This window comes from Tamandua tetradactyla, chromosome 7 (assembly GCF_023851605.1).
Source record: "Tamandua tetradactyla isolate mTamTet1 chromosome 7, mTamTet1.pri, whole genome shotgun sequence".
In the NCBI taxonomy this organism is placed as follows: Eukaryota; Metazoa; Chordata; class Mammalia; order Pilosa; family Myrmecophagidae; genus Tamandua; species Tamandua tetradactyla.
In genome coordinates, this window is record NC_135333.1 from 39,355,986 (window position 1) to 39,428,074 (window position 72,089).

A 72,089-nucleotide genomic window follows, 5' to 3' on the forward strand; every position below is an offset into this window, starting at 1 on the left:
ATGGTATGTATGAGTTTCTTCTTTTTTCCTTTTATTTCTTTTTCTGGAGTGATGCAAATGTTCTAAAAATGATCATGGTGATGAATACACAACTATGTGATGATATTGCGAGCCATTGGTTGTACACTGTGTAGGGAATGTTTGTATGTGAAGATTTGTCAATGAAAATATTTAAAAAAGGAAAACAACAGCATGGGGGTCTGTCACCAGAGGCCCCCTAGCGTCGGTGCCCATGTACCTGCCCTCAATGATCTGAGCTTGGCCACGTGACTTGCTGTAGCCCATGAAACATCAGAAACACAAGAAAAGCAAAGTCTTGATAAGTGCTTGTGCATGGGGGTTTGCCCTCTCTGAATCCAGCCACCACCTAAGAAACCCAGGCTGACATGCGAGTATGTGGTGAAAAAGAGAGCAAGGAAGTGCTCAAAGAGTGATAGGGTCATGTTTGGGCTTTGAAAACCACTGGCCAAATTTGAGACATTTGAGCATAAAAATAAATAACAGAAGTAAAAATTATAATCCATTGGACTTAATAGGAAACTATGAGTCAATACAGATATAAATAAATAAAGAATGTATTGAGAGTTTGATGAGGAATGGAGATATTTACATTGTTTCAAACTATCTCTCACCAAACACCAGAGAAAAGGGAACATGATGAACTCTATAAATGAGAATCCTGGAAGACACCACTTTAATCAAGTGTTCAAAGCGAACATCCTCAGTATTGGGACAGAGAGTGAAAGCATGCAACTTCCTGGTGGGATATAGTGAGGAAGCAAAATATCGCCTCCATGACATTCCCGCCAATGAACTAGTAGCTGGACGAGTGGGAAAAGCAAAGGAAATCATGGCAGAGAGAAAAAAAAATCACTTTAATAGTTCAAAAGTATTATCCTCCCAAGAGAATTGGAAATTAGTGACCACACAAAAATCTGTACACAAATAAAAAATGTTCGTAACAGCATTATGCATAATAGCCAACAGGTGGGAACAACCCAAATGTTCATACATGGATGAATGGACAAACAAATTGTGCATATCCATACAGTGGAATGTTATATGGCTATAAAAAGGGATGAAGGATGGATACGTGCTACAGTGTGATTGAACCTTGAAAACATTATGCTAAGTGAAAGAAGCCAGTCACAAAAGACCACGTACTGTATGATTCCACTTACATGAAATGTCCGGAATAGGCAAGTCTGATACTGATCAAAAGAGGTGAGTTGTCTGCACGACACACTCCAAATGACTAATTCCTGAGACACTGGGGTTTTAAAGAGAGAAAGAGTTTATTGCCAGATGCAAAGCAGGAGATCAGATGACCGATTGACCTAAAAACCTGTCTCCCCAAACTGTAGTAGCTCTAATAGTTTCATACTATAAAAGATGGGCAGGTTTTAGAATTATGAGCACAAAGGCTCTAGATAACAAGATTAAAGGTGATCTAATTATCAAGCATGTGCAGATTGAATACATGTTTAGTCATAGAAGCTATGTAAGAAAATGGTGGCCTTAATGTGATGATAGGTGCGACTCTCAGTATTATAATCAGGTATAGGTCACTTATAGGTTAAAATTTAAGCTACTGTGTATATCTGATGGGCCAATTTTGGTTAGACCCAGCTCATCTAGTAAGATAGTTTTCCAATTGGAGTGGGTTAGTTCTGGGCTAACTCAAGTCCTTCACTAGTAAATGTCAAGGGCTGTCTTTTTCTTTCTCTCTTTTTTTTTTCTTTTTTAATGGGAGAAGTGCAGGGTCCGGGAATTGAGCTCCCGGTCTCCACATGGCAGGCAAGAATTCTACCACTGAGTGACCCCTGCACCACCCAGGGGTTGTCTTTTTAAGACTCTAAAGTTGAAAAACAGGTTAAGGGAGTACAAGTGGGGTCAGTCACAAGGTTTTTACAATCACAAGATAAAGGCTATGTAATTAAACAATCATTATCAGAGATCAAGGCAGCAGGATTACAGATAAGAAATTTCAGGTATTTCCCTCCAGCTATTCTAATATACTAGAAAGTAAAAATAAACATCTATGTAACAATTCAGTAATCATAATCATTTGTTAAATCCTAACCTCAGTTACAAATCCATAGGGACATAAAATGAGTCAGAAGCGGCCAAGGCCTGGGACGAGAAGGGGAATGGAAAGTGATTGCAAATGGGGCGGGGGTTCCTTTGTGGGGTATTGAAAATTTTCTGGAATTAGATTGTGGTGGTAGTTGTACAATTCTATGAATATAGTAAAAGCCACGGAATTCTACACTTTAAAAGAATGAATTTCATGGTATGAGAATTATATCTCAATAAAGAAGTTATTAAAAAATAAATAATAGGGCGGGCCGCGGTGGCTCAGCGGGCAAGAGTGCTTGCCTGCCGTGCCGGAGGACCCCGGTTCGATTCCCGGCCCCAGCCCATGTAAAAAAAAACAAACAAACAAACAAACAAAATATAATAAAACAAGAAAATGTTTAAAAATGTTTCCCTTTCTTCCATCCTTCCTTCCTTCTCTGTCTTTCCTTCCTTTCCTCCCTCTCTCTTTAAAAAAAAAAATAATAAATAAATAAATAAATAAATAAATAAATAATAGATAACTAAATAATTGAATATAAAAACTAAACAAAGTGAAGTACTAGAAGGAAAAAAACAAGTAAGCAAAAATATTATCCTACTGCACTAAGAAGTTCAGATCTAGGGAACTGACATGATCAGGCATGTGTTTTGTAAATTCTCTTTTAGAGGCAGTATGGAGGGTGATGCAAGCAAAAGGAATAGGGAGGCATAAAAGGAGAAAGAAATGTGAGGGCTGTTTGGGAGCTAGAGCTGAGGGGCTTGGTGCTCATGAGTAGTTATGGATGAAGAAGAGGACAGAAGTCCCTCCTACCCATTCTTCACGACGCAGTGCAGATATCACATCCTCTGAAAGTCCTTCCTGACTCCCCCAGAAGGAAGATGTGCTCTCTGGAAGGGCCATACCTGTCTTCATTTTTATACCTACCTTATCTGGGTCTTATGGATGGCAGCACCTCTCTCCAAAGATCACCCCCACAAATGCTTCCCCTTCCTCCTCTGATCCCTTTCACATTACTTTGATGAGCCAAAGGTCTAAGACCCATGGAATTGCCCTTGAAATTTTCCTAATAGATTCTGCATATTGAAATCTGACTTTGGAATTTAACTTCTATTATATCTTGTTGGCTGCCTTGAAATTCCAATTTTAACATACTGGTAGACCCAAGCTAGCTACTATGCGGATATGACCACCCTATGTTATCCTGCCATATGGGTCCAGAAGCTATTGTTTCCTTTCTCCAATCACTCATATGCAGAAGGAACAGCAGCACTGACTGCCTAATTGGACTACTGCAAAGAAACACAAAAGGTAGAGAGTATCATAGTGTTAGGTTTCTGGCCTCTCTGGAGAAAAAGGAAACCAGTCCCCAGCTTGCTCTTATTTATGCAACACCATGTTTTTCCTAAGCACATTATACGTGCTTTTTCTATTATTTGTTCCTCTTGTGGAATGATAAGTTTGTTTCTGTTAGCCTCCTAATGGAAGAGCCTCTTTCTATCCAGGGGTATGACTTGTTCATGGAGATGCTCAATACTCAATAAGCAAGTCTCAATACTCAGTGATTCTGTTCTCTTTGACATGACTTGTATTCATTTAACTTCCCCCAGAAGGAGAAACAATGAGTTGAGTGTGAGTAATTATTATTTAGGAAGGGATCCCAGGAAACTCTAGTGGAGGGTGGAGGCACAACGCAGGGAGGGGGGAAAGCAATTCAAGGTGGAATGGAGCAAGTTATCCATGTGAGTGCCTGGAGCTCAATCCCGTTGGGAAACTCCAGGAGACAGAATAGAAGATATCTTAAGAGGTCCCCCATTGGGGGCAGGGAAGCTGGGCTTTTCATCCGCCTCCCCCAACCCAACATTGGTTCAGGGCTGCATCTGAGACATTAACTCTCCTGAGCCTCCCTATGAGAGCATAGACTCAAAGGCAGAATAAAAGCCAGGACAGGAGATGTAGATACTTGCAGTAAGTAGCTATCAGTGTGTAGTGTAAGTGCCAAGCAAACAAATAGGATGCCAACGGCACAGGCCACACACTTTCCTCAAGTTCATCAGCCCAGTTCTGTATAATGCAAGTCAGAACAAAACGTATAAGAAATCTGGATCCACTTAGGTTTTAGCCAAGGTCTTTAATTTTAAGGTATCAACTGGTACAATTGAAATGTGGCCACTCCGATATTATGAAGTTCAAAGTCACCAATGCAGCAAGGTCCCGGTACAGAAGATGGAGGACCATACACCAAAGATGGCTCTCCCGTTGTTTAGTGGTACACTGTGCTGGTTTGAAAGGATGTATGTACCCTAGAAAAGCTATGTTTTAATCAAAATCCCATTTTGTAGAGGCAGAATAATCCCTATTCAATACTGTATGTAATTAGATCATCTCCCTGGAGATGTAACCTAGTCAAGAATGGTTGTTAAATTGGATTAGGTAGAGGCATGTCTCCACCCACTTGGGTGAGCCTCGATTAATTTTTGAAGTCCTATAAAAAGAGGAAACATTATGGAGAATGATAGATTCGGAGAAAGCAGAGAATGCTGTAGCACCACGAAGCAGAGTCCACCAGCCAGCAACCTTTGGAGATGAAGAAGGAAAACACCTCCGGGGAGCTTCATGAACCTGGAAGCCAAGAGAGAACGCTAACTGATGACGCCATGTTCGCCATGTGCCCTTCCAGATGAGAGAGAAACCCTGACTGGTTTCACCATGTGTCTTCTCATTTGAGAGAGAGAGAGACCCTGAACTTCATTGGCCTTCTTGAACCAAGTTATCTTTCCCTGAATGCCTTAGATTGAACATTTCTATAGACTTGCTTTAATTGAGATATTTTCTTGGCCTTAGAACTGTAAACTAGCAACTTATTAAATTCCCCTTTTTAAAAGCCATTCTGTTTTTGGTATATTGTATTCAGGCAGCTAGCAAACTAGAACATATACAGTCTGTTCCCACCACCTCACATTCCTCCCTTTGCAATGAAGGCATCAGTGCCATGTTTCTGGAATCAGACCATGCAGACCAGTCCTGCCCCCTACCCTATTTTACCCTTTGCCAATATTCAGTCTGCATCTCCCTCCCTGACATATGAGAAAGAATATGGGTCATGCCTTGGCACAGCTCTTTTCAAAGACTGACAACAGAATCCAATCCCACACTTAAGCTCTTATACTTACAACCCCTCCAAGTACTAGAATTACAATTTAACTTGCTTTCTTCAACAGTGATTTAGAGCAAATTTGCTCACTAGGGGAAGGTGATGAAGGAGGAGAAAAGATAGCTAAATATCTTGGGCACTTCCCTTGAGGCATAATTAGTGTATCTTGGCAATCATTCATTTTTAGCTCTGTCATAATTTTCAGCAGCAGGTTAAGTGATGGAAATGAAATAAGAGCTATCAATTCATAAATTCATCAAGTAGTGATAAGAAATCGAAAGACATTCATTTGGGGAATGTAAAGTATATATCATCCCGTACACTGATTCCTACCATGATTGCATAAATCTGGCTGTCAAGCCTAGCAGAGTTTCTTCCCACCTTCTTTGACCAAGGGCCTGGATGCTGCAATGAAGCAAGGCATGCTACCACAAGCTGTTAACAAGGTAGTATGAAATTTGCTTCTGGGTGAAGTCTTCCCAAATCAGCTCACACCATCATCACTTCTCCTTTCTCTGGATTCCAAGGCCTGTCATTTATAAGTTCATCATGTCCTGACTTAGGACACATCTTGTACTGTTGTCTTGTATAACTGTTGAACTCGTACTGACACTTAACGTCTATCGTCAATTCTAAATTATTCCCATTGAGAACATAAACTTCAGGGTCAAGACTGTGGCCACTCTCTACATGTCAATAATTCAATATTGATTTCAACAAAGTTACTTAAGAAATTGTTACTGCTTCAATTGAGAGATGTATTACATTCCTGCAGAAAATTCATTTATCATCCCTTCAAGTGTGAACGAACAGGGTTGTATTGTAAGCTTCAGATTATTCAGAATTGAGACACTGGTAGAGCAATCTACCTATAAATAGAGGTGGGAAAGTGAGAGAGGTGAGACCCAGGAAATTATCTCAGTGTCTGTTTTGGTTTGCTAAATGATGCTGGAATGCAATATACCAGAAATTCAATGGCTTTTAAAAAGAGAATAAATTAAGTTACAAGATTACAGTTCTAAGGCCATAAAAATGTCCAAACTAAGGTATCCAGGAAAGGATAATTTGACTCAAGAAGGACCAATGTCTGTCACATGGGAAGGCATACAGTTGACATTTTTTGGTTCTTGTTCCTGGTTCATTACTTTAAGCTTCTGACACCAGTGGTTTTCTCTCTAAGAGTCTGTGGGCTTTCACTTAGCTCCTCTAGGATACAACTCTGGGTTCTGGCTTGCTTAGCATCTCATGGGAAGGCATATGGCAATGTGTGCTCTGCTTTGCCTCTCAAAATGTCAATATCTAGGCATCTGCTCTGTCAGCACTCCAAGCATCTCCAAATGACTGTGTTTCTGTCAGCTCTGAAGCTTTTTCCAAAATGGTTCATCTTTTAAAGGAGTCCAGTAAACTAATCAAGACCCACCTTGAATGGGCAGAGTCACATTTCCTTTTAACCAAAAGGTCAAACCCACAATTAGGTGTGTCACATCTCAGTTGAAGTAATCTAATCAACAGGTCACACCCACAACTGTGTGGGTCAATCTCCATGGATCAATCTAATCAAAGGTTTCCACCCTACAGTACTGAATCAGGATTAAAGGGCATGGCTTTTTTGGGGTACACAACACTTTCAAACTAGCACAGTGTCCTTAAGGTTGTGGAACACTGTAGTGGTTCAGGGTAAATGAATGTGGGGATGGAAATGAGAGCTGGATCTTCATGTTTGAATTAAATTTCTCCTTCCAAAAATTCATACTTCACTAGGTTCACTTGGACTCTACTGAAAGTTACTGCTCCTGCCTTCTTGTTCTAGCCCTTCTAGATACAATGAATGTTCAGTGAAACAATCCTCATTTGGGCCTATTCCACAGAGACCAGTGTAAGAGAGCGTACATGGGTCTCTTTCATCAGGCAATGCCTTAGTGAGAAGCCTACCCATTCATCCATCCATCAAATGTGTGCTGACTCTTCTCCCCTCTTTGTCTGCCGGCCTGGCGCGTGGCGCCCACGCCCCGCAGCAGCCGGCCCGCCCGCCCTCCTCTCCCCTCTTTGTCCGCTGGCCCGCCGTGCGGTGCCCACGCCCCGCAGCAGCCAGTCCGCACGCCCTCCTCTCCCCTCTTCCCCCTCCTGCTCCGGCGGCTCTCCAACCACCACCGTGCCCTCTTCCGCCTTCACTGGCTCCTCGGCCACCGGCCTCGACAGCCTTGCCACCCTCACCTTTCCTCCTCCAGAACAGCTACTGGGGGAGTGGAGACAATACAGAGCAGCTCCCAGAGCCACGACGGAGATCAAAGGGACGGCGTACCCCATCCTGGAACGGCTGACTGTCTGGGAGAACCAGCTCCGGTGAGATCACCGAGGCACACGGGCTTTCCCGGGCGGGACGGCAAGCGGCCGAAGTCCCTCCCTTCCTCCTTCCCAGGCCAGCTGGCAGAATTGGGCAGGGGGTCCCCTCGGGCCGCGGCGGCTGGCGTCCCCACCACGCGAGGTCCCCCAGACCAACTGAGAGAGTTGGGTCAGAAATCCCCAGACTGCGGAGAACGGTGACCGGGGGGTCCCTTCCAAACACGTGACTCCCCGGTCCGGCTGGGAACAGTGCACTCTCCCGGGCGGCGACAGCTGGCGCCCTCCTGCCACGCTTGGCGCCAGGGCCGACTAGGAAATTCAGTCGGGCGCTCTCCCGTGCTGCGGCAGCCGGCGACCCTCCCCGTGTTCGGAACCCCGGGCCGGCTGGCACTCTTCCAAGACGCTTCGGCTGCCGAACCTCCCCTACGGCGAGAGTTTTCCAGAGTTAAAGGACCCACAGCAACTTTCACTGGTGGAACCTGTAGACAAACGTGTGCCACAGCGCCACCTACTGGGCAGGAAAAGAAAAACAGAACCCAGAGATTTCACAGAAAAATCTTTCAACCTGTGGGGTCCAACACCCAGGGAAATCTGACTAAATGCCCAGACGCCAGCAGAAGATAACGGATTACGCTCAGAAAATTGAAAATATGGCCCAGTCAAAGGAACAAACCAATAGTTCAAATGAGATACAGGAGCTGAAACAACTAATGCTGAATATAGGAACAGAAATGGAAAACCTCTTCAAAAATGAAATCGATAAATTGAGGGAGGACATGAAGAAGACATGGGCTGATCAAAAAGAAGAAATAGAAAAACTGATAAAACAAATCACAGAGCTTATGGAAGTGAAGGATAAAGTAGAAAAGATGGAAAAAACAATGGATACCTACAATGATCGATTTAAAGAGACAGAAGATAGAATTAGTGATTTGGAGGATGGAACATCTGAATTCCAAAAAGAAACAGAAACTATCGGGAAAAGAATGGAAAAATTTGAACAGGGTATCAGGGAACTCAAGGACAATGTGAACCGCACAAATATACGTGCTGTGGGTGTCCCAGAAGGAGAAGAGAAGGGAAAAGGAGGAGAAAAACTAATGGAAGAAATTATCACTGAAAATTTCCCAACTCTTATGAAAGACCTAAAATTACAGATCCAAGAAGTGCAGCGCACCCCAAAGAGATTAGACACAAATAGGCGTTCTCCAAGACACTTACTAGTTAGAATGTCAGAGGTCAAAGAGAAAGAGAGGATCTTGAAAGCAGCGAGAGAGAAGCAATCCATCACATACAAGGGAAACCCAATAAGACTATGTGTAGATTTCTCAGCAGAAACCATGGAAGCTAGAAGACAGTGGGATGATATATTTAAGTTACTAAAAGAGAAAAACTGCCAACCAACACTCCTATATCCAGCAAAATTGTCCTTCAAAAATGAGGGAGAAATTAAAACATTCTCAGACAAAAAGTCACTGAGAGAATTTGTGACCAAGAGACCAGCTCTGCAAGAAATACTAAAGGGAGCACTAGAGTCAGATACAAAAAGACAGAAGAGAGAGGCATGGAGAAGAGTGTAGAAAGAAGGAAAGTCAGATATGATATATATAATACAAAAGCCAAAATGGTAGAGGAAAATATTATCCAAACAGTAAAAACTCTAAATGTTAATGGACTGAATTCCCTAATCAAAAGACATAGACTGGCAGAATGGATTAAAAAACAGGATCCTTCTATATGCTGTCTACAGGAAACACATCTTATACCCAAAGATAAATATAGGTTGAAAGTGAAAGGTTCGGAAAGATATTTCATGCAAATAACAACCAGAAAAGAGCAGGAGTGGCTATACTAATATCCAACAAATTAGACTTCAAATGTAAAACAGTTAAAAGAGACAAAGAAGGACACTATATACTAATAAAAGGAACAATTAAACAAGAAGACATAACAATCATAAATATTTACGCACCGAACCGGAATGCCCCAAAATACGTGAGGAATACACTGCAAACACTGAAAAGGGAAATAGACACATATACCATACTAGTTGGAGACTTCAATTCACCACTCTCATCAATGGACAGAACATCTAGACAGAGGATCAATAAAGAAATAGAGAATCTGAATATTACTATAAATGAGCTAGACTTAACAGACATTTATAGGACATTACATCCCACAACAGCAGGATACACCTTTTTCTAAAGGGCTCATGGAGCATTCTCAAAGATAGACCATATGCTGGGTCACAAAGCAAGTCTTAACAAATTTAAAAAGATTGAAATCATACACAACACTTTCTCGGATCATAAAGGAATGAAGTTGGAAATCAATAATAGGCAGAGTGCCAGAAAATTCACAAATACGTGGAGGCTCAACAACACACTCTTAAACAACCAGTGGGTCAAAGAAGAAATTGCAAGAGAAATTAGTAAATACCTAGAGGCGAATGAAACTGAAAACACAACATATCAAAACTTATGGGATGCAGCAAAGGCAGTGCTAAGAGGGAAATTTATTGCCCTAAATGCCTATATCAGAAAAGAAGAAAAGGCAAAAATGCAGGAATTAACTGTCCACTTGGAAGAACTAGAGAAAGAACAGCAAACTAATCCCAAAGCAAGCAAAAGGAAAGAAATAACAAAGATTAGAGCAGAAATAAATGAAATTGAAAACATGAAAACAATAGAGAAAATCAATAAGACCAGAAGTTGGTTCTATGAGAAAATCAATAAGATTGATGGGCCCTTAGCAAGATTGACAAAAAGAAGAAGAGAGAGGATGCAAATAAATAAGATCAGAAATGGAAGAGGAGACATAACTACTGACCTCACAGAAATAAAGGAGGTAATAACAGGATACTATGAACAACTTTACGCTAATAAATACAACAATTTAGATGAAATGGACGGGTTCCTGGAAAGACATGAACAACCAACTTTGACTCAAGAAGAAATAGATGACCTCAACAATCCAATCACAAGTAAAGAAATTGAATCAGTCATTCAAAAGCTTCCCCAAAAGGAAAGTCCAGGACCAGACGGCTTCACATCTGAATTCTATCAAACATTCCAGAAAGAATTAGTACCAACTCTCCTCAAACTCTTCAAAATAATCGAAGTGGAGGGAAAACTACCTAATTCATTCTATGAAGCCAACATCACCCTCATAGCAAAACCAGGCAAAGATATTACAAAAAAAGAAAACTACAGACCAATCTCTCTAATGAATATAGATGCAAAAATCCTCAATAAAATTCTAGCAAATCATATCCAACAACACATTAAAAGAATTATACATCATGACCAAGTAGGATTCATCCCAGGTATGCAAGGATGGTTCAACATAAGAAAATCAATTAATGTAATACACCACATCAACAAATCAAAGCAGAAAAATCACATGATCATCTCAATTGGTGCAGAGAAGGCATCTGACAAGATTCAACATCCTTTCCTGTTGAAAACACTTCAAAAGATAAGAATACAAGGAAACTTCCTTAAAATGATAGAGGGAATATATGAAAAACCCACAGCTAATATCATCCTCAATGGGGAAAAATTGAAAACTTTCCCCCTAAGATCAGGAACAAGACAAGGATGTCCACTATCACCACTATTATTCAACATTGTGTTGGAAGTTCTAGCCAAAGCAATTAGACAAGAAAAAGAAATACAAGGCATCAAAATTGGAAAGGAAGAAGTAAAACTAACACTGTTTGCAGACGATATGATACTATACGTAGAAAACCCAGAAAAATCCACAACAAAATTACTAGAGCTAATAAATGAGTACAGCAAAGTAGCAGGCTACAAGATCAACATTCAAAAATCTGTAGCTTTTCTATACACTAGTAATGAACAAGCTGAGGGGGAAATCAAGAAACGAATCACATTTACAATTGCAACTAAAAGAATAAAATACCTAGGAATAAATTTAACCAAAGAGATAAAAAACCTATATAAAGAAAACTACAAAAAACTGCTAAAAGAAATCACAGAAGACCTAAATAGATGGAAGGGCATACCGTGTTCATGGATTGGAAGACTAAATATAATTAAGATGTCAATCCTACCTAAACTGATCTACAGATTCAATGCAATACCAATCAAATCCCAACAACTTATTTTTCAGAATTAGAAAAACCAATAAGCAAATTTATCTGGAAGGGCAGGGTGCCCCGAATTGCTAAAAACATCTTGAGGAAAAAAAACGAAGCTGGAGGTCTCGTGATGCCGGACTTTAAGGCATATTATGAAGCCACAGTGGTCAAAACAGCATGGTATTGGCATAAAGATAGATATATCAACCAATGGAATCGAATAGAGTGCTCAGATATAGACCCTCTCATCTATGGACATTTGATCTTTGATAAGGCAGTCAAGCCAACTCACCTGGGACAGAACAGTCTCTTCAATAAATGGTGCCTAGAGAACTGGATATCCATATGTAAAAGAATGAAAGAAGACCCGTATCTCACACCTTATACAAAAGTTAACTCAAAATGGATCAGAGATCTAAACATTAGGTCTAAGACCATAAAACAGTTAGAGGAAAATGTAGGGAGATATCTTATGAATCTTACAACTGGAGGTGGTTTTATGGACCTTAAACCTAAAGCAAGAGCACTGAAGAAAGAAAGAAATAAATGGGAGCTCCTCAAAATTAAACACTTTTGTGCATCAAAGAACTTCATCAAGAAAGTAGAAAGACAGCCTACACAATGGGAGATAATATTTGGAAATGACATATCAGATAAAGGTTTAGTACCCAGAATTTATAAAGAGATTGTTCAACTCAACAACAAAAAGACAGTCAACCCAATTACAAAATGGGAAAAAGACTTGAACAGACACCTCTCAGAAGAGGAAATATGGATGGCCAAGAGGCACATGAAGAGATGCTCAATGTCCCTGGCCATTAGAGAAATGCAAATCAAAACCACAATGAGATATCATCTCACACCCACCAGAATGGCCATTATCAACAAAACAGAAAATGACAAGTGCTGGAGAGGATGCAGAGAAAGAGGCACACTTATCCACTGTTGGTGGGAATGTCAAATGGTGCAACCACTGTGGAAGGCAGTTTGGCGGTTCCTCAAAAAGCTAAATATAGAATTGCCATACGACCCAGCAATACCATTGCTAGGTATCTACTCAAAGGACTTAAGGCCAAAGACACAAACGGACATTTGCACACCAATGTTTATAGCAGCGTTATTTACAATTGCAAAGAGATGGAAACAGCCAAAATGTCCATCAACAGAAGAATGGCTAAACAAACTGTGGTATATACATACGATGGAATATTATGCAGCTTTAAGACAAGATAAACTTATGAAGCATGTAATAACATGGATGGACCTAGAGAATATTATGCTGAGTGAGTCTAGCCAAAAACTAAAGGACAAATACTGTATGGTCCCAGTGATGTGAACGGACATTCGAGAATAAACTTGAAATATGTCATTGGTAACAGAGTCCAGCAGGAGTTAGAAACAGGGTAAGACAATGGGTAATCGAAGCTGAAGGGATACAGACTGTCAACAGGACTAGATACAAAAACTCAAAAATGGATAGCACAATAATACCTAATTGTAAAGTAATCATGTTAAAACACTGAATGAAGCTGCATCTGAGCTATAGGGGGGTTTGTTTGTTTGTTTGTTTTTTACTATTATTACTACTTTTATTTCTTTTCTCTATACTAATATTTTATATCTCTTTCTGTTGTGTTGCTAGTTCCTCTAAACCGATGCAAATGTACTAAGAAACGATGATCATGCATCTATGTGATGATGTTAAGAATTACTGAGTGCATATGTAGAATGGTAAAAAAAAAAAATGTGTGCTGAGCCTTTCTGATAGGCAAGTTACAGTCTAGACACTGGACGGGGAAGGGTGGGTGCTAGCGGGTGTAAAATAGGATGGATGGACAGATGAATCAAAGATCAAGCCTGCCCTCCAGATGCTCACAGTAGGGGGTTAGGGAGGAGAAATTGGCACATAAAGAACTACAATACAATAGGGAGTGACAAGTTCAGAGAAAGTTCTTGGAAGCACAGAGAAAGTATGAAAGTAACCAAAATACAGAGGCATTGTGTTGACTCCCTGTCTCAGAGTTTCTGATATGGAGATCCTGAAACTACAGAATCTTCTGGAATCAGGTAAGCATCAATTAGGTAATGTCGGTTATTGTAGCCATTGATTTAAATACATTGTGTTTATTAAAAGAAGGTGTGGTGGACTGATCATCTAAAGTATGCGGTAACCACAAGAAAATTACTTGAAGTGGTTGCAAATGTACTGATGCTTAAATGGCCTGATTTTCTCTTTTCTTCCCCGATGACAGGTAAGTGGTATTTAAGAATGTGTGCTTGGCATCCATTAAACAAAGATTTAATGCTGCACTGTGGAGACCCCAGAGTGTTTACCCTAGCTCAGGGAGTAGGCTCTGAAAGCAGGCTATGGCTCAAGTATCAACTTTGATACTTATCAGCCTAGTTTCCTGGGCAAATTGCTCCACCTCCATGTCTTGGTTTCCTTATTCTATTAGGGTTATGGTAAGGATTAAGTAAACTAACACATGTAAAGTTCTTAGAATAATGACTGGCAGGTAGAGAGGTCTGCATAAATGTCAACTAGTCATCATCATTATCACTAAATGCCAGACCTGTCCTGATACCTCCTTGCAGGAAGTACAGCAGGCTGGTAGAGAGGAAAAAAGTCAAGAAGCAGCCAATGGGACTTTCTACTGAGTTTAAGATTACTTAAAATGAGGATTGGTAGGTACTATCATAGACTTCCAAACAAGGGATGCATGTGACTATATTTACCCTTATCTGGAAGAAATCAAAATCAAAAGACTAATTCTCTTTGGCCTTCAGAGAAAGAGGTGGAAATTGTGGCATGAGGTAGGGAGAAGGATGGTTGGAATCAGGTTTCAAGTCTCTTCAACTAAATGTGTTCAGAGATGTAAGAATACATAGTGTGCTCGCTAAATATTTTTTTAACTTTTACCTTTCAAATGAAATTCTCCAAAGATGGAAAAATGAAAAGAATCATAATAGGGATTACAGGGCTGTTGCGTACTGCCATGCCAGTTTGCAGTCATGAACTTGTGCAGTGCACAGCCTGTACATGGAAGCCCTGTCTAAACACTGAATTTCCTCACTAAAAGAGAGTTGTACATATTTCTATGTATTTTTTCTTTCAAAACAATGTGCTAACATCTCCACCCTAGAAGGTGACCATTATTAAAAAGAAAAGGAAAGAAGAAAGGAAGGAAGGAAGGAAGGAAGGAAGGAAAAAAGAAGGGAGGGAAGAAAGGTTTGTTCATCATTGAACCAAAAAGAACAAGAGTTGCATTCAGAGAGATAGCAGGTATGTGGGGAGACAGCATCAGGAAGTCTTTAAACAGAAGCAATGGAGAGAAGTGGTTAGATACACCAGGTTTGTTTAGATATGGAGTCAACCAGAACCTTTTCTTGTTTGGAAGTGGTTTGAAGGAAAGTGAGGAATCAAAGATGGCCTAAGCAAACAGTGGTGCCATTTAGAGAGATGAGGGGGCTTGGAGAAGAGCAGGGCATCAAAAGTTGGGTCTTAGCAGAGTTAAGTTTGAGATGTCTATTAGACATCCAAATGGAAATATTGAGAAGGCGGCTACATATAAGTCTGGAGTTCATGAGAAATATCAGGAAAGAAGACATAAATTTTGTGCAAAATTTTAAGTTTTGGGAAGTTATGGGATAACCTGGAGTGTGTAGATATGAAAAGAGAAAAGAGCAGAGAACAGAACCTCAGGAACTCTGATGCTTAGATTTCTTGTAGAACTGAGAAAGGGCACACTTGGAGGCAAAGGAAAGGCAGATGAGTGCATTGTCATAATAGCCAATAGAAGAAGGTATTTCAAGGAAGGAGTGGTCAGCCACTCCTCCTGATGAAAGGGTTGGTAGCTTTGGGGGTGAGAAATGTGACAGTTCTCATTTATTTGCATCTATGTTCTCCATAAAGGATGAAGCAGTCATCAGCCAAGAGTAGGGAAGTAGTGCTGGAAATTTAAGGAGAGAGGGAAAGGTATATAATAGCCATGTGGTAGAGAACAAAAGTAAATTTAGTAGGGAAGGATAGCAGGGTTTTTTGGCAGTGTTGAGTGCCCATTTTAAATTTTAAAAATCCTCAACAAAATACTAGCAAACTGAATCCAACAGCACATTAAAGAAACTATGCACCATGACAAGTAGGATTTATCCCTTATCCCAAGTATGCAAGGAATCATATTCATATCCAACAAATGAATATGAATGAATGTAATACCTCATGTTAATAGAACCAAGAGGCAAAACACATAATCAGCTCAATTGATGCAGAAAATGCATATGACAAAATCCAGTTGTGAGTCATTGTGTACATTGGATGGATTGTATATGTGTGGAGATTTCCTAATAAAAATATTTTTTAAAAATCCAGCATCCTTTCTTGGAAAAAAAAAAACACTAAGAAAACTAGAAATAGAAGGAAATTTCCTCAACATGATAAAGGGCATATGTGAAAAATCCACAGCTAAAATCGTACTCCATGGTGAAAGACTGAAAGCTTTCTTTCTAAAACCAGCAAAGACAAGAATGCCCATAATGACCTACTCTTCAACATTGGACTGGACAACCTAACCTAAGCAATTAGGCAAGAAACAGAAATGAAAGGCATCCAAATTAGGAATGAAGAAGTAAAACTTTCCCCTATTTGAAGATTATATGATCTATGTAGAGAAAATCCTGAAAAATACACAAGAAAGCTAATAGAGCTAATAAATGAGTTCACCAAAATTGCATGGTACAAGAGCAAAACCTAAATATCAGTAGCGTTTCTTAACACTAGTAATGAACATCAGAAGAGGAAATCAAGGGAAAAAGTTCCTTTTACAATAGCATCTAAAAGAATCAAATATCTAGGATTTTTTTTTTTGCTTTGTAAATTTTTAAAAAATATTTTTGAGAAATATCCGCACGCATACAGTCCAAATATATTTTACAATCAAGAGTTCACAATATCATCACATAGTTGTGTATTTATCACCATGATCATTTTTAGAACATTTGCATCATTCCAGAAAAAGAAATAGAAAGAAAAAAAAAGAACTCATACGTCCCATGTCCTTACCCCTCCCTCTCATTGACCTACAGCATTTCAATCTACCCAGTTTTTACCCTTTATCTCCCCTATTATTTATTTTTTTATCCTTAATTTTTTTTACTCATCTGTTCTAGGAATAAATTTACCAAGAATGTAAAAGACTTATACATAGAAAACCACAAAATTTTGCTAAAAGAAGTCAAACTAGACTGAAATAAATGGAAGGATATTGCATGTTTATGAATTGGAAGACAAATATTAAGATGTCAATTCTACCACAAGTAATTTACAGATTCAACACAACTTCAATCAAAATTCCAATAGCCTTCTTTGCAGAAATGGAAAAGCCAATCCTCAAATTTATATGGAGGGGTTAGGGGCTCTATGTCGATTTGAAACTGTTGTGTGCCCCAAAAAAGCCATGTTCTTAAATATCCATTCAATATTGTTGGGTGGGATCTTTTTGATTAAGTTGTTTCCATGGAGATGTGACCCACCCAGTTGTAGGTAGGACCTTTTGACTAGGTGGTTTCCATGGAAAAGTGTTCCCACCCATTCAAGGTAGAGTTGTTTATTGGGGTTCTTTAAGAGTGAACCATTTTGGAAAAAGCTTCACAGCTGGCAAACCCAACAGAGAGAACCAACACAAGACCCAGACATTTGGAGATGCAGAAAGAAAATTCCCCTGGGAGCCATTTGAAAGGAAAAGCTGGGAGAAAAAGCTAGCATATGACGCTATGTGACTTCCCAGCTGACACAGGTGTTCTGGACCCATCAGCCTTTCTTGAGTCAAGGTGCCTTAGTTTGGACATTTTAGTGACTTTAGTGACTTTAGAATTGTAAACTTATAATTTAGATAAATTCCCTTTTAAAAAGCCATCTCATTTCTACTATTACATATAAGCAGCTTTAACAAGCCAATACAGGCCCAAAATAGCCAAAATCATTTTCAACAAAGGGAACGTTTCTTTGTTTTAAAATGTATTACAAAGCTACTGAAATCAAAACAGCACAGTACTTGCACAAGGAAAGACATATGGAATCAAACTGAGAGTTCACAAATAAACCCTCACATCTACGACCAATTGATTTTTGACAGGAGTGCCAAGTGCACTCAATGGGGAGATAGTCTTTTCAAGAAATTGTGCTGAGAAAACTGGGTAGTCATACGCAAAAGAATGAAGGTGAACCCCTACCTTACACCTTTTACAATAATCAATTCAAAATGGATCAAAGTTTTTAATATAAGAGCTAAAACTATCAAACTCTTAGAAGAAAATGGAGGGAAGCATCTTCAGGAACTTGTATTAGGCAATGTTTTCATAGACTTTACATCCAAAGCAAAAGAACAACAAAAAAAAATAGATAAATTTGAACTCATCAAAATTAAAAAATTTCGTGCATCAAAGACCTTTACTATGAAAGTAAAAAATAACTTATAGAATGGAAGAAAATATTTGGAAACCACGAATATGATAAAGGTTCAATTTCCATAATCTATAAAGAAATCCCACAACTCAACAGCAGAAAGACAAACAACTCAATTTGAAAATGGACAAAAGACTTGAACAGACATGTCTTCAAAGAAGATGTACGAATGGCCAATAAGCACAAGAAATGATGTGCAACTTCATTAGCCATTAGGTAAATGTAAGTCAAAATCACAATGTGATTTCAGACCTATTAGAATGGTTACTGCATATATATATATAAAAGAAAATAAACGTGGGAAAGGATTGGAGAAATAAGAACATCTATTCATGTGGGTGGGAATGTAAAGTGGTACCTCCAGTGCAAAACAGTTAGGCAATTCCTCAGAGAGTTAAGTATAAAATTATTGTGTGACCCAGCTATCCCACTTCTAGGTATATAAAAAAAATTGAAAGCAGGGACTCAGATATTTGCATACCAATGTTCACAGAGGCATTGTTCACAATTGCCAAAGGATGGAAGCAATCCAAGTGTCCATCAACAGACGAATGAATAAATAAAATGTGATGTATACATACAATGCAATATTATTCAGCCTTAAAAGGGAATGAAGTTTCTGATACATGAGACAATACGGATGAAAAATGAAGATACCATGTTAAGTGACGTAAGTCACATACAAAAGGACAAATATTGTATGATCTCACTGATGTGAAATAATTAGAATAAGCTAATTCAAAGGGTTGGAAATGTGAATATAAGTTATCAGGGACCAGGGTGGGGATAGGAAAAGGGGAGTTAATGCTTAATTGATGCAGAATTTGTTTGGGATGTTGGAAAAGTTTTGGTAACAGACGGTGGTGATGGTAACACAGCATTGCGAATGGAATTAACACCGCTGTATTACATATTTGAATGCCATTAAAAGGGGAAATTTAAGTTGTATATATGATAATAGAATAACTTTTAAAAGTCTATAGGGCTGCACAACACAAACAGTAAACCCTGAAGTAAACTATATACAAAATTTATATTTTGACTAGTGCATTCCCTAATAAAACTTATGTGGACAACTTAATCGAACACCATAGTACTTGGAAGCTTGCGTAGGGCATGAGATTTTGTAGGTTTGTCTAGAGTGATGCTCAGATAAATCCCAGAGTGATCTGAACAGTGAATAGGGAAGTATTTGCAGAGTCCCCTTGGGGGAATGGTGAGAAAGGGGGAAAACTCAACTTCCCCAAGTGGAGAATTCTTGATATTCTCACAGGCAGTGGAGACAGCCAAAGCAATAAGCCGAGCCTCCAATCTTGGGGTTTGTTCATATGAAACTTAATCCTGCAAAGGATAGGCTAAGACTACTTAAAATTAGGCCTAAGAGTTACCCCCAAGAGAACCTCTTCTGTTGCTCAGATGTGGCCTCTCTCTCCAGCCAACACTACAAGCAAATTCACCACCCTCCCCCTGTCTATGTGGGACATGACTCCCAGGGGTGTGGACCTTCCTGGCAACGTGGGACAGAAATCCTAGAATGAGCTGAGACTCAGAATCAAGGGATTCAGAAAACCTTCTGGACCAAAAGGGGGAAGAGTAAAATGAGACAAATTAAATGTCAACGGCTGAGAGGTTCCAAACAGAGTTGAGAGGTTACCCTGGAGGTTATTCTTACACATTAAATAGATATCACCTTGTTAGTCAAGATGTAATGGAGAGGCTGGAGGGAGCTGCCTGAAAATGTAGAGCTGTGTTCCAGTAGCCATGTCTCTTGAAGATGATTGTATAATGATATAGCTTTCACAATGTGACTGTGTGACTGTGAAAACCTTGTGTCTGATGCTCCTCTTATCAACAGACAAGGAAAATATATGGAATAAATATAAATAATAGGGGGAACAAATATTAAAGTAAATTTAGTAGATTGAAATGCTGGTGATCAGTGAAGGGGAGGGGTAAGGGATATGGTATGAATGAATTTTTTTCTGTTTTCTTTTTATTGCTTTTTCTAAATTGATGCTGATGTTCTAAAAAATGATCATGATGATGATGAATATACAACTATGTGATGATAGTGTGGGTTATTGATGATCTAACAAGAACAGAATGATCATATGATAAGAATGTTTGTGTTTGTATGTGGTTATGTATCATAAATAAAAAACAAATAAATTTAAAAAAATAAAGGAAGTAAACTATAGACTATAGCTAATGGTATAATTATAAAAATAGTTTCAATTGTAACAAAAGTACCACACTCATGCAAAGTGTTAAAACTAAGGGCAACTATGTGTTTGAGAGGCAGGTATATGGGAACTCTGTATTTTCTGCCTGATTTTTCTGTAAACCTACAATTTCTCTAAAAAAAATTAAATTTAAAAATTAAAATAATATCAAAACAAAAACTATAAAATCCTTAAAAGAAAACATAGGGATAAATCTTCATAACCTTGGATTTGGCAAAAGGTTCTTAGATATGACACCAAAAACACAAGAAACAAAAGAAAAAATAAAATGAGCTTCATCAAATTTAAACCTTCTGTGCTTTAGAGCACCATAAAGAAAGTGAAAATACAACCCACAGAAAAAGAAAAATATTTTCAAACCAGGGACTGTTATCCTGGATATACAAAGAATACTTACAACTTCATGATAAAAAGACAACCCAATTTTTAAAATGAACAAAGGATTTGAATAGATATTTCTCCAAAGGAAGATAGTCAAAAGGCCATTAAACATATGAAAAGATTGTCAACATCATTAGTCATTAGGAAATGCAAATTAAAACCACAATGACATATCACTTCACACCCACAAGGATAGCTATTACTAAAAAAAAAAAAAACAGGTAAGAAAAGAACTGTTGTCAAGGATTGGAGAAATTGGAACTCTAGGCTTTGTTGATGAGAATGTAAAATGGTACAGTCACTGTGGAAGCAATATGATAGATTTTCAAAAAGTTAAATATAGAATTACCATGTGACCCAGCATTTCCACTTCTAGGTATCCATAGAGAGCGGAAATAGGGTCTCAAACAAATATTCATACACTAATGTTTATAGCAGCATTAGTCACAAAATAGCCAAAGGCTGGAGACAACCCAAGTGCCCATCAACAAATGAATGATAAACAAAATGTGGTACATGCATGAGACTGACTAAAGCTTGGTGAAAGAAGCCAGACACAAAATATCACATACTGCGTGGTTCAGTTTATAAGAAAATATCTACAATAGGCAACTCTATAGAGACAAAGTAGATTAGTGTTTGCCAAGGGGAAGGGGAAGGGAATATGGGGAGTGACTGCCAATGGATCTGCGGTTTCTCTTTGGCAAGATGAAAATGCTATAAAATTGAGTATGATGATGCTTGTACAACACTGAAAATATCCTACTAACCACTGAATTGCACAATTTAAATTAGTGAGTTGTATGGTATGTGCATTATATTTCAATAAAATTGTTTTTAAAAAGTAAAAGCCAGGGTGGGCAATGGTGACTCAGTGGCAGAGTTCTCGCCTGCCATGCCAGAAAAACCCCAGTTTGATTCCTGGAGCTTGCCCATGCAAAAATAAAGTAAAAGGCATATAGAAGTAAAAACCTAAAATTGTGGAATCGTGACCCATGTTAAACTCTGAAACTATACAACTATTGTGATGCTGTGCTTTGAAATTTATTGCTTTTTTATATATGTTATTATTTTTTAAAAGAAGGAAAAAAAGTTGGTTGTGATGATACAAAAACATTTATTCCTTTTGCCTCCTATATTCTGGAGCAGCTAGAAGGAGAAATCTGAGAGGGTGGTATGGTAGCCCATGCCAAGCTCTGGGATCTGTCCTGTAACTGCTTGTTGAAGAGTGCTTTGAAAACTATTGCTTTTTTATTTCTTTGATATGTACGTATGTTATACTATACAATAAAAAAGTTTAAAACAAAAAAAGAGTGAAGCTGGGAAAATCCCTTGAGGGATTGGAGTAAAGATGTGGTAATAGCAAACTTCCCTACCTGGGGAATTTCTGATAATCCTGCAAGCATTAGGGACTCTCAATTTAATAATCCCCTGATCTTGAGGCTTGCCCTTAAGAAAATTGTTTGTGCAATGGCGAAGGTAAGCCTACTTATAGTTACACCTGTGTCACCCCAGAGAACTTCCTTGGTTGCTCAGATGTAGCCTCTCTCTCTCTAAACCAAAATCTGCATACAAACTTGTTCCCCTCCCCCCAATGGGACATGCCACCCAGGGATAAGCCTAGCACTGGCATTGTGGGATTGACAATGCCTTCTAGATCAAAAGGGGGAAAAGAAATGAAGCAAAATAAAGTTTCAGTGGCAAGAGATTTCAATAGAGTTGAGAGGTCATTTTGGAGGTTACTTTTATGCAAGATTCAGTCAGTTATTGCAAATTGCCACAGTATGCCAAGCCCCAACCAACAGTATTCCTGAAAACCCTGGAGAAAACACTCTATAAAAAGTTTTATTTATTAAGTCTATTTTTTCAGAATTTTAAAGCCTCCATTGTTCCTATGCCAGATAAGCCCTGAAACCAAGAGCTAAAAATTTATCCAAGAACATCAACCAGTTTCAGTCCTCTACCCATAATGTCAACACCCTCTTTTCATCATGAAGTCAGAATGGTGATTTTCCAGGTATCCCTCAAGATTGAGAGAATGATCAAGCAGAGGTAGGAGGTGGAACCAAGGAGTTAGGGTTCAACAAATGATTATAACTACTGACTCATTATATAGATACTTCTTTTTAGTTTCTAGTACATTAGAATAGCCAGAAGGAAATAATTGAAATTGTTGAACTGTAATCCAGGAGCCTTGATCTTTGATAATGATTGACAATATAGCTTTTATTGTGTGACTGTGATTGCCAAAACCTTGTGACTGGCATGCCCTAAAATAAAGACATGCATGAATTTGGGGGCTCATAAAAAAAAATGGAAAAAGCAGTCCAATCAGTAAAATTCTTCTATGTGGGTGCCAGTGACGAGTGTATGTTTAGATTTAACCAGGACAGGGGCTTTCCAAGACAGTGCCATGGAGAGAGAAAGGCACAGAAGAGCCATGGATGTTTGCAGGGGAGCGGTCACAAAAATGGGCATTGGAAGTATAATAGGACATGGAGGGGCTGAGGGACAGTAAAATCGTTGTAAGGTCAAGGGTTCCCATGAGCCTGAAGCATTGCTGGAGTGGAAGAGCACCATGAGTGAGCCAAAAGTGTGGGAGGAAGGGAAGTCAAAAAACAGATGCTTAGGATGGAGGTGCCAGGGTATTCCAGTTGTTGCTGGTTTCTCAGGTCTAGGATGTATCTATGTGAATGGGTGGGTAAGACAGGGTAGAATTTGAGAAGTCAAGGAACTCAGGGACTGGATTATCTGCATAAATTTTAAAGTCCCTGATAATGGTGAAAGAACTGGTGGAGGAAGACAGAGGGTCAGATACTAAAGTTGTTAATTAATGCCTGCAGGGAAATTATTGGAATTTTGCTAGATGATAGTCATAAGAAGAAAAACTGACAGGACATAGTAGATGTTAAGTAAAGGCTGAATGAATGAACAAATGAACAAAATCTAGGAACAAAATTCCTAGATGTTTGGGGTACCTCTTGTTGCATAACCCCCATTCCAAACTTTCCGGCTTAAAACAAAAACGATTTCATGATTCTGTGATTGACTAGAGCTCAACTCAACAGGTGGTTCCTCTGCTGGTCTCCCTTGGGATCTCATGCAGCTGCAGTCAGAAGGCAGCAGGGTCTGACACACCTATGATGGCTTTGGTCACACGTCCAGTGCCTTGGCAGGGACAACTGGAAGGCTGGGCCCACATGGCCCCCCCACCTCAAAGATCAAAAATATGCAAAACACTTTCTTAAAGCTTAGGCTCAGAATTGAGCTAGCATCCCTTGTGCCCCACTTTGTAATAAAAGTGAGTGCAAGGATACTTTGGGAAGGGACTAGACAAATGCATGAACACCAGGGGGCCCTTCATTGGAACCTTCCTTGACACCACCTACCACATTAGCTTTCACTACTGGTGCCCTGATTCTTGGCCCCAACCACACTCTATCCCAACCACGCCAGCCCCCTTATGTTTGCTTCTTCTATCACTAGCTTAAGCAAAAATAAACAGGCTTATAACTGAGGACATGTCACCACAAAAGTAAATTGTCCAAGCTTCAAGTTTATCATAATAAGCGCCAGTCCAGGAAACGTGAACCCGGGTTCTAGATATGGTTCTGCAGATGGGTCACCTTGGCCCAGTGATCCTTTGAACCTTAATTTCCTCATCAGTAGGAAATAGAAGAGATTAACGCAGAGTTTGCCCATCTCGTAGTGATGACATAAGAATTTCAGTAAAAGAACATATGTGAAGGGTCTTTGGGAAAGCTTAGAGCACTACATCGGTACCTATTATTTTGAAAGAATGTGTATAACTATTTTCACTCTACATCTTCCTTTTTATAATCCCATTTCTTTGGAGAGTCTACCTTTTTAGGAGATTGCTGATTTACACTATCATTTTACTATAAATACATGAAGCTACAAGCTTGCGTCAGATGATTTAATGAGGTTCTTTTGTGCTGATGATATTTCTCAGCTTCCTTTCCTTCCATCAAATCCCCCTCCATAAATATTGAATGAGAATTCAACCTAATTCTTGGGTTTGATCTTCATGACTTAATGGGAAGCATGGGTAAACTCTGTCTCCAAAGGGAGGTATCTGTTTTGATAAACCACAACCCACCAGTGGTTATTTAGATAATTACTTGAGGAGCATCTTATTTACAAGGCAATCAGAACTATACTTTGAGCTACACTCAGAGGCAACATATATATGTATTCCTTATTTATTTTCTCTTTTTGTATTCCTTATTTTTTCAGGACAATGTCATTATAGGGCTTATAGATCAAAATCTCAGGTTACACACAGCAGACTGTTAACGTACATGAATGAGATGGTCATATGAGATATCTGTGTATAAACAGCTCGAGTAAAGCCACATATTCTCATCACAGTTGTCACCCCATGACCACAGGCTAGTTGCCCTCTGAATAGCTGACATTACTTAGCTTTGACATTACAAATCCAAGGATCTACTGCAGAAAATATCTGATTCCTTGAGATTCAAGGGTCCTGAAAATATTAACTAGTTGGAAGACAGATGTGGAAAGAGATGTGTCAGATGAGTTGACCAATAGTGGCATCCTGAGAAACCAAGATACATGGTAATTCAGTGAGACTGCTTTCTAGAGTGGTAGAATGGGAACAGGGCTCTCAGGAGAATCTGCCATCTGTGAGTGTACACTATAAGCTTTTATTACGGCCAAATTTATGCTGTAATAATATGTCATCCAGGTGGCATGCTAGCTTCCTAATTCATGTCTTCTTGTCACTCTTCTGAGACTGCTGGTCAAGGCTTCTTATACCTTGGCCCTTTGTGGTACACATGAAACGTTCCCCAGGAACCCGGGGTAAGGGAAATGAGGTTGCTCTCTTAGAGTTACTCTATGATTCTTGGGCACCACTGGCATTAATCATCTGGGCAAGTAATTAGGGGCTTTCTATAAATGTGAGACCCAAGAGTTTGGAACACCCCAAATGCCAATCAAAAAATTTGGGTAGGGGTGTGCTGGCAAAAGTTTAATAACTGGTTCTTAGAAGAAGTCCTGATCCGTTGTGTCTTCCCATGGTATAAAGACTACCACCATGGCCAATTCAGGCTACCAACTTGGCCTCACTGCATGCAAGGTTGGAAAGAAATATGCACAATCAGTTCTTCCAAACTGGTGTGAGTTACCCCAGGAGCCGCTCCAACATACTCCTGAATCTGGGAGAGACGAGACTAGTGAGCGTGAAATTGGTAAGTGGAAACCTGATTAATCCTATTTTACCACATTTGAAGGAATTCTATGCACAATAAAGGAATGGCGATCATAGAAAAGAGGAGACTAAAGAGCCCAATCAACCCTGCCTAGGACTCTGGCTGTCCCATTGTGATGAGGGCAGACCTCGTGTTAGGCTGGCTGCATTGGACTGAAAACATCAACTCTGATCCCTCAATCTGATTTCGTGTTCACCAAACAACTTTCTGATTAGAATTTAATTTCCCACAAAAGGAAGGGTTGTCCACCAGGAAGAAGGCCTGGCCTGCTGACCAAATATTTCACTCTCCTGGACAGTTTTATTTCTTATTCACAGTTCACGGTTAAACCAAAATTTGTTCATACCCCCTTTCCAGGTCATGACTGCTTCAGTAGAGGTCAATTCCTACATTGTCTCCCAGTGTACTGAAACTGCTGAAAGGTATTTCTCTAAGCTCCACACCACGGATTAGCAGATGCTTGGAAGGGAAAAGCAGCAATGATTTTCTCTGTTCTGCCAGCACTCCATACCCTTCTGATGCCTGAAGAAATTTCAAAGAGAGAACTGTTTCCAGTTTCAAGACCGGATATCGGACTAGGTGTGGAGGTCATCAAGGTAGAGGTGGATCAGGAAGTCAATTCAGAGGTTCAAGTTCCCCAGACCTATAAGCCTAAAGGCCTGTGTCTTGCTTCCAGAATAATCCCCCTTGCCCTGACCTCTATATCTTCTGTTTTCTGGGTGCCATTTGGTACCGGCTTTGAGGCCTTGACCTGAATTTGTATGTACAGGGTTAAAACCCTACTCTGATTTTGTCTGTTGAGTTTAGATAAGTAATTGGAAGATTACTTATCTAGCAATTAATTGGGGTTCAATGAAATTAAGTAGGCTTGTTTAACTTCTCTTCGGTATGTTACCTAGGTATAGTAGGTGTTTAGTGCTTGTTTAATTGTTATTCAGTGTGTTAGCATTTAATGCCTGTTTAATAGTTAGTCGTGTGTTCAGTTAATTGGTGTGTTAGTTAAATAAATAAGTGTTAAGAGTCTGTTTAAATTTGTTAGTTGGTGTCTGTATTAGTTTGCTACTGCTGGAATGCGATATACCAGAACTGGAATGACTTTTTAAAAAGGAGAATTTAATAAGTTACAAGTTCAGAGTTCCAAACCTATAAAAATGTCCAAACTAAGGCATCATGGAAAGATACCTTAACTCAAGGAAGGCTGATGCATATGTAACACCTCTGTCAGCCAGGAAGGTACACTGGTCCTTTGCTCCTGGGCTCCGTTGCCTTCAGCCTCTGCTCCTATGGGGGTTCCTCACTTTGCTTCTCCAGGGCTGGCCCTCATCTCTTGGCTTCTGCCCATCATGTTTCCATCCTTGTACCACAACTTAAAAACCCACCACCACAAGATGGCACACCACCCTCTTGAGAGTCTCATGGAGTCAGCTCTAGGAAAGCAGCAGCCTGGCCATCACCTTCACACCAACAAAATGTTTAAACTAGGTAGTTCTATGACAGTAGCAATGTTTTTCAAACCAAAGGAACACTTTAAAATGTATTACGAATTTTTAAACACTCTCCAACCTTGGAATTGTTTCCCCATGATTGTTACAACATCAGGTTTTCTGGTTTGGGTTTTGTTGTACTGTTGCTGAAATGGTTCTTTGCTTTCAAGTTCTAACATAACTAACTGAAAAAGTGACATGACATTCTTCATCCACTGTCATTTTCCAAGGCATTTCTTTCCTTTCATTAATGACACAAATACATGTCCTACTTCTTTTTTGTAATATCTAAAGCCGTATTACCAAGTCTGTGGTACAGCTCCAGGGCTCCCAGTATAAGCTGGGAGAAGACATTGATTTTTTTTTTTTTGGATTTGTGCATTTTTCAATTAATTTCCATTTATATATACATGGCTTATTTCCTACATAAATGGACTAAACAGATCATGGTAAAGACTAGCCCAAACCACGGAAAGAAAATTTTGCAAAAGAGAAAATGAGCAGCTGTAACTATGGAAAAGGCTGGTTTTTATTTTTTTTTAATTTTATTAATAAAACCAGTCAATATACAACACGAACATTCTTAGCATGCAAACATTCCATAGTTGGTGTGCAATCAGTGCCTCACAGTATCATCACATAGTTGTATATTCATCATCATGGTCATTTCTCAGAACATTTACATCACTCTGGTAAAAGAAATGAAAATAAAAAAGAAAAAACTCATACATACCACATCACTTACCCTTCCCTCTCATTGACCACTAGTATTTTCCTCTAACCAATTTATTTTAACATTTGTTCCCCCTATTATTTATTTCTTTTTAATCCATATTTTTTTACTCAGCTGTCCATACCGTAGACAAAAGGAGCATCAGACACAAGGTTTTCACAATCACACAGTCACATTGTGAAATCTATATCATTATACAATCATCTTCAAGAAACATGGCTACTGGAACACAGGTCTATGGTTTAAGGCACTTCCCTCTAGCCTCTCTAATACACCTTAAACTAAAAAGGGGATATCTATTTAATGCATAAGAATAACCTCCAGGATAACCTCTCAATTCTGTTTGAAATCTCTCAGCCACTGACACTCTACTTTGTCTCATTTCTCTCTTCTCCCTTTCAGTTGAGAAAGTTTTCTCAATCCCTTGATGCTGAATCCCAGCTCATCCTAGGATTTCATGTCCCACATAGAGAGGGGAAGGGCAGTGAGTTTGCTTGCCATGTTGACTGAGAGAGAGAGAGGCCACACCTGAACAAGAAAAGAGGTTCTCTGGGGGTGACTGTTAGACTTGACCTATCCTTTGCGGGGTTACGTTTCATATGAACAAACCCCAAGACTGGGGGCTCTGCCTATAGCTTTGGTTGTCCACACTGTTTGTGAGAATATCAAGAATTCAACTTGGGGGAGTTGAATTTCTCCCCGTTCTCACCACTCCCCGAAGGGGGCTTTGCAGATACTTTTCCACTCACTGATCGAATCACTCTGGGATTCATCGGGGCATCACTCTGGACAAACCAGCAAAATCTCAAGTCCTACCTGAGATTCCAAGTACTTATAGCGTTCAATCAAACTATCTACATAAGTTATGTTAGGAAATGCACTAGTCAAAATATAAATTTGTAACAAATAAACATTTTTTGCTTTAGTCTCATACAGAAGGCGACATTTTAAAATATTAATTACCATCTATTTTCAGTACCCTGCAATAATGACATTCCTTTGTTCTTCCTCATGCAAAAACATTTTTAAAATTGTACCTTGTACATTTCACTGTTATTATACACTCTAGGCATTCCTAGATTATACCATCTCAATCTTTAACATCTAACTTTCTGATTTCAATATGTCCCCAGCCCTCCTCCCTCTATCATTCTCACATGCAGCTTCATTCAGTGTTTTAACATAATTGTATTACAGTTAGGTAGTATTGTGCTGTCCATTTCTGAGTTTTTGTATCCAGTCCTGTTGCACAGTCTGTATCCCTTCAGCTCCAATTACCCAATATCTTACCTTATTTCTATCTCCTGATGGTCTCTGTTATGAACAAAATATTCCAAGTTTATTCACTAACGTCAGTTCATATCAAGGACATTGATTTTAATGAAAGCTTTCTCAGTCAAGCTTGACTGGAATTGGGATATTCAAATTGTGTGTTCATATTTTTATTTGCAGAATTTTTTTCTTTATTTAGACATCGTTGCCCTTAAAAAAGGCTCTTAATTAATAAAATGACTCTATAAGAGTTCCGTAACTTGTAGACAATTAGAATGAGGTCTTTTTGTGTTAAGCCGATTCTTGACCTAATGCAAACTACAGCTGCCTTTCAGCAACAAATCGGCCTTGTCAGCTGGCTGGGGCCCAACACTCCACTCTCCCACACCTGCTCTGTGTGGCGAGGGTGACTCCAGAAGAATCTTTTTCTGTTGAAAAGAGCACACGTGTTATAACACCTCATAAGTAAAGTACAATAGTTAAGTTTCCATCAATCTTCAAATGCTGCCATCTATTTCGGAAACTCATTTGCATGTTTGTATTGAGCTTTTTAGTTTTGGATGAAATAGCGTGAGGAGAAAATCTTTACATATAGTACCTCGTCTATTTTATTCTCTCAGGGTGGCCAGTATTTTAACTTATTTATCCTGCTTGAAAGCTGTTTGAAATGTGCACTGCAATTCTGAACAAGTGATTCTTGTTTCTTTTGTCTCTAGCATAAGATTATATAGTTAATGTTAAATGTCAAAGTGCATAAAAGATAAGATGCGATTTTTTAAGATGTCTTTTTATCTATGTCTCCTGTGTCTATTAATTATTGTGAAAAGAAAAGCTGTACAGTGCTACTGTCTGCTACAAGTTGGTTTCATTTAAATCCATTGACAATGCTTATTTCCTTCTGTCTTGGAGGAAAATCACTTTGAAGAAGGGAATTTATTGTGTTTAGAGCAAGAGCAAGTACTAAATTAAAAGACTGTCCCATCTTCAAGGGGCAGAGTCCATTCTGTGAGAAGAAACACTTCCTGAGAAATTTGACAAGTATCTTTCCATTTCACCATTATGAAATCTATAATTTAAAAAAAAAGTTTAGATTCCTTCTCCTTTGAGGTATAAAGGGTGCTTTTATTGTATAAAGCAGTCTTCTATATTTTGATACACTATTGCTTGATCGTTGAGAAACTGATAGAATCTCGAAAAACCTTGATTTGAGATGTTCAGCATGTTTGTGAGAGAGGTTTCTAGAATGAATCTCTTTGCCCTGGGGAAGAAAGCAAAATACCAATATTTGGTTAATTGTGTGAAGCTCAACATCTTTTTGTCTAGATTTTAATTCTGCTCTTTATTGAAGACAAACATGCAGCAAAAGGAAAAAAAATTGAGAGAAACTAATTTTCTTTGGCAAGGGTATTATCACTTAATATTTTGGCTTATTAAAGTTTCCCTAGTTAGTACTTGTATTCCCTGTGCTAATTGTTCAACTTATATCATCATTATGTAGGTGGGCTGTTTATTCTGTACCAAACTGATTTCAAATCACTACATTGAAAATATACTAGTAATTTGGTGACTGTTTTGTCTTCATGAAGTCGTCTCACTTTAAAGAAAAACTGTTACAAAGAACTTGTTCCTCATCTTGTAAAAATAAGGTGCTAAAATAGTTTAATATATTGCTTAAGATGTTTTGGAGAAGTGTTTCATTGGTTAAGGGGGATTTTCTATCCTGTTTCTAGATCATTTGTATGGGTAAATTATTATTCATATATTTAGAGATCGAATAAAAATTCCTAAAGATTTGACAATGCTCTCATTGTCCATCTTATATCCTGATACTAATTTGTGTGATGCTAAACGACAGTATAATGTTGTTAGACATGGTTTTAGCTATTCTTAGGAAAAGACTACAAATAATAGAAATAGCCAAATTTACCTGTCTGTCTCTCACTATTTTGATCTAATGCTTTTTTAAAAGTATATGTGTTCAGGGGTGGTGCGACGGTGGCTCAGTGGCAGAGTTCTTGTCTGCAATACTGGAGACCTGGGTTCGATTCCCAGTGCCTGCCCATGCAAAAAAACAGTATGTGTTCAGGGTGTACAGGTGGTTCAGTGGTAGAACGCTCGCCTTCCATGCAGGAGACCAGGTTCAATTCCTGGACGAAGCAACCCACCCACCCCAAAAAAAGAAGTATATGTGTTCAGGGGTAAATAATGAGGTGGGGAAAGAGTTAAAGGGAGGTTTTGATTTCCTATTTGGTGAGGGTGTGTTTGCTGGTTTTCTTTCTCTTGGGAGCAATGAAATTATCTAAAATTGAGAGTGTTGATGGACTGTGGTCTTTGGGCATTATACATGATGCTGATGAATGCATGTGGCTGAAGGATGTACTGACTGAGTAGTAGATTGGGGGAAAATAATGTATAGATATGATTGAATATTATGCTGCTACAAAAAAGTAACGAAGTCATGAGGCATGGAATGCTGTGAATGAAGCTGTGGGACATTTGGTGAGGCAAAATAAATCAAAAATGAAAGGACAATTATTGTATGGTCTCTGTCATGGTCAGGTTCATGTGTCAACTTGGCCAGGTGGTGGTACCTGTTTGTCTGGTTGGGCAAGTGCTGGCCTGTCTTTTGCTATGAGACATTTCATAGAATTAAATCATGATCACATAGGCTACATCCACAGCTGATTCCATATGTAATCAGCCAAGGGGAGTGTCTTCTTTAATGAGTGATGCTTAATCTAATCACTGGAAGCCTTTTAAGGAGGATTCAGAAGAGACAGGCTCTCTTCCTGCTTTGGCCAGCAATCCTCTCCTGTGGAGTTCATCTAGACCTTCCATCAGAGTCCTCAGCTTCACAGCCTGCCCTACAGATATTGGATTCTATGTTCTCACGGTTACATGAGACACTTTTATAAATTTTATATTTACAAACATTCCCTGTTGATTCTGTTTCTCTGGAGAACCCTAACTATTACAGTCTCCTTTAGAAAATGCTTATGAGAAAACAGTGGCCTAGATTGTAAGCTCTTATAGCAGACACATTTATCCGGGAGTGGTAATTATTATTTCTGGATTGTTCTAGTTTGCTAGCTGCCAGAATGCATATACCAGGAATGGAATGGTTTTTTAAAATGGCCATTTAATTTAATAAGTTGCTAGGTTACAGTCCTAAGGCCAAGAAAGTGTCCCAAATTAAAGTAAATCTATAGAATTGTCCAATCTAAGGCACCCAGAGAAAGACACCTTGGTTCAAGAAGGCCAATGATGTTCAGAGTTTCTCTCAAGTGAGAAGGCACTTGGCGAACATAGTCAGGGCTTCTCTCTCAGCTGGAAGGGCACATAGTGAACACGGCATCATCTGCTAGCTTTCTCTCCTGGCTTCCTGTTTCATGAAGCTCCCTGGGAGGCATTTTCTTTCTTCATTTCCAAAGGTTGCTGGCTGATGGACTCTCTGCTTCATGTTGCTGCAGCATTCTCTGCTCACTCTGAATCTCTTACTTTCTCCAAAATGCTTCCTCTTTTATAGAATTCCAATAAACTAATAAAGACCCACCCAAATGGGTGGGGACACGTCTCTACCTAATCCAGTTTAACAACCACTCTTGATTGAGTCACATCTCCAGGGAGATGATCTAATTACAGTTTCAAATATACAGTACTGAATAGGGATTAGAAGAAACAGCTGCCTTTACAAAAGGGATTTAGATTAAAATATGGCTTTTCTAGGATACATGCATCCTTTCAAACCAGCACATGGATCTTGAGAGGATATTTTATATATGAGTAACCTGGTATTTAGAGATAAGAATGAAGCCAATCAGGTTGAGATTAAGGAAATTCAGAACAGAGGGGGTAAGGAAGACATTGTCTGTATTTTAGAACTTCACCTACTCTTTGAGACTAAAGGAAGAAAGGTTTACTTTGTCCAGAACCTAAATTTTGTGGAGCACATAATCTAACTCAACCTGTCTGGATAGATCATTTAAACAATTGAAGCACAGGGAGCCCAGAATAAGAATGAGGGCCTTTAATCCTATGCAGTTTAAGATAATGCCTAGATACATCCCAGAATATATTAAGCAGATAATCAAAAAGAATGGACAAGCTTGTTGAGGGATGGGATAAAAAACATGGAACTATTAAACTTTACCATCAAGGAATCCCCTGATACTGTGTTAAACATTAGGGACACTCAAATCAATAGGCCAAGCCCTTGATCTTGAGGTTTACTCTTGTGAAGCTTATGTAGATAGCAGAAAAGCTTAGCCTACCTATAGGTATACCTAAGAGTTACTTCTGGAGGACCTCTTTTGTGGCTCAGATGTGACCTCACCATCTCTATACTCAACTCTGTAAGTGTTGCCCTCCCCACTACATGGGACATGACATACAGGGAGAAAAGTCTCCCTGGCAGCATGGGAGATGACTTCCCAGGATGAGCCTGACCCTGGCACCATGTGATCAACCATTCTAACCTGACCAAAAGGGGGAAAAGAAGTGTAACAAATAAAGTATCAGTGGCTGAGAGAGTTCAAGTGGAGTCCAAAGGCTACTCTGGAGGTCACTCTTATCCAAGCTTCAGTTAGACATTGCTACCTATCAACCCCTGTGCCAATCTGAATCTGTAGTGGACCCCAGAAAAGCCATGCTCTTTGATCCTCATTCAATATTGCTGGGTGGGAGCATTTTGATTGTTTCTGTGAAGATGTGACCCACCCAATTGTGGGTGGTAACTTTTGATTAGATGATTTCCATAGAGGTATGTCTCCACCCACTGAAGGTGGGGTTGCTTGCTGGAATCCTTTAAAAGAGGAAACATTTTGGAGAGAGTCCCTTTTTGGTAGAGCCACAAGAAAGCCAGCAGACACCACTATGTTCGCTTTGTGTCCTTCCAGCTGAGAGAGAAACGTTGAACGTCATTGGCCTTCTTGAACCAAGGTATCTTTCCCCAGGTGCCTTAAATTGGACATTTCTATAGACTTGTTTTAATTGGGACATTTTCTTGGCCTTAGAACTGTAAACTAGCAATTTATTAAATTCCCCTTTTTAGAAGCCATTCCGTTTCTGGTACATTGCATTCCGGCAGCTAGCAAACTAGAACACACCCCAAACAAAACTATTCCAGCCAATCCTAAAGAAAACTTAGGGCAGCATATAAGATTCTACATAAGTTCCATGCACTACGATACTTTCCAGAAATCTACAACTTCCAGATGGGTGTCTGGACCAGATAAGTCCTGAAACCTAGACGGTCTAGCCTCTCCAGAACATCAGCTAGTTCCGTCTCCCTCTCTGATTTTATTGACAGCCCCTTCCAACATGAAAAAGTTAGAATGGCCATAGCCCAGATACCCCTAAAGAGTGGGATAGAAAGATCAAAAGTGATGGTGGAGCTATACAGAGAAAGTAGCATTTAACAACGAAAATGTTTGCTGAATCATTAAATGGATATATCTTTTAGTTTCCGATATCTTAGAGCAGTTAGAAGTAAGAACCTAAAATTGTGAAATTGTAACCTATACCAAACTCTGAAATCTGTTCTACAACTAATTGTTTCCCTGTGCTTTGAAATTTATTGCTTTTTTGTATGTATGTTATTTTTCACAAAAAAGAAAAAAAATCATTATAATGATAAAAAATATTTATTCCTTCTAGCCTCCTATATTCTGGAGCAGCTAGAAGGAAAAATCTGAGATGATGGTATCTGAGATGATCCAAGAGTTTGCCCATGACAAACGCTGGGATCTGTCCTGTAACTATTTGTTGAAGAGTGCTTTGAAAACTATTCCTTTTTTTTTTTTCTCTTTGCTTTATATATATGTTATATTATAGAATTTTAAATTTTTTTTAAAGTATATGTGTTCAACTATAGGTCAGAGCTGCATCTGAAACAAGGAGAGACTTGAAAAGAGAGGCAGGACAAATATATAAATGATATTTTATCTGTTAATTAACATAACTGGTAAATGTGTAAAAGCGAAGCAGGATAAAACCTCTTTTATGGTTTTTCAATATAACTGTCAAATGTTTCTATTTTTGAAAATAGCTTCATTTAAGCTAATCTATATGAAAATTAGGGCTTAGATTCTAAGCTCTTATAGCAGTCGCATTTACTCTTGAGCTTTAACTGTTATTTCTAAATTCTGAAATTCTTTGTTCTTTGTATAACGTGGTAGTTCCCTGGAACTTTAAGTATCCTTAGGACACCTGAGACTCAGTTAGTTCTCTAGCTCTGAAAATCAGCACTACTCCATACAGCAGCTATTTAAACACTGAAAAAGAGATTGAACTCTGATTGGAGATGTGACTGAAACTTATCTAGTTAAAACTAAGGTAAATCAAAATACAGGGTTAAAGGTAATGTTGTTTAAATATTGAAACTAACTTCTGGGTGAGACCAAAAAGAGAGAGATTTATTTTGTGAAAAAAATTAAATTTTTTGTAGCACACTATCTAATTTAACCTGTGAGGTCCGTTTATTTAAACAACCTAATTCAGCTTAATTTAATCTGAAACCTAAAATAAAGGATAAAATTGTAATATTCTGTACAAGTTAATGTTATACTCTGATGCATTTCAGGGTATTTGGGGCAGAAAATGAAAGAGTATTTGAAAAGTCACTTGAGGAACTGGTGACTCCCCATCTGGGGAATTCCTGATATTCTCTGAAGCAATAGGGGCTCTCAATTTAATAAGCCAAACTTTCAATTTTAAGATTTGCCCTTATGAAACTTATTCCTGAAATGGCAAAGCTGAATCACTTATAAATAATGCCTAAAAGTCTTTCCCAAGAAACTTCTTTTGTTACTCAAATGTGGTCTCTTTCTCTGAGCCACACTCTGACTTCCCCGCTACAAGGAACATGACTTCCAGGGGTGTAAATCTCTTGACAACATGGAATATGACTCTCAGGGATAAGCCTGGTCCTGGCATCATGGGATTGGTTGATGAAAAAAAAAGAGTCTCAATGTCTAAGAAATTTCAAATCAAGTCAAGAGGTCATTCTGGAGGTTGCTTTTATGCAAGTTTTAGTCAAATATTGCAAACTATCACAATATGGCAAGCACCAACCATGTTCCTGGAAGCCTTAAAAAATACCCTAGGCTCTATAAAGTTTTAACTTATTATTTGTTTTTCAGAGACTTAAATTCTCCTGATTGTTCCAATGTCAGATAAGCCTTGAAACCCCAAAATACCAATCTTTCCAAGAACAACAACCAGTTTCATCCCTCTGCCCTATGATGTCAATGACCATGAAGAAATTAGAAGAGTCATCACCCAAATATCCCTCAAGATAGGGGAATCATCAAACAATAGGGAAGAATTGCAACCGAGAAGTTAAGAATTAAATGATTATGATTACTGAATCATTATATAGATTTTTTTCTACATTGTAGAATAACCAAAACTTAATACCTGATATTACTGAAACTCAACTAGCCTCACCTTTGTTTATGTTTACTACTGTAATGGTCATCCTAGCTCAGTCTCACCCATGTGTGCACTTACTATTGTAATGGTTACAACTCCATCTCCCCTTGTTTTAATCCATAAAAACTTTGAACCTCTTAGATTTCAGGAGACAGATTTTTGGACCAATAGGCCATCTGATCTCCTGCTCCATGTCTATCAATAATTTTTTTTTTTCTTTTTGAAACCCTGGTGTCTCAAGAATTGGTCATTTGAGCAAAACAGGTAAAATAATCTACCACCTTTGTACAGTAACACCTTTTCTTTGGAATCCTTGGCACTGGCAAAAGCAATGAGCAGCTTTGAAAGATTCCAAAAATGAAAAAGCTTCAGTGATCATTCCAATCCACTCTAATATTATTCTTGACTATTTTATACTTTCTCATCATGAAGCTCTTCAAAAGTCCTTTGTAGGATTATGCAAATGATTTGCAAAGCTTTGGAAATATTGACCTCATCACCAACTCTTAATCCTTGACATAATTTTGTAGGCTGTTGTCCACAGAGCCCTTTGGGTTCCACATCACCTTTGGGGTGTTCTCTGTACCGCATGTGGAAAGGAGGTGCACGTGGAACTGTCCATCACTCTCTTTAAATGAACATCCATGCTGTGTGTGGGAGGAATGAATTACATGCTGGTTGTTCTTTAGAAGGATGACTGAGCACAGTGCCAAAAGCTACTGGGATGCCTTCCACTATGGGAGCATTCCATTAGTTCATTAAAGAAACAAAGGGAAGATAATTATTCCTAAAAATAACTAGGAGTGGTGAGTAATTGTTTTCTTGAAAATAATGAAGCTATCCACTGCTGTGTCATCCTCACTGTCTACTGGCCTTCAGCAAAGATGTCTTCCTGCTTGGCCAGTGAGCCTGAGAGGCTATTAGCCTCTTTAGATTTGGAGGCAGCAGACAAAGGCATCTTCTAAGAAGCCACAAAACAAGGCTAGATTCCCTTCATCAGGCAATGGGTGTTGGGTGAATTTTAAGAATACAAATTATGAGAAAGGCATTGGTTTAACCAATAAGGTACTTACAAAGGCTTCCAAAGTGTTTTTTTCTGTATAAATCTACATACAGCTGTGCAATTCCAATATAGCATACCTTAAGGAGAATTTCTGTTGGTATTTGAAAGTTGCATTCTACTGAAGGATAGACAAGAGGATATCCAAAAGGAGTCAATAAAACACGCCTTTAAATAGTATCTTGACTCCCTTAACATACCCACAGCCCAATTATGTAGTAAACATCCAATTCACCATACAAATCTACAGAAATAAATGAAAGTCCATGAATAAGATGAAATTTACTATATAAAGCATTCCTAAGGATGCACACCCTTGAAGTGCTTACACTCTAAATTAGCAAAGGGGAAGAGAAAACATTCTTTCTTTCTTCTTTTCTTCCATTCTTCCTTTCTTTCAACTTCCTTAATGAATAAATTGCATGAAAGGAAGAGCTGAGAATTAGAGGGACGGAGACGGTCATAAAGCAATCTTGATTATGAGAAAAGAGAAGAGATGTGCTTCTTTGGAAAAAAGAGAGTGAAGGAAACTTACAAGTGATTTCTGTTTCCAACAACTAACTACAACAAAAAAAAAGTGATCAAGTTATCCTGATACATTCTCACCAAAAATGCCTATAATTCTAGATTAAATGTCAAAAATAAGTATCCTTTTAAATGCATGGCCTGGCATGAAAGAAAGCAGAGGAAATTCTCAGATGCCAAAAACAAAGCAGGAGAGGAATGATGAAAGCAAGCTCTGAGGCCTGATACCAGTAGCTGCCAGGCCATCCTCTGTCAACCATGGGAAATAAGAGCTTCAGTCCACACAGAGGATTTCCACCAGAAAACCCTGAAAGCATTAACTAGAGAAATCTATTGAGAAAATGGGTCCAGAATGAAACAAGTCTGTCTCAGTTTTAGCTCTGAGTGGAAGGAAAAAGACTCCCTTAAAAATTCTTATGCATAAAAACAGGTTTGTAACTTGAATTAAGATCTAAACATTAGGTCTAAGACCATAAAACAGCTAGAGGAAAATGTAGGGAGATATCTTATAAATCTTACAATTGGAGGCGGGTTTATGGACCTTACAGCTAAAGCAAGAGCACTGAAAAAGAAAGAAAGAAATGGGAGCTCCTCAAAACTAAACACTTTTGTGCATCAAAGAACTTCATCAAGAAAGTAAAAAGACAGCCTACACAATGGGAGACAATATTTGGAAACAACATATCAGATAAAGGTCTAGTATCCAGAATTTATAAAGAGATTGTTCAACTCAGCAACAAAAAGACAGCCAATCCAATTACAAAATGGGAAAAAGACTTGAACAGACACTTCTCAGAAGAGGAAATACAAATGGCCAAAAGGTACATGAAGAGATGCTCAATGTCCCTGGCCATTAGAGAAATGCAAATCAAAGCCACAATGAGATATCATCTCACACCCACCAGAATGGCCATTATCAACAAAACAGAAAATGACAAGTGGAGAGAATGTGGAGAAAGAGGTACACTTATTCACTGTTGGTGGGAATGTCAAATGGTGCAACCACTGTGGAAGGCAGTTTGGCGGTTCCTCAAAAAGCTGAATATAGAATTGCCATATGACCCAGCAATACCATTGCTAGGTATCTACTCAGAGGACTTAAGGGCAAAGACACAGATGGACACTTGCACACCAATGTTTACAGCAGCATTATTTACAATTGTAAAGAGATGGAAACAGCCAAAATGTCCATCAACAGATGAGTAGCTAAACAAACTGTGGTATATACCTACAATGGAATATTATGCAGCTTTAAGACAGAATAAACTTTTGAAGTATGTAACAACATGGATGGACCTAGAGAACATTATGCTGAGTGAGACCAGCCAAAAACTAAAGGACAAATACTGTATGGTCTCACTGATATGAACTGACATTAGTGAATAAACTTGGAATATGTCATTGGTAACAGAGACCATCAGGAGATAGAAATAGGGTAAGATATTGGGTAATTGGAGTTGCAGGGATACAGACTGTGCAACAGGACTGAATACAAAAACTCAGAAATGGACAGCACAATACTACCTAACTGTAATGTAATTATGTTAAAACACTGAATGAGGCTGCATGTGAGAATGATATAGGGAGGAGGGCTGGGGACATAAATGAAATCAGAAAGAAAGATAGATGTTAAAGATCGAGACGGTATAATCTAAGAATGCCTAGAGTGTATAATAATAGTGAAATGTACAATGTACAAATTTTTTAAATGTTTTTGCATGAGGAAGAACAAAGGAATGTTATTATTGCAGGGTGCTGAAAACAGATGATAATTAATACTTTAAAATGTCACCTTATGTGTGAGACTAAAGCAAAAACTGTTTATTTGTTACAAAATTTAGATTTTGACTAGAGCATTTCCTAATATAACTCATGTAGATAGTTTGATTGAATATCATAAGTACTTGGAATCTCAGGTAGGACATGAGATTTTGTTGGTTTGTCCAGAGTGATGCCCTGATGAATCCCAGAGTGATTTGATCAGTGACTGGAAAAGTATTTGCAAGCCCCTTCAGGGAATGGTGAGAGTGGGGAGAAATTCAACTTCCCCAAGTTGAATTCTTGATATTCTCACAAGCAGTGTGGACAACCAAAGCTATAGGCAGAGCCCCCAGTCTTGGGGTTTGTTCATATAAAACTTAACCCCACACAGAATAGGTCAAGTCTACTTAAAATTTAGGCCTAAGAGTCACCCCCAAGAGAGCCTCTTTTGTTGCTCAGATGTGGCCTGTCTCTCCAGCCAACATGACAAGCAGTCTTACCACCCTCCCCCTCTCTGCGTGGGACATGACGCCCAGGGATGTGGACCTTCCTGGCAATGTGGGACAGAGATCCTGGAATGAATTGAGACTCAGCATCAAGGGACTGAGAAAAACCCTAGAATGAGCTGAGAATTAACATCAAGGGATTGAGAGAACCTTCTCGACCAAAGGGGGAAGAGTAAAATGAGACAAAGTGTCAATGGCTGAGAGATTCCAAACAGAGTCGAGAGGTTATCCTGGAGGTTATTCTTATGCATTAAGTAGCTATCACCTTGTTGTTCAAGATGTAGTGGAGAGGCTGGAGGGAACTGCCTGAAAATGTAGAGCTGTGTTCCAGTAGCCATGTTTCTTGATAATGATTGAACGATGATAAAGCTTTCACAGTGAGACTCTTTGAATGTGAAAACCTTGTGTCTGATGCTCCTTTTAGCTACTATATCAACAGAAGAGTAGAACATTTAGAATAAAAATAAATAATAGGGGGGAACAAATGTTAAAATAAATTTAGTTTGGAATGCTAGTGGTAAATGAAAGTGAGGGGTAAGGGGTATGGTATGTATAATCTTTTTTTTCTCTATTATCATTTTATTTCTTTTTCTGTTGTCTTTTATTTCTTTTTCTAAATTGATGCAAATGTTCTAAGAAATGATGAATATGCAATTATGTGATGATATTAAGAATTACTGATTGTATATGTAGAATGGAATGATATCTTAATGTTTTGTTTAATTTTTTTAATTAATAAAAAAGTTAAAAAAAATTCTTATGCATAAAAACAGGTTTGTAACTTGAATTAATATTAAATGCATGACAGAAAAAGCTCAAACTGAGAATTTAAGTGGTTCCAGGTTAGTGACCGATCCCCAGGAGTCTGAGAAGAAAATGAGAATCTTCACCCTCAAACAGGTCCTCCAAGAATTCCCACTGACAAAGTTTCAAGGAGCATGAAATTTCTATCAACAAGCACGTATACATCAAGAAATAAATGTCTAAGAGTGAGACAGAGCAGGCATAACATATAAGAGAAACAGGCCAGTAAAGGGCCCAGATTTTGAAAATTATCAGACGCAAAACCTAAATTAAGTATATCTAATATATTTTAATCAAAAAGAGAGAATTGAAAATATGGGTTCAAAAAACAGAAACTGTAATGGAAAAGATCAAGCAGATTTGAAACAGGATTGATTAAAACTTATACAAATAGGGGGAGATCCAAGATGGTAGCTTAGTGAGGTGTGGAATTCAGTTCATTCTCCAGAGCAGCTAGTAAATAGCCAGGAATAGTACAGAACAACTGCTGGGGCCACATCAGTGACCATACACACAATGTACACAAGTCTAGACAAGCTGGACTGGCTGCAATCCCACCCAGAACCGTGAGTCCCCCAAGTAATGGAGGCCAGTGCTTCTCCCCCACAGGCTGGATCTCACAGGGGAAAGGAAAGAGACTTCGCTAACAGCAAGGGGCTGACCTAAACCAGCTCTGATTGTGGAATTAATTAAGAAATTCTAACTACTAAAGATAGACCCCCAGCTTAGCTGAACCTAGAGTAAAAGCTGAGGTTGCTGATTTTTGCCCTGGTGCAGAGGGAGCAGGGCTGATGGAAAAAGGAAAAAAAAAGGGTTTTTTTTGGATTGGACAGCACAAAATACTTGAAAGGGTCTGGATCCTGAAGGAAAAGAGGGGACACATAGGACCTGGAGATACAAAGAGCAAAACAACAACTTAAGCTCTTGACTGGCAAACCCAGAGTTCGGGCGTCCTTCTCTGAAAAAGGATTTTTTTCTTTTTTCTTTTCTTTTATTATTATTATTTTGTGTGTGTGTGGCTGTGTTTCTATGGCTTGACTATTCTTTTGATACAACTGCAAGGCTTCTCAGGCTCCAACTGCCCAATGCAAGGGCAGAATTAAGCTTGTCTGAGACACAAAGAGGCTGGTCAGGTGAAAGGAAGTAATTCCCTGGAGGCTGTCTCTTCCCCAGGAGAGGGGTGGGGCCCAGCTCAGGTGGAATCCCTCCCTTAAGAAATTCAGACCCCAGGACCTGGAAAACTGAAGGATTAAAGCCAGCCTACAATCTCTCCTCTGTCTCAACCATGCCCCCAGCAGAAAGAGTCTGCTGAAGTTAAAGGTACAGCATCACTTTATGCTTGTGGGACCCACAAGCAGATAAAACCACATACTGGGCAGGATAGGAAAAATACAGAGTCTAGTCTACTCCCTATGAAATAGGAAATTCTTTCAACCTGCTGGGTTTCATCCTCAGGGAAAACTGATGCAGGTGACTCTCCTCCTGAGAGGAAGCCAGTCTGGTTTGGGAAAATCTGACTGGAGTATATAATACCTAAGTAGACCCTCCTGTTTTAGTTTGCTAGCTGCCAGAATGCAACACACCAGAGATGGATTGGCTTTTAATAAAAGGGGATTTGTTTTGATAGTTCTTCAGAGGAAAGGCAGCCAATTTTCCACTGAGGTTCTTTCTTACGTGGGAAGGCACAGGATGGTCTCTGCTGGCCTTCTCTCCAGGCCTCTGGGTTCCAACAACTTTCCCCAGGGTGACTTCTTTCTGCATCTCCAAAGGCCTGGGCTGAGCTGCGAGTGCTGATATGAGGTATGCTGAGCTGCTTGGGCTGTGCTACATTGTGCTCTCTCATTTAAGCACCAACCAGTTAAGTCAAACGTCATTCATTGCAGCAGGCCCACCTCCTAGCCGACTGCAGATGTAATTAGCAACAGATGAGGTTCATGTCCCATTGGCTCATGTCCACAGCAACAGAACTAGGTGCCTTCACCTGGCCAAGTTGACAACTGAATCTAACTACCACACCTCCTAAGGAAGAATAAAAGGTGCCATACAGGTAGGGCAAGAAACAAGAAAACAAGAATGGAAAATTTCTGATCTGTTAAACAAAACCTATGCTAGTGATCTAGAATAAGCTGAACTGAATGTCAAAGAATATATAGACAACAAAGTAACCGAGCAAGAAAATCATAGGTAAAAAAAGTGAAAACAATCTCCAGAATAATCTAATTAAGGAAATTAAATGTCTAGACACCAGCAAAAAAAAACTGAATCATTCTAAAAAAATTGAAGATATGGCCTGGTCAAAGGAATAAACCAACAATTCAAATGAGATACAGGAGTTGAAACAATTAATTCAGGATGTTCCAAAAGACATGGAAAATCTCATCAAAAATCAAATCAATGAATTGAGGGAGAATATAAAGAAGGCAAGGGATGACAAAAAGAGGAAATCAAAAGTCTGAAAAAACAAATCACAGAACTTATGGGAATGAAAGGCACAGCAGCAGAGAGGAAAAAAAGAACCAACAGAAACCTACAATGTTAGATTTCAAGAACAGAAAATAGGAATAGTGAACTGGAGGATGGGGCAGCTGAAATCTAATGAGCAAAAGAAAATATAGGGAAAAGAATGGAAAAATATGAGCAGAGACTCAGGGAATTGAGTGACAATATGAAGCACATGAATGTACATGTTATGGGTGTCCCAGAAGGAGAAGAGAAGGAAAAAGGAGGAGAAAAAGTAATGGAGGAAATTTATCACTGAAAATTTCCCAATTTTTATGAAAGACTTAAAATTACAGATCCAAGAAGTGCAGCATACACCAAACAGAATAGATCCAAATAGATGTACTCCAAGAAACTTACTAATTGGAACATCAGATATCAAAGAGAAAGAGAGAATTTTGAAAGCAGCAAGAGAAAAGCAACCCATCACATACAAGGGAAGCCTAATAAGACTATGTGTAGATTTCTCAGCAGAAACCATGGAGGTGAGATGATTTATTTAAGATACTAAAAGAAAAAAACTGCCAACCAAGAATTCTATATCCAGCAAAATTGTCCTTCAAAAATGAGGAGGAAATTAAAACATTTTCAGACAAGAAAAATCACTGAGAGAATTTGTGACCAAGAGACTGGCTCTGCAAGAAATACTAAAGAGAGTACTAGAGAAACAGGAAAAAACAGGACAGGGAGGTGTGGAGAAGAATGTAGAAATGAAGACTATCAGTAAAGGTAAAAAGAAGAAAAATTAGATGTGACATGTAAAATCCAAAAGACAAAATGGTAGAAGAAATTATTGCCCATACAGTAATAGCATTAAGTGTCAATGGATTAAACTTCCCAATCAAAAGACATAGGCTGACAGAAAGGATTAAAAAACAGGACCCATCTATATGCTGTATATAAGAGATACATTTTAGAGCCAAGGATAAGCATAGGTTGAAAGTGAAAGGTTGGGAAAAGATATTTGATGCAAACAACAATCAGAAAAGAGCAGGAATAGCTATACTAAAATCCAACAAATTAGACTTCAAATGTAAAACAATTAAAAGAGACAAAGAAGGACACTATGTATAAATAATGGGAACAATTCAACAAGAAGACATGCCAATCATAGGTATTTATGCACTGAGCCAGAGTGCCTCAAAATACATGAGACAAACACTAAAAAGAGAAATGGACACATCAACCATAATAGTTGGAGACTTCAATTCTCCACTTCATTAATGGACAGAATATCTAGACAGGGGATCAATAAAGAAATGGAGAATTTGAATAATATAATAAATGAACTAGACTTAACAGGCATTTATAGAACATTACACCCCACAACAGCAGGATACATCTTTTTCTCAAGTGCTCATGGATCATTCTCAAGGATAGACCATAACTTGGTCACAAGTAAGTCTCAATAAAGTTAAAAAGATCAAAGTCACACAAAAACATTTTCTCAGATCATAAAGAAATGAAATTGGAATCAATAATAGGCAGAGGGTCAGAAAATTCACAAATATATGGAGGCTCAGTAACACACTGTTAAACAACCAGTGGGTCAAGGAAGAAATGATAAGAGAAATCAGTAAATATCTTGAGGCAAAAGAAAATGAAAACACAATGTATTAAAATTTATGGGATGCAACAAAGGCAATACTAAGAGGGAAATTTATTGCCCTAAATGCCTATATCAAAAAAGAAGAAAGAACAAAAATGGAGGAATTAACTGTTCACTTGGAAGAACTAGAGAAAGAGTAGCAAACTAACCCCAAAGCAAGTAAAAGGAAAGAAATAACGGCAATTAGAGAAGAAATAAATGAAATTGAGAACATGAAAACAATTGAGAAAATCAACAAAACTGGAAGTTGGTTCTAGGAGAAAATCAATAAGATTGATGGACCCTTAGCAAGGTTGACAAAGAGAAGAAGACAGGATGCAAATAAATAAAATCAGAAATGGAACAGGAGACATAACCACTGGGACTCTGCAGAAATAAAGGAGGTAGTAAGAGGATACTATGAACAACTTTATGCTAATAAACTAGACAACATAAATGAAATGGGAACTTCCTAGAAAGGCATGAACAACCTACATTGACTCAAGAAGAAATATGATGACCTCAACAAACCAGTCACAAGTAAAGAAATTGAATTAGCCATTAATGACCTCACAAAAAAGAAAAGTCCAGGACTAGATGGCTTCACATGTTAATTGTACCAAGCATTCAAGAAAGAATTAGTACCAATCCTGCTCAAACTCTTCAAAAAAATTGAAGAGGATGGAAGGCTACTAACTCATTCTATGAAGCCAACTTCACCCTCATACCAAAGCCAGACAAAGATACTACAAGAAAAGAAAATTACAGACCAATCTCTCTAATGAGTATAGATGCAAAAATCCTCAACAAAATTCTTGCAAATAAAATTCAGCAGGACATTAAAAGAATTATACACCATGACCAAGTAGGAGTCATCCCAGGTATGCAAGGATGGTTCAATATAAGAAACTCAATTAATATAATACACCATATCAACAAATCAAAGCAGAAAAACCATATGATCATCTCAATTGATGCAGAAAAAGCATTTGACAAAATTCAGCATCTTTCTTGTTGAAAACACTTCAAAGGATAAGAATAGAAGGGAACTTCTTCAACATGATAAGTGGAATATATGAAAAACCTACAGCCAACATCATTCTCATTGGAGAAAAACGGAAAACTTTCCCCCTAAGATCAGGAACAAGGCAAGGATGCCCACTATCACCATTGCTATTCAACATCATGTTGGAGGTTCTAGACAGAGCAATTAGACAAGAAAAAGAAATAGAAGGCATCAAAATTGGAAAGGAAGAAGTAAAACTTTCACTGATTGCAGATGATATGATACTGTATGTTGAAAACTCTGAAAAATCCACAGTAAAACAATTAGAATTAGGGCAGGCCACGGTGGCTCAGAGGCAGAGTTCTCACCTGCTATGCCAGAGACCATAGCACCAGGTTTGAGTCCTGGTGCCTGCCCATGCAGAAAAAAAAGAAAACAAACAAATTACTAGAGCTAATAAATGAGTACAGCAAAATGGAGGCTACAAGATCAACACTCAAAAATCTGAAATATTTCAATACACTAGTAATGAACTATCTGAGAGGGAATTCAAGAAAAAATTCCAATCACAACTGCAACCAAAAGAATAAAATATTTAGGAATAAGTTTAACTAAGGAGACAAAAGACCTACACAAAGAAAACTACAAGAACTTGCTAAAAGAAATCACAGAAGACCTAAAAAAAAAAATGAAAGGGCATACTGTGTTCATGGATTTGAAGACTAAATATAGTTAAGATGTCAATTCTACTTATACAACTCAAAGAAGAATTTCGTACACTGCTTATCTATTTTATATGTAGGTACCCCATGATCTACTAGCTAATTCCATAAGTCTCTGTAAATCAGATTATTTTAACTGTTGCTTTGAGTCTGCTGTCCATTATGGTACCATGCCCACCTTGTCTATGGCAATTAATTGTTGCCACATGGCTTCTGCCAACTCAGAATCTGACCATCCCCATTGTGTTTAAAGATTCCAGCTCAGATAACAGCAGTTCCCACAGTAATATCTAACTTACAGAGAAGGGCGACTACAGAGCTCTTCAGGGATAATAGGGCTAGTCTCACAAATTTATTCCTCAAAGTTCCGGTAAAAGGTATGTTCTCTGGACATTCCTAGGGTGTATGAGCAGGTCTTCCATGATAAATCCACTCTAACATTCCCATCTCTCTAAGCCATTGGATTCCCTCTTCTACATTATACCAGGGCAGTTCTGGCATTTTGACTTCATGTAATGTCAGTCACCTTTTATCCATGTTTCAGCCAACCACCTAAACAATCTGATAACACCCTTTCTAACAACATGGAATGCAGAATCTCTGCTTTGTGGGCCCATATCAATAAAACCAGCTTGATCCAATCTTATATTCCTTCCACCATTATCCCACATCCTTAATATCCATTCCCACACATATTCCCCTGATTTCTTCTATATAAATTAGAAAATTCATGCAGTCATTTTGGACTATGGCATACTGCCTCATGGGTCACACTTTGTACCTTACCTTTAAGGGCCTATTGGGACTTTAGTGTAGTTATAGGTTTTGAAGAAAAGATGTATGGTGGGAGTGGGTCATGAAAAGAATCAGAAATATCTTTCGATTCAAATTACCTCAGGGCATTCTGTTACACTTTCAACTGGTGAAACAAGATTAATCACTCCAGACAGTGGAGTGAGGACTATTTCCCCAGGGAAGGTGGTTACAGGTTTAGCAGGTCTTGTCCATTCCTGTCCCCACATTCAGTTCCTCCAGGTATATATTGAGCAATGAGGTTTCAGGATCATAAGGCAACCCCACCCATAGCTTTTTATGGAACTACCAAACTGTCCTCCAAAGGACTGTACCTCTCAATTTCCCTACTGACAGTCAATAGGCACATGTATTTCTCTGCATTTTCTCTGGCACTTATTTCTCTCTGCTCATTTTTAAATAGTTTTATTTGCACATCATACAAAGCAACCTAGGTATATAGACATGCCTTTGCCACCACAAGCTATCTAAAGACATTTCCTTTTCTTCCACAAATAATCCATACCTCTTCCCCCCTGCTCCCTACCTGGTAATATTTAGTTTTAGCATAATGCCTTTGTTACATTCAGTGGAAGCGTATTACAATATTACTGTTGACTATAGACCCTAACTTGCATTGATTGTACTTTTTCCTGTATATGATCCTGTTTCATGAGACTCCCCCAGGGGCATTTTCCTTCTTCATCTCCAAAGGTCTCTGGCTGCATGGGCTGTTGTGGTTCTCATGGCGTTCTCTTCTCGTGGCTCTGTGGTTCTCGTGGCTCTTTTGTGGCTCTCAAAAAAGGGTCTCTCTCCAAAATTTTTCCTCTTTTGAATAATTCTAGTAAACTAATCACAGTCCACCTGGACTGGGTGGAGTCAAATCTCCATCTAATCAAATTTAATGCCCACACTTGGGTGTGTCACATCTCCATGGAGATAATCTCATCAAAAGGTTCCAACCTACATTGTTGAATAGGGATTAAAAGAAACATTGCTCCCACAAGATCAGATAAGGATTGAAACATGGTTTTTCTAGGTACATAATCCTTTCTATTGGTGCAGTGTATTTCGTTAATTGATTTTCTTATGTTGGAACCAGCCTTGCAATCTTGGAATAAATCTCACTTAGTCATGGTTTATAATTCTTTTAATGTGCTGCTGGATTCAATCTGCAAGGATTTTGCTGAGGAATTCTGCATCTATATCATTAAAGGGGTTCGTCTATAATTTTCTTTTCTTATAGTAGCTTTGCCTGGTTTTGGTATTAGAGTGATGTTGGCTTCATAAAATGAGTTAGGTAGTTTTCCCTCCTCTTTGACTCTTTTGAAGTCTGAGCCTGATTGGTACTAATTCTTTCTTGAATGCTTGGTAGAATTCACATATGAAAACATCTAGCCCTGGATATTTTTTAGGGGGAGGGAGCTTCTTGATGAATGATTGAACCTTTTTACTTGTGGTTGGTTTGTTGAGGTTATCTGTTTCTTCTCTAGTCAATGTTGGTTGTTCATGCCTTTCTAAGAAATTGTCTATTTCATCTACATTACCTAGTTTATTAACATATATTGCCTATAGTGTCCTCTCATTACCTTTTTTATTTCTGTGGGGTTAGTGGTCTTGTTCCTTCTCCCATTTCTGATTTTCTTTATTTGTATCCTCTCTCCTCTCTCTCCCTCCCTGCCTCCCTTTCTCTGTCTCTATCTTGCACGTGCATGCATGCGCAAGCACATGCTTTCTTGCTCTTGTTCTCTCTCTCTCTCTCTCTCTCTCTCTCTCTCTCTCTCTCTCTCTCTCTCTCTCTCTCTCTCTCATCAGCCTAGCCAAGGTCCATCAATTCTATTGATTTTCTCAAAGAATCAGTTTCTGGTTTTCTTGATTTTCTCAATTTCATTTATTTCTCCTGTAATCTTCATTATTTCTTTCCTTTTATTTGCTTTGGGGTTAGTTTGATGTTCTTCCAAGTGAACAATTAATTCCTTGATTTTTGCTCTATCTCCTTTTTTAATATGGGCATTTAAGTCAATAAATTTCCCTCTCAACACTGCCTTTGCTGCATCTTATAAAGGTGAATATGTTGTGTTTTCATTTTCATTTGCCTTGAGATATTTACGGATTTCTCTTGTAATTTCGACCTTGGCCCACTGATTGTTTAAGAATGTGTTGTTTCACCTTGTTAAAATGTAAATGTCCCCTTATGTTTTTGAAATAAATTTCATTAAAAAAAAAGAGTGTGATGTTTATCCTCCATATATTTGTGAATGTTCCAGCCCTTGCCTGTACTGATTTCTAACTTTATTTCATTATGATCTGAGAAAGCGTTTAGTATGATTTCAGTCTTTTAAATGTATTGAGACTTGCTTTGTAACTCAGCATATAGTCTATCCTTGAGAATGATCCATGAGCACTTGAGAAAAAGGTGTATCCTGCTGTTATGGGATGTAGTGTTCTGTAAATGTCTGTTAAATCTAGTTCATTTCTAGTATTATTTAAATTCTGTTTCTTTATTGATCTTCTGTCTAGATGTTCTATGCATTGATGAGAGTGGGGAATTTAGGTCTCCAACTATTATGGTAGAGGTGTTTATTTCTCCCTTCAGCATTGTCAGTGCTTCCCTCAAGTACTTTGGAGCAATCTGGCTCAATGCATAAATATTTATGATTCTTATGTCTTCTTATTGAATTGTTCCTTTCATTAATACATAGTGTCTTTCTTTGTCTGTTCTAGTTATTTTACATTTGAAATCTAATTTGTCAGATATTAAATATAGCTATTCTGATTGCTGTTTGCAGAAATATCTTTTCTGATTGCTGTTTGCAGAAATATCTTTTCCCAACCATTCACTTTCAATCTACTTTTGTACTTGGGTCTAAAATGAGTCTCCTGTAGACAGCATATAAATGGGACCTATTTTTTAATCCATTTTGTCAGTTTATGTCTTTTGATTGGGGAGTTTAATCCACTGACAATGTTATTACTGTAAAGGCAGTGTTTTCTTCTACCAGTTTGTCTTTTGGATTTTATATGTCGTATCTAATTTTTTTCCTCTTTTAATCTTTACTGATAGTCTTCATTTGTACACTGTTCTCCATATCTCTCTCTCCTGCCTCTTCCTATCTGCCTTTAGTACTATAGTATTTTTTCAGTCTCTCAGTCACAGATTTTACCAGTGATTGTTTGTCTGAAAACAATCTCAGTTTTTGAAGGACAATTTTGCTGGATATAGAATTCTTAGTTGGCAGTTTTTCTCTTTTAGAATCTTAAATATATCATACCACTGCCTTCTCACTTTCCTGGTTTCTGCTGAGAAATCCACACATAGTCTTATTGGGCTTTCCTTGTATGTGATGGATTTCTTTTCTCTTGCTGCTTTCAAAATTCTCTCTTTCTCTTGATATTTGACAATCCGATTAGTAATTAATTGTCTTGGAGTATGTCTATTTGGGTCTATTCCATTTAGGGTATGCTGCATTTCTTGGGTCTGTAATTTTATATCTTTCATAAGAGATGGGAAATTTTCTGTGTTTATTTCCTCCATTAATCTTTCTCCTTTTCCCTTCACTTCTCCTTATGTGACACCCATAACATGTATATTCATGCACTTCATGTTGTCCTTCAATTCTCTGAGACCCTGCTCATATTTTCCCATTCTTTTCCCTATATTTTCTTTCGTGTGTCAGATTTCAGATGTTCAGCCATCTAGTTCACTAATCTTTTCTTCTACCCCTTCAAATCTATTGTTGTAGGTTTCCATTGTTTTTTCATCTCTCCTATTGTGCTTTCTTTCATAAATTCTGTGAAAAGTTTTTTCAAACTTTCGATTTCTTCTTTTTGTTCACCCAATGTCTTCTTTAAATTCTCCCTCAATTCATTGATTTGATTTTTGATGAGATTTTCCATGTCTGTTCAAACATCCTGAATTAGTTGTTTCAACTCCTGTATCTCACTTGAGGTGTTGGTTTGTTCCTTTGACTGGGCCATAGCTTCAATTTTCCTAGTATGGCTTGCTGCTTTTTTGCTGGCATCTAGGCATTTGATTTCCTTAATTAGTTTATTCTGGAAGTTGTTTTCACTATTTTACCTAGGATTATTTTGCTGAATGGATTTGTTCTCTGTTTTCTTTAGCATTCAGTTCAACTTGTTAACTGATCAGAATTTTTCAGGTCTTGTTTTTCCGTTTCTTGTCCTGCCCGTATGGAGCCTTTTTTTTGAGGAAGAAGAAGCAGGTCTCCTCAGATATTATAGACACCATTCAGATTTTCCTAGACCAAACAGGCCCACTTCTCAGGGGGAAAGAGTCACCAGCATCAGTTTTCTCTGAAGGTGAGACCCAGCAGGTTGCCAGACCTTCCTATGAAGCCTTTAGACTGTGCTTTTCCTATCCTCAGGCTTCCCACCAGCTGAAAGTGATGTGATGCCTTTCATTTCAGCAGACTGTCCCTGCCAGGGGCATGGTTGAGCCAGAGGTGAGGTAATATGATGGCTTTAATTTCTTTAGTTTTCCAGTCCCTGTGGCCTGCATTCCTTGAAGGAAGGATTCCACTTGAGCTGTGGTCTGCCCCATTTTCTGGGGGGAGATATGCCCTTCAGGGAATTAACTCCTTTCACTTGACTAGGTACTTTGTCAGAATCAAGCTTAATTCCTCCACACTGGGGCAGTGCTGGAGCCTGAGAGTGTCTCCAGTTCTGTCTAATGAGCTGTTTAAGGAGTTAAAAAAAAAAAAAAAAGAGCCTTTTCAGAGCTGGACCCTTGCTCCTTGGGTTTGTCAATCAAAAGCTTAAGTTGGTACGTGGCTCTGTGTTTCTCCAGGCTCTATGTGCTCCCTTTTCTTAGGGTCCAGTCCTTTTCCAGTATTTTGTACTGTCCAACTAAAAAAGCCTCTGGTTTTTTGTTTTTTGTTTTCCATCAACTGCCCCCTCTTCTACTAGGGCAAAACTCCTAGTTGCTTTAGTGTCTATTCCAGTTTTATCGGTGCTGGAGGCCTAGTTTGTTTCGTTTCCTCTTAGGGAACCAGCCTTCTGTGACCATGGGTTAAGGGTGCCAGCCTCTGCAGCTTGGGTACTTTCAGATCTGTGTGGGGTTGCATCCATTCCACCTGGTCCAGGCTGGTGTAAACTGCATGTACACTGTGAACATCAGTGATGTTCCCCCAGCGGTTGTTCTGTACTGCTCCTGGCTATTTACTAGCTGCTCTGGAGGACGAACTAAATTCCACACCTCACTATGCCACCATCTTGCCCTACCTTATACTCATATGAAGTTTAAGTTGCAAATTTGAGGCCTTCAGCACCTTTTCCCTCATATCTAACAACAACCAACCAACATCACAAATCCCACGAAACTCTGTTAAAGTGTCAAAACACCCTCACCCAGAGCCTTGCCTCATATAAGTATACAGTTAGCAGAATCAAATGGTGATATTTTGTGTACCTCTATTCCCAACTCACACCATGGATTGTCAATGTCATCTCGAATACTAGAAACAGAGTCATTAGTGCCTTTGAGTCTAATTAGTAGAAAACTAATTATAAAGCCCATGTTTATGATTCTGTTTCTCAAGAACCACCCCATTCCTGGCACCAAGCTCTATTAATCAGGGCTCTCTAGAGAAACAGAACCAACAGGAGGTATCTGTAAATATAAGATTTATGAAAGTGTCTCATACAATCATGGAATGCAAGACTGCCAAATGTGGATGGCAGGTGCAAGGCTAACAACTCTGATGAAGGGTCTCAACAAACTCCATAGGAGAGGCTCACTGGAAATTCACTGAAAATTCTCTCTTCTCCCTTAAAAGCCATCAACTTAAAAGTCATCAACTTTTAAGTGAGAAGATTCAGTCATTCTGATTGGATCAAATGCAACTGATTGGATTCTCTCCTTTGCAGAAGACACATCCTTAGTTGATCATAGACATAATCAGCCACAGCTGTGATCAACTGACTGATGATTTAATAAACCAGCCTTCTGGTTTATCAACCAGCCACAATATATCCTCGTGTTAACAGTTAGGCCAGTGCTTTCCTGACCAGACAACTGGGCACCATCAACTGGCCAAGTTGACAGCAAAGCTTAACCATCACAATGATAAAACCAGCAGAAGACAAATTATGGAATATAAATAATAAACTCAATAACAAAGAAAGCACAAAAAGAGAAAATTAAAAAAAAATTTATCAGAAGGGCAAGTAGGAAACAAAAAATAATATGCAATTATTATGCAATTTACTCTAAATATGCCTATTGGAGCAATAAACATAAGTGGACTAAACACTCTAGTTAAAAAGCTAGGATAGTGAATTATACAAGGGCCTTTAAACCCTCTATCTCCCATTGCTCCCTTTTAACTCAAATGCTGTTGTTATTCACTATTTTTAGTTAAGTCCCTTTTATTAACCTCCAAATTGCATATCATTATTTTATGCAGACAATGTTGACTATGATTTGCTCAGCCATTTAGTTTTGTATTTACTTGCCATTCATTCCTTTATCACAAATCTCCTGGGATTGTTTTCCTTTTGCCTGAAATACATCCTTTAGATGTTCTTTTAGTGCAAGTGTCTTGGTAATAAATTTACCAGCATTTGCTTATTTTGAAATGTCATTTTAAACTATTTTTACTTAGATTGTTATTAAACAAAAACTTGTATTTTGAGCATTTAAAAAAGAGATTAGATTGTCAAATTGAATTTCAAAAGACAAAATTAGTAAACTGTTTCCAACAATACCTAAACCATTGTCTTAGTTTTCAGGGTATTATGACAAATATCACACAGTGGGTAGGCTTAAACAACAGTAATTTATTGCCTCATCATTTTATAAGCTGGAAGGCCTGCTTCCTCCAGGGGTTGGTAGTGTTCTGGCTGCCTGGAAATCCTTGCTTCCTTGGCTTTCCCACCACATGATATTGTCCTCTCCTTTCTCTTCCAGGTTCTCCCTGATTTCCAGCTTCTGGCTTCTTTCCTTAGCTTTCTTTTTATAATGCTTCCAGTAATGGGATTATGAACCATCCCGATTCAGTTGGCCACATCTTAACTAAAAATACCATCTTCAAAAAGTTTAATTTACAGCAGGTTCATACCCACAAAATTGGGATCAAGATTACGAGCATGTCCCATTTCAGGACACATAGCTCAATGTACCATACATAAGGATACAAAAACATTAAAAATAAAAGATGGAATAAAACATATCAGAAAAATACTTACCAAAAGGAAATTGGTGCACTAATTGTCAGAAAAATAGATCTTTAATTAAAACTTTACTACAGATAAATAGAGTTAGGTACAGTCACTAATTTTACAAGTTAAATCACCAGAAAGATAGAATAATTCTAAACTTATGTGCCTCTATTAAGAAATACATAAAACAAAAAATAAAATAATTATAAGGAGAAATTCACAAATGTACATCACAATCGACAGATTCCAGCAACTTTTTCAGGGATTGATAAACAAAGGAAAAATCCAGTAATGTTTGAAAAAGAAAATTAACAAACTTGAAGAAATGAACATATTCAGAACCTTGTAAACAACTGCTAAATATACTTTCATGAACATAAGAATGAAACACCTTCTGCAAATACTACAAAATTATACTTAAAATACAGCAGTAGCAACACACATTAATATGGGCAGATAATTCTCTTTTTTCACATGATAAAAATCTATCAATGCAATTTATATATTACTCTCCACTACTTCATATTTAAATGTTTACTATAGTTAAAATTTAATGTTCTGTTTGTTCAAAACTATTGTAATAATTTTTTTAAAAAACTATTAAGATTTTCATAAAATGTTACAATAGCTCCTTGAAGACAGGGTTGGTTCTAGGGCTGGGACAGAGAAAATTCAAAATAAGCCTGGAGCATCTTGTAGTACCAGGAAGTAAGGAAGTGCCCACAAAACAAAGGGATAGGGGCATGTCAGAGAGCCAAGCCGAAAGAGATGCCAATGCCAAAGCTAGAACAATTTGAACAACAAAATGAATAATGCATTTCGGATTATAACACAAAGTGTAAAATAAATATATAGAGTTCACACCAATATAAATAAGTGATTGAATCAAGTGGGGAAAAGGGACAAATCATCCTTTCAGAAGAATTTCAGGTAATATCTGTAGATACATCTGCCTCCAGGAATGTATTTTCCATCTTCGTGAACTTAGTGGATCATTCCCAAAGAACAGAGTATGGAAAGAAAAAAATAGTACTACAGTGGAGAAACCTGGAAGACACTAAGGTTAATATAAACTGTGATAGGTCACAGTGCTATTGTGTACTCCCTACCATGATGAGGAGTGAGCTTCACCTCTGTGGTCTTCTCCCCCAAACCCATAAATCCAGTCTAAACATGAAGAAAGCATCAGATAAACTCAAACTGAGGGACATTGTACAAACACATAACAGTGCCAAAACTCAAAGCTGCCGAGCGCATGAAAAACAAGGAAAGATTGAGAAACAGTCACAGTTCAGAGGAGTCTAAGGAGACTGATGACTAGATGCAACTTGGTATCCTGGATTGGATCCTGGGACAGAAAAAGGACATTAGTTGAAAAACTGGTAAAATCCAAATTTTAAGTCAGGAGTATATTTACTAGTGATATGCCAATGTTAATCTCTTAATTTTGACACATGTAACTGTGCCAGTTTGAAACTGTCATGTACCCCAGAAAAGCCATGTTCTTTAATCCTCATTCAATATTGCTGGGTGGGATCTTTCTTATTGTTTTCATGGAGATGTGACCCACCCAACTGTGGGTGGTAACTTTTGATTAGATGGTTTCCATGGAAATGCATCTCCATCTATTCAAGGTGGGGTTGCTTACTGAGTCTTTTAAGAGGGAACAATTCTGGAAAAAGCTTCAGTGCTGACAGAGCCCACACAGCCAGAGAACCCTGGGGCAGCAATTGAAGAAGCCAGGAGAGGAAGCTAGCAGGCATCACAATGTGTGTTCCCAGCTGACAGTGGTGTTCTGGATGGTATTAGCCTTTCTTGAGTGAAGGTATCCTCTTGCTGGTGCCTTGATTTGGACATTTTCATGGCCTTAGACCCGTAAGCTTACAACTTAATAAATTCCCTTTTTAAAAGCCATTCCATTCCTGGTATATTGCACTCCGGCAACTTTAACAAACTAAAACAGTCACATAATTAGATGTTAACGTTAGGGAAGACTGAGCAAAGGGCATATGGAAACTATTTTTATTAACTTTGCAGCTTTTAAATTATTGCCAAATTTAACTTTTTTCTTTGTTCAATTTTCACATTTTTAAAAAATTTACAAACACTCTATATCCACCAAGCAAAAGCTCCTTCTTTCCCCTTCTCCTATCTCCCAGTCACCTCTAATAAACTTTTTTTGTCTCTGATATTTTGTTATTTCTATATTTCTGTTATAAGCGGCATTGTACAATATTTATCCTTAGGTGCCTTATTTCACTCAGTATAATGTTTTCAAGGTTCCCCCTTGTTAGACCTTCATTCCTTCTTATGGCCAAGTAATATTCCATTGTGTGTAGGTATCATATTTTGTTTATCTATTCATTTGTTGATGGACACTTGGGTTATTTTCAGCCTTTGGCTATTATACATAATACTGCTATAAGCTGGTGTACAAATATCTGTTTGAAATTCTGTTTTCACATTCTTTGGATATATGCCTGTGGTAGTTAGATTCAGTTGTCAACTTGGCCAGGTGAACGTACCTAGTTTTGTTGCTGCAGACATGAGCCAATGGTACGTGAACCTCATCTGTTGCTGATTTACATCTGCAGTTGGTTAGGAGGTGTGCCTGCTGCAATGAAGGGCATTTGACTTAATTGGCTGGTGCTTAAATGAGAGAGCGCAACATAGCACAGCCCAAGCAGCTCGGCATTCCTCATCTCAGCACTCGCAGCTCAGCCCAGGCCTTTGGAGATGCAGAAATAAGTCACCCAGGGGAAAGTTGTTGGAACCCAGGGGTCTGGACAGAAGGCTGGTAGAGACCATCCTGTGCCTTCTCACATAAGAAAGAACCTCAGTGGAAAGTTACCTGCCTTTCCTCTGAAGAATTAACAAAATAAATCCCCTTTTATTAAAAACCAATCCATCTCTAGTGTGTTGCATTCCAGCAGCTAGCAAACTAGAGCAATGCCTAAGACTCTTATTGCTGGATCATACAGTAATTCTATATTTAAGTTTTTGAGGAACCACCATATTGCTTTCCACAGCAGTTGCACCATTTTAACTTCCTACCAACAAGGCACTAGAGTTCCATTTCTCTGCATCCTCTCCAACACATTTGTGGTAGTTAGATTCAGTTGTCAACTTGGCCAGGTGAAGGCGCCTAGTTCTGTTGCTGTGGACATGAGCCAATGGTATGTGAACCTCATCTGTTGCTTATTACATCTGCAGTCGGCTAGGAGGCGTGCCTGCTGCAATGAATGACATTTGACTTAATTGGCTGGTGCTTAAATGAGAGCACACAACGTAGCACAGCCTAAGCAGCTTGGCATTCCTCATCTCAGCACTTGCAGCTCAGCCTAGGCCTTTGGAGGTGCAGAAAGAAGTCACCCCGGGGAAAGATGTAGGAACCCAGAGGCCTAGGGAGAAGGCCAGCAGAGACCATCCTGTGCCTTCCCACATAAGAAAGAACCTCAATGGAAAGTTAGCTGCCTTTCCTCTGAAGAACCAACAAAATAAACCCCCTTTTATTAAAAGCCAATCCATCTCTGGTGTGTTGCGTTCTGGCAGCTAGCAAACTAGAACATGTCATTTTCTGTTTTCTTTTTCCTTTTATTTTTATTAATTAAAAAAATAACTAACACAACATTTAGAAATCATTCCATTCTACATATACAATCAGTAATTCTTAATATCATCACATAGATGCATATTCATCATTTCTTAGTACATTTGCATCGATTCAGAAAAAGAAATAGAAAGACAACAGAAAAAGAAATAAAACGATAATAGAGAGAAAAAATAAAAATAAAATAAAAAACTATACCTCAGATGCAGCTTCATTCAGTGTTTTAAGATAATTACATTACAATTAGGTATTATTGTGCTGTCCATTTCTGAGTTTTTGTATCCAGTCCTGTTGCACAGTCTGTATCCCTTCAGCTCCAATTACCCATTATCTTACCCTATTTCTATCTCCTGATGGTCTCTGTTACCAATGACATATTCCAAGATTATTCTCTAATGTCGGTTCACATCAGTGGGACCATACAGTATTTGTCCTTTAGTTTTTGTCTAGTCTCACTCAGAATAATGTTCTCTAGGTCCATCCATGTTATTACATGCTTCATAAGTTTATTCTGTCTTAAAGCTGCATAATATTCCATCGTATGTATATACCACAGTTTGGTTAGCCACTCGTCTGTTGATGGACACTTTGGCTGTTTCCATCTCTTTGCAATTGTAAATAATGCTGCTATAAACATTGGTATGCAAATGTCCGTTTGTGTCTTTGCCCTTAAGTCCTCTGAATAGATACCTAGCAATGGTATTGCTGGGTCGTATGGCAATTCTATATTCAGCTTTTTGAGGAACCGCCAAACTGCATTCCACAGCGGTTGCACCATTTGACATTCCCACCAACAGTGGATAAGTGTGTCTCTTTCTCCACATCCTCTCCAGCACTTGTCATTTTCTGTTTCGTTGATAATGGCCATTCTGGTGGGTGTGAGATGATATCTCATTGTGGTTTTGATTTGCATTTCTCTAATGGCCAGGGACATTGAGCATCTCTTCATGTGCCTTTTGGCCATTTGTATTTCCTCTTCTGAGAAGTGTCTGTTCAAGTCGTTTTCCCATTTTGTAATTGGGTTGGCTGTCTTTTTGTTGTTGAGTTGAACAATCTCTTTATAAATTCTGGATACTAGACCTTTATCTGATATGTCGTTTCCAAATATTGTCTCCCATTGTGTAGGCTGTCTTTCTACTTTCTTGATGAAGTTCTTTGATGCACAAAAGTGTTTAATTTTGAGGAGCTCCCATTTATTTATTTCTTTCTTCAGTGCTCTTGCTTTAGGTTTAAGGTCCATAAAACTGCCTCCAATTGTAAGTTTCATAAGATATCTCCCTACATTTTCCTCTAACTGTTTTATGGTCTTAGACCTAATGTTTAGATCTTTGATCCATTTTGAGTTAACTTTTGTATAGGGTGTAAGATATGGATCCTCTTTCATTCTTTTGTATATGGATATCCAGTTCTCTAGGCACCATTTATTGAAGAGACTGTTCTGTCCCAGGTGAGTTGGCTTGACTGCCTTATCAAAGATCAATTGTCCATAGATGAGAGGGTCTATATCTGACCACTCTATTCAATTCCATTGGTCGATATATCTATCTTTATGCCAATACCATGCTGTTTTGACCACTGTGGCTTCATAATATGCCTTAAAGTCAGGCAGCGTGAGAACCCCAGCTTCGTTTTTTTTCCTCAAGATACTTTTAGCAATTCGGGGCAACCCGCCCTTCCAGATAAATTTGCTTATTGGTTTTTCTATTTCTGAAAAATAAGTTGTTGGGATTTTGATTGGTATTGCATTGAATCTGTAAATCAATTTAGGTAGGATTGACATCTTAACTATATTTAGTCTTCCAATCCATGAACACGGTATGCCCTTCCATCTATTTAGGTCTTCTGTGATTTCTTTTAACAGTTTTTTGTAGTTTTCTTTGTATAGGTCTTTTGTCTCTTTAGTTAAATTTATTCCTAAGTATTTTATTCTTTTAGTTGCAATTGTAAATGGAATTCGTTTCTTGATTTCCCCCTCAGCTTGTTCATTGCTAGTGTATAGAAACACTACAGATTTTTGAATGTTGATCTTGTAACCTGCTACTTTGCTGTACTCATTTATTAGCTCTAGTAGTTTTGCTGTGGATTTTTTAGGGTTTTTGATGTATAGTATCATATCATCTGCAAACAGTGATAGTTTTACTTCTTCCTTTCCAATTTTGATGACTTGTGTTACTTTTTCTTGTCTAATTGCTCTGGCTAGAACCTCCAACATGATGTTGAATAACAGTGGTGATAATGGACATCCTTGTCTTGTTCCTGATCTTAGGAGGAAGTTTTCAATTTTTCCCCATTGAGGATGATATTAGCTATGGGTTTTTCATATATTCCCTCTATCATTTTAAGGAGGTTCCCTAGTATTCCTATCCTTTGAAGTGTTTTCAACAGGAAAGGATGTTGAATCTTGTCAAATGCCTTCTCTGCATCAATTGAGATGATCATGTGGTTTTTCTGCTTTGATTTGTTGATATGGTGTATTACATTAATTGATTTTCTTATGTTGAACCATTCTTGCATACCTGGGATGAATCCTACTTGGTCATGATGTATAATTCTTTTAATGTGTTGTTGGATTCGATTTGCTAGAATTTTGTTGAGGATTTTTGCATCTATATTCATTAGAGAGATTGGTCTGTAGTTTTCTTTTTTTGTAATATCTTTGCCTGGTTTTGGTATGAGGATGATGTTGGCTTCATAGAATGAATTAGGTAGCTTTCCCTCCACTTCGATTTTTTTGAAGAGTTTGAGCAGGGTTAGTACTAATTCTTTCTGGAATGTTTGGTAGAATTCACATGTGAAGCCATCTGGTCCTGGACTTTCCTTTTGGGGAAGCTTTTGAATGACTGATTCAATTTCTTTACTTGTGATTGGTTTGTTGAGGTCATCTATTTCTTCTTGAATCAAAGTTGGTTGTTCATGCCTTTCTAGGAACTTATCCATTTCATCTACATTGTTGTATTTATTAGCATAAATTTGTTCAGAGTATCCTGTTATTACCTCCTTTATTTCTGTGAGGTCAGTAGTTATGTCTCCTCTTCCATTTCTGATCTTATTTATTTGCATCCTCTCTCTTCTTCTTTTTGTCAATCTTGCTAAGGGCCCATCAATCTTGTTGATTTTCTCATAGAACCAACTTCTGGTCTTATTGATTTTCTCTATTGTTTTCATGTTCTCAATTTCATTTATTTCTGCTCTAATCTATGTTATTTCTTTCTTTTTGCTTGCTTTGGGGTTAGTTTGCTGCTCTTTCTCCAGTTCTTCCAAGTGGACAGTTAATTCCCAAATTTTTGCCCTTTCTTCTTTTTTGATATAGGCATTTAGGGCAATAAATTTCCATCTTAGCACTGCCTTTGCTGCATCTCATAGGTTTTGATATGTTGTATTTTCATTTTCATTCACCTCAAGATATTTACTAATTTCTCTTGTAATTTCTTCCTTGACCCACTGGTTGTTTAAGAGTGTGTTGTTGAGCCTCCACATATTTGTGAATTTTCTGGCACTCTGCCTATTATTGATTTCCAACTTCATTTCTTTATGATCTGAGAAAGTGTTGTGTATGATTTCAATCTTTTTAAATTTGTTGAGACTTGCTTTGTGACCTAGCATATGGTCCATCTTTGAGAATGATCCATGAGCACTTGAGAAAAAGGTGATCCTGCTGTTGTGGGATGTAATGTCCTATAAATGTCTGTTAAGTCTAGCTCATTTATTGTAATATTCAAATTCTCTGTTTCTTTATTGATCCTCTGTCTAGATGTTCTGTCCATTGATGAGAGTGGGGAATTGAAGTCTCCAGCTATTATGGTAGATGTGTCTATTTCCCATTTCAGTGTTTGCAGTGTATTCCTCATGTATTTTGGGGCATTCTGATTCGGTGCATAAATATTTATGATTGTTATGTCTTCTTGTTGAATTGTTCCTTTTATTAGTAAATAGTATCCTTCTTTGTCTCTTTTAACTGTTTTATATTTGAAGTCTAATTTGTTGGATATTAGTATACCTACTCCTGCTCTTTTCTGGTTGTTATTTGCGTGAAATATCTTTTCCCAACCTTTCATTTTCAACCTATGTTTATCTTTGGGTGTAAGATGTGTTTCCTGTAGACAGCATATAGAAGGATCCTGTTTTTTAATCCATTCTGCCAGTCTATGTCTTTTGATTGGGGAATTCAGTCCATTAACATTTAGTGGTATTACTGTTTGGGTAATACTTTCCTCTACCATTTTGCCTTTTGTATTATATATATCATATCTAATTTTCCTTCTTTCTACACTCTTCTCCATACCTCTCTCTTCTGTCTTTTCGTATCTGACTCTAGTGCTCCCTTTAGTATTTCTTGCAGAGCTGGTCTCTTGGTCACAAATTCTTTCAGTGACTTTTTGTCTGAAAATGTTTTAATTTCTCCCTCATTTTTGAAGGACAATTTTGCTGGATATAGAATTCTTGGTTGGCAGTATTTCTCTTTTAGTAATTTAAATATATCATCCCACTGTCTTCTTGCCTCCATGGTTTCTGCTGAGAAATCTACACATAGTCTTATTGGGTTTCCCTTGTATGTGATGGATTGTTTTTCTCTTGCTGCTTTCAAGATCCTCTCTTTCTCTTTGACCTCTGACATTCTAACTAGTAAGTGTCTTGGGGAACGCCTATTTGAGTCTATTCTCTTTGGGGTGTGCTGCACTTCTTGGATCTGTAATTTTAGGTCTTTCATAAGAGTTGGGAAATTTTCAGTGATAATTTCTTCCATTAGTTTTTCTCCTCCTTTTCCCTTCTCTTCTCCTTCTGGGACACCCACAACATGTATATTTGTGCGCTTCATATTATCATTCAATTCCCTGAGCCCCTGCTCAAATTTTTCCATTCTTTTCCCTATAGTTTCTGTTTCTTTTTGGATTTCAGATGTTCCATTCTCCAGTTCACTAATTCTAACCTCTGTCTCTTGAAATCTACCATTGTAGGTTTCCATTGTTTTTTTCATCTCTTCTACTGTATCTTTCATTCCCATAAGTTCTGTGATTTGTTTTTTCAGACTTTCCATTTCTTCTTTTTGTTCATCCCTTGCCTTCTTCATGTCCCCCCTCAATTTATTGATTTGGTTTTTGAAGAGGTTTTCCTTTTCTATTCGTATATTCAGAATTAGTTGTCTCAGCTCCTGTATCTGATTTGAACTATTGGTTTGTTCCTTTGACTGGGCCATATCTTCAATTTTCCTGGTGTGATTTGTTATTTTTTGCTGGCGTCTGGACATTTAATCAGATTTCCCTGAGTGTGAGACCCAGCAGGTTGTAAGACTTTCCTGTGAAGTCTCTGGACTCTGTTTTTCCTATCCTGCCCAGTATGTGGCGCTTGTCTTTCTGCGGGTCCCACCAGCAAAAGATGTTGTGGCTCCTTTAACTTTGGAAGGCTCTCCCTGCTGTGTGCGTGGTGGAGACAGAGGAAAGGTTGTAGGCTGGTTTTAATGGCTTCAAATTGCGAAGTCCTGGGATCTGAATTCCTTGAGAGAGGGATTCCACCTGAGATGCATTTCACCCCTCCTGTGGGGAAGGTTCAGGTGGTAGAGAGCCCTGAAAGCAGCCTGTTTCTGCGTTTGGGGCAGTTGCAACCTGTGTAATCCCGGTGCTGAGCCCAGAGGCACCAAGCTTCCGTAGAAACAGCTGCAGAAGGCTCTGTTTTGCCCCCTTTCCTCTTTTTCAGTTAGCCCAATAGGCAACTTCTGCCTTGATCAGTTTCGCCTGAGCTGGGAGCCTATTTTTAGTAGTCAAAATTTGTTTATTAATGCCACTATTGGTGTTTGGTTGGACTCAGTCCCTGCTACTGTTTGAGACTCTTTCCTTTCCCTCCGGGTAGCCACCTGTGGGGGAGGGGCGCCAGCCGCCAGCCACCGTGGCTTGGAGATCTCACTGATCCGAGACCCGCCGCCGGACCGGGAAGCTGCCTGTGGGGGAGGGGTGCCGGTCACCGGCCACTGCGGCTTGGGGATCTCGCTGAACCGAGACTCATAGTTGGTCCGGGAAGCCGCCCACGAGGGAGGGGTGCCGACAGCCGCGGCTTGGGGAATTTGCCTCTCCAAGACTCTCAGCCGGCCCAGGAAGGAGGGAGGGAGGGTCACCAGCCACCAGCTGCCACGGCCTGGGGAAGCGCGTGCCGCTCGGGGATCTCACCGCAGCGGAATCTCACAGTCGGTCCAGCCAATCCAGACTGGGGTGCGCTGTGTGTCCGGTCTCTGTCGTGGCTCCGGGAGCTGTTCTGTACTGTTTCTGGTTATTTAGTAGTTGTTCTGGAGGAGAAACTGAGACGCACGCACCTTACTAAGCTGCCATCTTGGCCCCGATCCCTAAAGAGAGAATTTTCTGTTTTCTTTTAATAGCCATTCTTGTGGGTATGAATTGGTATCTCATTGTGGTTTTAACTTTCTATTCCATAATGGATAAAGATGTTGAACATCTTTTCATATGCATATTGGTCATTTGAATATCTTCTTGGAGAAATACCTATTCGAGGTATTGAATTTGCCCATTTTTAATTGGTTTGTTTATCTTTTTGTTGTTTCATTGTAAAAGTTCTTTTTATATACTCTGGATAGCAAGCTCTTATTCTATATATGGCTTACAGCTTTTTGCTCCCATTCTGTAGGTTGTCTTTTCATTCTCTTGATAATATCTTCTTGCACAAAAAATATTTTAATTTTGATAAAGTTGAGTTTATCTGTTGCTTCTTTTCTTGCTTCTGCTTTTGATGTCATATCTAAGAAACTATTGCTGAATCCCAGGTGGTTTGGCTTGCTGCTGCAATGCAATATACTGGAAATAGAATGACTTTTTTTTAAGGGAATATATTAGCTTACAAGTTTACAGTTCTAAGGCCATAAAAATGTCCACACTAAGGCACCCAGGTAAGATACCTTAACTCAAGAGAGGCCACTGGGTCTGGAATACCTCTGTCACCTAGGAAAGCACATGGCTGACCTTCAAACAGCTTCCTAGGGACATTTTCTTTCTGCATATCCAAATGTCTCTGTCTGCATCAGCTCTGGCTCCTATCTAGCTTCTGCTGGCTCTCTCAACTCCTGGCATCTTTTGGGGCTTCTGCATTTCCAAATGTCTGTGTCTCTGTATGTTCCAAAGTAACTTTTCTCCAAGCTTCTCTGTCAGCTCTAGTTCCTGTCTAGTTTGTCAGTTATCTCAGCTCCTGGCATCTCTAGGGCTTCTGCATATCCAAACATCTATGTCCAGGTCTGCATCTGAGGTTTGTCCAAAATGTTTCCCCTTTTAAAGTATTCTAGTAAACTAATCAAGATCCACCTTGAATGGGCAGAGTCACATCTCCATCCAATCAAAAGATCATGCCCAGGCCATGGTGGCTCAGCAGGCAAGAATGCTTGCTCATGTAAAAGCAAAATAAAAGATCATGCCCACAACTGGGTTTGTCACATCTCCATGGAAACTATCCAAAGGTTTCTACCCTAAACAGTAGGTCTTGCCCCACAAGATTGGATCAGGATTAAAACCTGGCTTTTCTGGGGTACATAATAGTTTCGAACAGTCACATTTTACTACGTGGACCCCAAGAAGATATGTTCTTTCCACATTCAAAATAATTCATTTCACTACAATATCAAAAAGGCTTAAACCATTTCAGTAACAATACAAATACAATACAAAGTAAGAAACAGTACAAAGTCTCATCAAAGTTAGTTACAGGCAAAAAATTCTCCTCTGGTTGTTGACCTGTGAAACCCAGAACAAGTTGTCTGCTTCCAATATACAAAGGATATGATACATGTTCCCATTGTCATATGGAGAAATAGAAAAGAAAACAGAGGTTATTGAACCCAAACTGTTCCGAAAACCTGAAGGGTAAATTCCATTAGATTTTAAAGTCTGGGAGTCATTTATCCTCAGGGCTTTAGAAAGCAACAGCCCCACCCTTTCCAAGGGTCTATGCAGTGGCCCTGCTGATCGCTGCAACGCTGGGGATCATTGGGCAGACCACATATCCATGCCTCCATCTTCTGTAGGTATTGGAATAGCACCCAGAATCTCTGCCATCTCTCTAGGGCACACACTCAACACTCTCAGAACAATGGGGCAATTGACAGGCTCCCCCCAATCACCAGTTTATATGCTTTACCCTCTCTGAGGCCTGGGGCACCAGGCCTGAACTCTTTGTGAACAACAAAGTGGAAGGGCTGCCATCTTCTCCCCAGACAAACTCATCCTCTCCATGTATAAGACTGAGTTCACTCTCCTGGTTCAGGATCCCTTGGCTCCAGACCTTAGCTTCCATGGTTCTGCTTCTGAAATCATTTTACCTTCAATTTGTCCCTTTTTTTTTGTCCCATTTAGTCCATACTGGCAGTGATTCCATTTATACAGATCCTAAAACACTCTTGTCAGTTTTCTATGCAGTACGCAGGATTCATAACCATCAGATAATAGGACTTCCCACAAATCATTTCTGGATAACCCAATTTCCAGTCCTCACTTGTCCTGTAATGGCTGGTTGCTTCCATGTTTGGATAAATACATATGTAAAGCCCTATTCACTGTGGTCTCACTTTCTGGAAGCCCAGAGTTTTCCAGACCATCAACTTCTGTTTTCTTTGTACCTGAGAGTTCAGTTCTCAACTTATCTCTTTCCTGTTGCATTTTTTTCATAAAAGGGTGAAATTTAATCTTTATTTACAGGATCCTGCAAGATATGAAATCCCACATAGAAATAAGAAACACATTGAGAGGAGAGGCTTCATACAGTATGTACAGTTTGGAACTCTTCAAAATAGTTTTGTCAAAAGTGCTACATAACAAACCACATTTAAAAAGAGTTCTTAGTAGAGAAACAACAAGATAAACCTATACCAAACATAGTACATAAACAACTTTAAGTATTAGCTGTACAATCTAAAAGTTAAAAGTCCCAGGAGTATCATCCTGAACTTGGAAAGAATAGGCTTCAGAGGTAGTTTCTGGCACAACATTCTGATCTTCTTCCTCTCCAAAGAAATACTTCTCAATCAAGCTTAATGAAATCTTGGGCACAGATTCATTTTCATGGTTTTGTAGAGCTTCAGTTTTGTCCAAGCCTCCGCATTCTTCAATTATTAACTAAGCATTTTCCACAATTTAATTTGGAAATTTCCTCAGCTAAGCATCCCAGGTCATCACCTTTAAATTCCAACTTACATCCACTAACAGTACTCAATTTGGCCAAATTCTCTGCCACTTTAAAACACAGGTTGCCATATGAGAATTTCTGATACTTTCACAAGCAGTGCAGACAACCAAATCAATAGTCAAGCCTCCAGTTTGGGATTCACCCCTGTGCTGGTTTGAAAGGACTTATGTACCTTAGAAAAGTCATATTTTAATCCTAATCAACCTGTGGGAGCAATGGTTCCTTCTAATCCCTATTCAGTACTATAGGTTGGAAACTTCATTAGGTTATCTCCACGGAGATGTGACTCAATCAACTGTGAGTATTAAACTTGATAAGATGGAGACACATCTTATTCTATGACAAGACCCTATTCTCTGTAGGTCTTGATTGAATCCTATAAAAGAGAAGACATTTTGGAGAGAGTGCTTTTTTTCTTTTTCTTTTCTTTTTTCTTTTTTTTTTTTGAGAACGATGAGAAAGCCATGAGGCAGAGTCTATCAGCTAGCAACCTTTGGAAATGAAGAAAGAGAACATCCCTGAGAGAGTTCATGAAGCAAGAGACCTGGAGAGGAAGCTGGTAGATGTTGCCATGTTCACCATGTGCCTTCCCAGTTGAAAGAGAAATGCTGAACTCATCCGCCTTTCTTGAGTGAAGGTAACCTCTTAAAGGTGCCCTGGTTTGGACATTTTTATAGACTTGCTTTAATTTGGAGGTTTTCATGGCCTTAGAATTTTAAATTTGTAACTTATTAAATTCCCCATTTCAAAAGCCATTCCATTCCTGGTGTATTGCATTCACACAGCTAGCAAACTAGAACATCCCCTATGAAACTTATTCCTGCAAAGGATAGGTTAAGCCTACTTAAAAGTAGGCCTAAACGTCACCCCCAGAGAACCTCTTTTGTTTCTCAGATGTGACCTCTCTCTCTAAGCCAACATGGCAAGGGAACCCACTGCCCTCATCTCCTATGTGAGACGTAACTCCCAGAGGTGTGAATCACCCTGGCAATGTGGGACAGAAATCCTGGGATAAGCTATGACCCAGAATCAAAGGATTGAGAAAGCCTTCTTGACCAAAAAAGGGAAGAGACAAATGAGAAAAAATAAAGTGTCAATGGCTGAGAGATTTTAAAGAGTCGAGAGGTTATCCTGGAGGTTATTCTTGTGCATTATATAGAAATCTTTTTTCAATTTATGTTGTATTTGAGTGGCTAAAGGGAAGTACCTGAAACTGTAGAGCTGTGCTCCAGTAGCTTTGTTTCTTAAAGATGATTGTAGGAAGATATGGTATTTACAATGTAACTGTGTGATTGTGAAAGCTTTGTGTCCGGTGTTCCCCTTATCTAGGGTATGGACAGATGAGTAAAAACTATGGATTAAAAAATAAATAAATGATAGGGAATCAAAGGTTAATATATATTGGGTAGATGGAAATGCTAGTCTTCAATGCGAGGAAGGGGGAAGGCATATGGTGAGTATATGTTTTTTCTTTTTTCTTTTTATTTCATTTTCTGTAGTGATGCAAATGTTCTAAAAAATGATCATGGTGATGAATATACAACTATGTGATGATGCTGTGAGCCATTGATTGTACACCATATATGGAATGTTTGTATGTTAAGAATGTTTGTGTTTGTATGTTGTTTTGTCAATAAAAATATTTTTTAATATAAAAAAACCAGATTGCTCCAGTTTGCAATAACACATATATTATTTCTGTATAAACCCTCACTGGAAGTATCTTTAGAGTCCATATTTCCACCAACAGCCTCTTCAAAGCATTTTAGGTCTTCTCTATCAAGATCCTCACAACTCTTCCAGAATCTTGCCCTTATCCATTTAAAAAGCCATTCCAACATGTTTGGTATTTGCAAACCACAGCTCCCCACTTCTCTGATACCAAAATATGTTTTGCTTTTTTAATGCTGCCAGAATACAATATACCAGAAGTAGAACAGCTTTTAAAAGGGAACATACTGAGTTACAAGTTTACAGTTCTACATCCATAAAAATGTCCAAACTAAGGCATCAATGTAAAGATACCATGACTCAAGAAAGGCCGATGGATTGTCAGCTGGGAAGGCACATAGCTGGCATCTGCTGGTCCTTTGGCTTCTGGTTTCAAACAGCTTCCCTGGGAGCATCTTCCTTCTGCATTTCCAAATGTCTCTGTTTGTGTCAGCCCTGGTTCCTCTCTAGCTTCTGCCAGCTCTCTTAGTTTCTGGTACCTCCTGGGGCTTCTGCATTTACAAATGTCTGAGTTTCTGTAGGCTGTGAAGCAACTGCTCTCCCAGCATCTTTGTTGGCACTGTTTCCTGTCTAGCTCTCTCAGCTCCTGGCATCTCCTGGGGCTTCTGCATTTTAAAACATCTGTTTCTACCCCTGCAGCTGAGGCTTCTCCAAAATGTGTCCCCTTTAAAAGGGTCTAATAAACTAATCAAGGCCCACCTTGAGTGGGTGGAGTCACATCTTCATGGAAGCAATCCAATCAAAGGTTTCCACACTAAATAATAGGTCTGACCCCACAAGATTGGAACAGGATTAAAACATGGCTTTCCTGGGGTACATAATGGTTCCAAACTGACACAACAGGTCATAAAGATATGTCCTGTGTTACTTCTCAGTGTTTTATGATTTTTGCTCTTATATTTAGGACCTGATCTATTTTAAGTTAACTTTCATTTATGGCAGGAGGTTGGAATCCAGCTTCATTCTTCTGCATATAGATATCCAGTTGTCCCAACTATTCATTCCCTATTGCATGTACTTGGGCACACTTGTCAAAATTAGGGCGACCCTCACAAGATGGCAGCTTAATGAGGTGTGGAATTTAGTTCATCCTTCAGAGTAGCAAGCAAATAGCCAGGAACAGTACAGAAAAACTGCTGGGGCTACATCAGTGACTGGACACACAGCATACACCAGTCTGGACCAAGTGGAATGGCTGAGACCCCACACAGAACTGTAAGTCACTCAAGCCATGGACTTCCCCATAGTAATGGTAGACTAGTTCCCAGAGAGGAAGGGAAACAGACTTTACTAGCAGCAAGGGCTTAGCTCAACCAAGCTCCAATTGTGGAATTAACTAACAAATTCTGAGTACTGAAAATAGGCCCCCAGCACAGATAAACCTGGAGTAAGCACTAAAGGAAATAGGAGTTTTTGCCCTGGCAGAGAGGGGGCAGGGCTGTTAGGGGAAAAACCACCGAGGTTCTTTGAGTCAGACAGCACAAAATACTGGAAAAGAGCTGGGCCCCAAAAAAGGGGGCACATAGAGCCTGGAGATAGAAAAAGCCACTTACCAACTTAAGCTCTTCATTGACAAACCCTAGGAGCAGGCATCCAACTCTGACAAGGCTTTTCTTTGTTTTTTATTTTTTTCTACTCCTTAAAAGCTCATTCCAGTTAATACTGGAAGACTTTTCAGGCTCCAGAATTACCCCTAGGCAAGGCACAATTAAGCTTTTCTGAGTGACAAAGTCAGGTGAAAGGAGTTAATCCTTAAAGGCCGTACCTTCCCCAAGAGAAAGATGGGGCTCAGCTCAAGTGGAATCCCTCCTTCAAGGAATTCAGGCTTCAGGGAGTGGAAAAATGAAGCAAGTAATGCCAGCATACAACCTCACCTCTGTCTCAGCCATGCCCCCAGCAGGGAGAGTTTGCTGAAATTAAAAGCACCACATCACTTTATGCTGGTGGGAAGCCATGGGCAGACAGGCACCACATACTGGGCAGGATAGGAAAAGCACAAATAAAGGCTTCATAGGAAAGTCTGTCAACATGTGGGGTCTCATCCTTAGGAAAAACTGAGGCTGATGACTCTTTCCTCCTGAGATGAGGGTCTGTCTGGTCTGGAAAATCTGTCTGGAGTCTATTGTATTTGAGGAGACCCTCCTCCAAAAAAATGCTCCATATAGACAAGGCAAGAAACAGAAAAATCAAAACT